Genomic DNA, 72,089 nt, shown 5'->3' with positions numbered 1-72,089 from the left:
AGGATCCATACATAGCTTTAAGAAGAGGTATGATAAAGCTCATGGAGCAAGGAGTGAGTGACTTATTAGTGACCAGTGAAGAGGCAGGGCCAGGAGCTATGAGTCGACCCCTGCAACCACATATAGGTGAGTACACACACACACACACACGATCGATTAAAAAAATGAATGAAACATTACCTTGGCCAACACAGCCCACAACACCCCACACTACGACCCCCACAACACCCCACACTACAACCCCCACAACACCCCACACTACGACCCCCACAGCACCCACTTCCCACTACCAGCACTGTGTACACGCCCCGGAGGTAAGCGCCCTGTCTTGGGTTACTCCTACCAGGTACCAACGCTGTTATTCGCCCACTCTCGCCAACACACTCGCCAGACATGCGCACCCAATTCCTATCTATGTCTCTCCCGTGTTAATATAATATATATAATTCCAAAGAAATATCTTGACTTGAAGTTATCGGATTATCTTCATTCTGGGTAGCGTGCCTTGAGGGCTGGAGTAGTGAGAAGATGAATGGTGTCAGTGAGGGAGGTCCCAGGACTCCTGAAGGCCGTGGAGGCGTGACGGTGTAGCCGTGACACCAGTGACGCCAGGGGTGTTACGTTGCGTCTGTGTCACGGCACCGTGACGCCGGCACACCTCATGCATGGTGCAAGAGGAAGAAGAGAAGGACCCAGGAATAAGATTGGTAGGGAAGAAGTGGTAAGAGAGGGAAGATATATTGCCGTCAAGAGTAGTAAAATAAAGATAAAAGAATGAGAAGAAAAGGGAAGTAAAACAACAGGATAATGTGTACAAAAATAAGGAATAATAATAGTGAGAAACAGATAAAACGCGAGAGTAGCGGTAGTGATAAAGAGATCGAAGAGAACGGGAGAGACAAAAAAAAATAAGTAGAAACTAAGAAGTTCAGACGAAGAAATACGAGATAAACAAAATAATACTGGAACAAGGACTATTATTATACATGGTAAATGAGAAATACGAAAGATTTCTGAAAAGGAAGCTTCACGTCACACAGAACCAATGGAACAGTCAGATAAAAGAGGGGAAAATACCTGACATCAGCAAGACTAGGCTTCAGAGGCTGATAATCCATGACCAAGGACGACCACCTTATGGGTAATCACGTTAGACAGTTCCACTTCTACGTCAACAGAATGAGACTGTCGCTACCAGCTTGCTAGCTACCAGCTTGCTAGCTACCAGCTTGCTAGCTACCAGCTTGCTAACTACCAGCTTGCTAGCTACCAGCTTGCTAGCTACCAGCTTGCTAGCTACCAGCTTGCTAGCTACCAGCTTGCTAGCTACCAGCTTGCTAGCTACCAGCTTGCTAGCTACCAGCTTGCTAGCTACCAGCTTGCTAGCTACCAGCTTGCTAGCTACCAGCTTGCTAGCTACCAGCTTGCTAGCTCTTAAAGAAAAACTCGACCTGCTTGAAAACCATTTTGCTGCCAAAATTCAAAATCCAGACCCAAACACAGTCATCCTCCATGGCTGCCTGTAAGACCTGTACTCACCTAACTGTGGTTGCAGGGGTCGAGTCATGGCTTCTGGTCCCGCCTCTTCACTGTGTCAGGGTATTCGGAGGTAACAATGAGACAGGTAGATTAGGTTAGGTAAGGTTTGCCAGGAAACAGGTCAAGTGTTTCCTGACGCCTGTCTTAGTCATATGGTGACCCGCAGTCTAGAGCATTTGGTCATTTGACCGAGGCCTTCCGCTGGCTTACCCGTCCATTCTTTTAAAAATTATAAATATTAGATAAGTAGAGTTTCATCTCCTTCAGCACAGCAACACAGGGAGGGTTGTCGAACACGGGAGGAGAGCAGAAACTTGCTGTGTAGATGTTCTGACCAGCTAGCAGCGCCTCGAACTCACTTCTACCAATTATAGAAGTATTTCTAAGGAGGCAAACGTATTTCTAAGCCAAAAAAAAAAGAAGCCGAATTATGTCCCACATCCGCAGCAGATTTAAGGGGCACTAAGTTCCCCCGTCTTCTAATATCATGTTTATTTTTCCACTATAATCTACCTTGTCCATAATTACTATCGCATTTGCTTTGTCTGTCTCGTAAGGTGAAGTCCAGGATCTTTCCTTAGTTCATGGTTATGCCATGAATTAATTCATGGTTATACCATGAATTAAGGAAATATCCTAGACCTTATATGGCAAAAAATAGTTAGCTTCAAGGTATCCCGAAGCTCGACTGATAGCACCCTCAGTTCCCACACTGAGGTCCGTGGTTCGATCCCCGGTACGGGTGGAAAACATTAGGACGTGTTCCCTTGACACCTGCTGTCCATGTTCACCTGTCAGTAAAACGTGTATGTATACACCCAGAGGTGTATGTATACATCCAGAGGTGTATGTATACATCCAGAGGTATATGTGTACATCCAGAGGTGTATGTATACATCCAGAGGTGTATGTGTACATCCAGAGGTGTATGTGTACATCCAGAGGTGTATGTGTACATCCAGAGGTGTATGTGTACATCCAGAGGTGTATGTGTACATCCAGAGGTGTATGTATATACCCAGAGGTGTATGTATACATCCAGAGGTGTATGTGTACATCCAGAGGTGTATGTGTACATCCAGAGGTGTATGTGTACATCCAGAGGTGTATGTGTACATCCAGAGGTGTATGTGTACATCCAGAGGTGTATGTGTACATCCAGAGGTGTATGTATACATCCAGAGGTGTATGTATACATCCAGAGGTGTATGTGTACATCCAGAGGTGTATGTGTACATCCAGAGGTGTATGTATACATCCAGAGGTGTATGTATACATCCAGAGGTGTATGTATACATCCAGAGGTGTATGTGTACATCCATAGGTGTATGTGTACATCCAGAGGTGTATGTGTACATCCAGAGGTGTATGTATACATCCAGAGGTGTATGTATACATCCAGAGGTGTATGTATACATCCAGAGGTGTATGTGTACATCCATAGGTGTATGTGTACATCCATAGGTGTATGTGTACATCCAGAGGTGTATGTGTACATCCAGAGGTGTATGTATACATCCAGAGGTGTATGTGTACATCCAGAGGTGTATGTGTACATCCAGAGGTGTATGTGTACATCCAGAGGTGTATGTATACATCCAGAGGTGTATGTGTACATCCAGAGGTGTATGTGTACATCCAGAGGTGTATGTATACATCCAGAGGTGTATGTGTACATCCAGAGGTGTATGTGTACATCCAGAGGTGTATGTGTACATCCAGAGGTGTATGTGTACATCCAGAGGTGTATGTGTACATCCAGAGGTGTATGTGTACATCCAGAGGTGTATGTGTACATCCAGAGGTGTATGTATACATCCAGAGGTGTATGTGTACATCCAGAGGTGTATGTATACATCCAGAGGTGTATGTGTACATCCAGAGGTGTATGTGTACATCCAGAGGTGTATGTATACATCCAGAGGTGTATGTGTACATCCAGAGGTGTATGTATACATCCAGAGGTGTATGTGTACATCCAGAGGTGTATGTGTACATCCAGAGGTGTATGTGTACATCCAGAGGTGTATGTGTACATCCAGAGGTGTATGTGTACATCCAGAGGTGTATGTATACATCCAGAGGTGTATGTGTACATCCAGAGGTGTATGTGTACATCCAGAGGTGTATGTGTACATCCAGAGGTGTATGTGTACATCCAGAGGTGTATGTGTACATCCAGAGGTGTATGTATACATCCAGAGGTGTATGTGTACATCCAGAGGTGTATGTGTACATCCAGAGGTGTATGTGTACATCCAGAGGTGTATGTGTACATCCAGAGGTGTATGTATACATCCAGAGGTGTATGTGTACATCCAGAGGTGTATGTGTACATCCAGAGGTGTATGTGTACATCCAGAGGTGTATGTGTACATCCAGAGGTGTATGTATACATCCAGAGGTGTATGTGTACATCCAGAGGTGTATGTGTACATCCAGAGGTGTATGTGTACATCCAGAGGTGTATGTGTACATCCAGAGGTGTATGTATACATCCAGAGGTGTATGTGTACATCCAGAGGTGTATGTGTACATCCAGAGGTGTATGTGTACATCCAGAGGTGTATGTCTACATCCAGAGGTGTATGTACTATATACACTCATTATTTACTTCCGTCTCTAATTCAGGAATTAAAATATTCCCGACCAGAGAGAGATTAAGATTCGGATCTTTATTTAAAAAAAAATTACCATGGTTACAAAAAAAATGTGGCATGAATTATAGTCCTCATGGAAAACCAAAGGTAACGCAGAGAATTTCAGGTAATTGGGTTTAACGACACCCTCATGTAACTAAGAAGAACTGAAACCACAACTAAATCTAACAAAGAAAACTAACACTGGAAAACACAGAACTGGAAAAAAAAAAGGTAAGAGCAGGACACTGCTGTGTGTGTGACTTATATAATACAGGAGACAGTGGATACTAAGCCTAGTACAAGACTCACACTTTGTAAGTGGGACAAGGACACCCGGGTACATAAGTAGCTTCCATGTAACTACACTAATGGTATAAACCTTGTTAATAAATACCGACAAGTTGGTTTAGAAAGACACGTAAGCAAACACTAGGACATATTTATTAGAAAACGTTTCGGTCCTGGGACCTTGATCACTTCTAACATACAGAGGTAGAAATACATTATATATTCAATTCAATTCAATTCAATTCAAGTTTATTCTCTATAAAGGTTACAATGTGGGGTTTACAGGTTTTGGGTATTGTGTGGTTTACATGTTATAAAATACTAATTACAGAGGGGGCCACTAGGACACCTAGCATGGCTAGGCATTTCGAGCAGACTTAGATTAATTCTTAACATTAAATCCTTACAGATTATGGTATTAAGGCTAAGTGACTACATCATAATTTGTGAGTTTAGCAATGTGAATGCTTTTGTTTTGGCACAATACAAAGTGTCTATATTGGAGTATCATAGGCAAACTTATGACTAGTTAGGATTTATTATTTTAAGATTAAGATTAGTATAAATGGGTTTATAGTCAGTGGGTGAGTGAGTGTAATTGTGAACCACCAGGTGGTTATCATGTGGTTAGTTGTCGGGGTGGATCAGGGAGATAAGATGTTTTCTAACTGTAGTTTTGAAAGTGATGAATGTGTCTGCAGTTCTAGAGTTTTCAGGTAGGGTGTTCCAGATTTTAGGTCCTTTGAAATACATTGAATTTTTGTAAAGGTTTAGTCGAACACGGGGAATGTCATAGAGATGTTTGTGTCTGGTGTTATGCCTGTGGATCCTGTCACAACTATCAAGAAAGCATTTTAGGTCAAGGTTAATATTGGAATTTAAGGTCCTGTAGATATAGATTGCACAGTAGTAAGTGTGGATGTTCTGAACAGGGAGTAAGTTTAGATCTATGAAGAGTGGGGGGTGTTGCCAGGGATGGGATTTAGTGATTATTCTTACTGGGCTTTTTGTTGGGTTATTATTGGCTTTAGGTGTGTTGCTGCAGTTGAACCCCAAGCACAGATAGCATAGGTGAGGTATGGATATATAAGTGAATGGTATAGTGTGAGAAGTGCAGTTTGCGGCACGTAGTATCGTATCTTGGAGAGGATCCCCACCGTTTTGGATACTTTTTTTGTTATGTTTTGGATATGGGTGCTGAAATTTAGGTTGTTGTCGAGGTATAGGCCAAGGAATTTGCCCTCATTATGTCTGGCAATTAGAGTGTTGTCGATCTTAATGTTAAGTTGCGCAACACCTGCTCTGCTACCAAACATAATATAGTAGGTTTTGCCAGTGTTAAGAGTTACGAATTTTGCCCGACGGCCCCCTTAAGTGTAAGTTTGTTGGCTGTCATCCAAGTCGATATTTTGAGCAGCTCCTCGTTAACAATGGTGTTGAGGATGGCAAGATTAGGGTGGGAGATGACATAAGTCGTGTCGTCAGCAAAGAGAATGGGTTTCAGGTGTTGGAATATGTTTGGAAGATCATTGATGTAAATGAGGAAGAGCAGGGGTCCAAAGACACTTCCCTGCGGAACTCCAGTATCAAGTGGCCGTACTGATAAGAACATAAGAACGAAGGAACACTGCAGAAGGCCTACTGGCCCATGCGAGGCAGGTCCAAGTCTCCTACCGGCTTAAGCCAATGCACCCAACCTAGTCAGGTCAGGTCACATTGACTTAAGGGAGGAACACGGCCACCGACCTGGTAGCACAAGCTATCAGGTCTAACTCACACCCACCCACATCTACTCATGTATTTATCCAACCTATTTTTAAAGCTACACAACGTTCTGGCCTCTATAACGGTACTTGGGAGTTTGTTCCACTCATCCACAACTCTATTACCAAACCAGTACTTTCCTATATCCTTCCTGAATCTGAATTTTTCCAACTTAAAACCATTGCTGCGAGTCCTGTCTAGGCTAGATATTTTCAGCACACTATTTACATCCCCTTTATTTATTCCTGTCTTCCATTTATACACCTCAATCATATCCCCCCTAATTCTACGTCTTTCTAGAGAGTGCAGTTTCAGGGCCCTTAGTCTATCCTCATAGGGAAGGTTTCTGATACATGGGATCAACTTTGTCATCCTCCTTTGTACATTTTCCAGAGAATTTATATCCATTCTGTAATACGGTGACCAAAACTGTGCAGCATAATCTAAATGAGGCCTAACCAAGGATGTATAGAGTTGAAGAACAACCTGAGGACTCCTATTATTTATGCTTCTTGATATGAAGCCAAGGATTCTATTAGCTTTATTGCGAACACTTATGCACTGTTGTCTTGGTTTCAGATTACTGCTAACCAGAACTCCTAAATCTTTTTCGCAATCCGTAATATTAAGATCTACATTATTTAGTTTATATGTGGCATGGTTATTATCCTGTCCAACATTTAGAACTTTGCATTTGTCTATATTAAACTGCATCTGCCACTTCTCCGACCACTGCATCAGTCTATTCAAATCTTCCTGGAGTGCTCGAATGTCCTCGTCAGAATGAATTCGACGGCCTATTTTGGTGTCATCGGCAAACTTGCCGATGTCGCTCTTTATGCCCTCATCTATGTCGTTTATGTAGATTGTGAACAGCAGGGGGCCCAACACTGACCCCTGTGGAACACCGCTCGTGACGCTTCCCCACTCTGATTTCTCCCCATTTATGCAAACTCTCTGCTGCCTATTTGTCAACCATGCCTCTATCCAGGAAAAAATTTCTCCTCCTATTCCATGTGCTTTAATTTTCCTCAACAGTCTCTGATGTGGGACCCTGTCAAAAGCCTTACTGAAGTCCATATACACAATATCATATTCATTACCATGATCTACCTCCTCAAATACCTTAGTGAAAAAAGTTAATAAACTCGTAAGGCAGGAACGCCCCTTTGTAAAACCATGCTGAGATTCGTTGATTAATTTATGCTTTTCAAGGTGGCTACGAACTGCCTCGGCAATTATTGATTCCATGGCCTCTTATATCATAGTGGTCAAGTTTGTGGAGTAGGATGCCGTGGTCTACTGTGTCAAACGCTTTTCTTAGGTCAATAAAAATTCCTAGCGGATATTCCGTATTTTCCAATGCTGTGTAAAGCAGGTCTAGCATTTTTATAATTGCATCATTATGCTTTTATTTTTCCTGAATCTAAAGTGGCAGGGGTTGAGTATGTTTTGTGACGTTATAAATGAATATAGTCTCCTGTGCACGAGTTTCTCGAAGATTTTGGATAGCAATGGTAAGTTTGATATTGGCCTATAGTTGTTTACGTCTGTAGGGTCACCACCTTTATGTATTGGTGTAACCCTTGCTGTCTTGAGTAGTGTCGGAAAAGTGCTAGTTTCTAGTGACTTGTTAAAAAGTAATGTAATAGCATACGAAAGGACATGGGCCGCTCGCTTGTACAATAATGGTGAGACGTGAGACAGATTCCCCGAGTTATTTTTAAGTGACTTTATGATCGCGGTGACTTCCGTGGGCTCATTTGGTGCAAGATAGAAGGAATTTGGGAAATTCCCATCTAGGTAGTCCCCAGCACGGGCATTGGTACGTGGGATTTTACTGGCGATATTAGATCCTATGTTTGAGAAGAAGTCGTTTATCTTGTTAGCTGTATCAGTGGGATGCAGTGGTGTTTCATGAGGTTTAGTTAGGACAATATTCTTGGTTTTTTTTCAGTTTGTGGGCCCCCAGAATCTGGGAAAGTGTTTTCCCGGTCTTTTTTATATTTCCTCTTGTGTCAGTGAATCTGCTGGAGTTGTGCAGTTGTTTGGCTTTCTTTATTAATTTGGTGAGAACTGTTGAATATTGTTTAAGAATATCTTTGTGTATTAAGCCCTGTCTATATTGCTTTTCATATTGGTGTTTCTTATCAATGGATTTCAGAATGCTGCTGGTTAGCCATGGGCAACCAAGCCGTTTATTCGTGATCTGTTTCGTTTTTATAGGGCAATGTTTGTTGTATAGTCTAAGTATTTTGTTAAGAAAAATGTCTATCCAATCTTCAATACCACTGGCATTGGAGAATTCTGTAGGCCAGTCAACAGTCTCTAGGTCTGCTGTGAAATTCCTTATTGAGGCCTCGTCATGGAGTCTAAATGAAACTTTGTTGTATTCGAGTGGTGGCTTACTAATGTTTGTTAAGAGGAAGGTTGAGTAGTGGTCAGTAGTGCTGTCTGTGAGTATCCCTGATTTAAGGGGGGCTAGTATATTGGTCCATATGTGGTGTATTATGGTTGCACTTGTGTCAGTCAGTCTGTGTTGTTGGGTTGGTGCTGCTGGAGTATCATAGTGTTTACTTACATGTCTTTCTAAACCAACTACACTAATAACAAGGAATTATGGTAGAATGGAAACTTTTATTGAGTATGATTATAATACTTTCGTGTGTGCCCGGACCCACCCGACAACAGTATCTATGAAACTTCTGATACACACTCTCATGCTGTAATCTTAAATCCTGGCAACAATGTTTCGACATCTTCGTGGTTACTTTCTCCCACTTTAATAAACTATTCGTTCAACAGTTGTTCTCACGTTTCAGTAAGCAACCACCTGTTCTTTTAACTCAATCACTTTCACTTCTCTTACTAACACACAAATATCCTTGTCTTCCATCCTCCAGTTACCCCTAACTACCCATAACTCGCCCTCACCTAACCTCTTCCCAATCCTCATTTCCATCCTCTTCCTCCCTCACCTTACCCCTCACCTTCCCCCTCACCTTACCCCTCACCTTCCCCCTCACCTTCCCCTCACCTTACCCCTCACCTTACCCCTCACCTTCCCCCTCACTACCTCCCTCCACCGTACCTCTCAGGAACTAATATTCAACGTTTCTTTCCCCTGTCCGGGTTTTAACAAAAGAGATATTTCCTACACCTTCCCCAGTATGAGTTTAATTAGATGCGTCCTCAGGCCAGCACTTTCTTGGGCTAGCTATTGGGAAAATCTTTTTGAAAATATTCCAGGTCAAGTTGTGGATAGGAAACTTTGTGTTAAAAATGACTTGTCAAGTTTTTTAAGTTTTATAAGTGAGGTCGTCAGACATTATTTTTATCTCTCACAACTGAGAGAATCGTATGGGTTTTTTGCGGTTTTGTCTTCTCCAGCTGTGATTGGTAATTTATTACAAATTTATAGTTACTGCAGCAAACCTTGTTTGGTGTATTATCAACTACAAGAAGGTCATTAAGGCTGCATGTCACCTGGTCACCACCAGTCAAGAATACTTTAATCTCTAAAACTGAGCAAAGCTCAGACCTCTACAACACAGCTGTCCTCAAAGATTTGTTAAGTTATACCATGAATTAAGGAAAGATCCTGGACTTCACCTTACTAAACAGACAAAGCAAATGCGATAGTAATTATGGACAAGGTAGATTATAGTGGTAAAATGAACATCTTATTAGAAGATGTGGGAACTTACGTGTCCACTTAAGCCCCGACCTAAATGATTCCCATCACAGTGCAAGTAAAAATGCAGCAGGTCGTGTGTGTCTTTTCTTCCGCGGGAGTCAATTTGATGGCAGGCGTTAGGCTGTTTGTTGATCATGGTAAACACAATGTTAATATCCAAACGTCTAGCAATGAGAACCAGATTCCCGTTCACATAGTGTACCCGTATAATGTTACCACGACTACCAACACTATTAACACCACTATCAACACTACTACCACCACTACCAACAGTACTACCACCACTACCAACAATACTACCACTACTACCAACACTACTACCACCACTACCAACACTACTACCACCACTGCCAACACTGATACCACCACTACCAACACTACTACCACCACTACCAACACTACTACACCACTACTAGCACTACCAACACTACTACCACCACTACCACTACTACCACCACTACCAACAGTACTACCACCACTACCAACACTACTACCAACACTACCAACACTACTACCAACACTACCAACACTACTACCACCATTACTAGCACTACCAACACTACTTCCACCACTACTAACACTACCACCACTACTAACACTACTACCACCGCTACTAACACTACTACCACCGCTATTACCACTACCACCACCACTAGCACGACCATTACCAACACTACCATCACTACTACCACTACCAACCCCTGCCGATAACATGTGGAGTTCCCCAAGGTAGTATCTAGGTCCCTTATTATTCTTATGTTATGTCAATGATATGCCTATCAGTGTCAAGTGCAAACTCCTACTGTATGCACATGACAGTGCTCTGTTAGTGTCAGGTAAAGACCCACAAGATATTGCTAATGTTTTAACACTGGAACTGGAGTCCTGCAGCAAATGGTTAGTAGACAACAAACTATCATTACACCTCGGGAAAACTGAAGCCATTCTCTTAGGCACGAAACATAAACTGAGAAGGGTAAATAATTTTAATGTTCAGTGTAATGGGGAGCCCATCACTTTGGTTTCATCAGTAAAATATCTGGGAATCCCCTTTGACCCATGCATGTCAGGAGAATTGATAGGGAACAGTGTAGTAAAGAAAGCGAATGCCAGACTGAAGTTCCTGTATAGACAAGCACAGTGTCTACCTACTGAGGCTCGCAGGACCCTATGTCTAGCCCTTATACAATGCCATATGGATTACGCTTGCTCTTCATGGTACTCTGCCTTGACAAAAAAAACTGAAAGATAGACTACAAATCACCCAGAACAAAATCGTAAGATTCATCCTTGGGCTGGGACCAAAAGAACATGTAGGCCAGGATGAATTACAGCAGTTGGATATGCTGAATGTTGAAGACAGAGTAAAACAACCGAAGCTAAATCATGTTTATAAAATTGCTCACGAACAGTGTCCAGAATATCTTGCTGTCAATTTTGTCAAAGTTGGGAACCAAAGCAATCATCGTACTAGGGGAAGAGAGCACAACTTTGTAGTACCCACAGTCATTGGCCAGGCGTCAAACACCTTTTATTGCACAGCAATAAAGGAATGGAACAGACTACCCGCACATGTCAAAGCCAGTCATAGCATGAACCAGTTCAAGAAGAGTGCCAAAAGGTGTCTGATGAATGTAGCTACAGAAAGGGAGGGGAATGATTTTCAATTTTTTAGCTAACATACGTGTAAATTTTTACCTTATTCCCAGTAATGACCCTCGTATTGTAGATAGTCTTAATGACCTTGGTGTAGTAGATAGTCTTTTTAGTATGATAATAAGATGTTATCTTCATTGTAGAATAATAAGAAAATATTATAACCTTTATATTATAATAATAAGGTAAAAGGACCCCAATGGAAATAAGTCACTCTGTCTGACTTTTTTGGGTTATCCCAGGTTCTCTACACATATGCTGCTATGTATGATAATTCTATGTAACTGTATGTGTGTATACTTGAATAAACTTACTTACTTACTTACTTACTTATAACACTTCTATCACTACTAGCACTACCACCACTACTAGCACTACCACAACTACTAACATTACAAACACTACTACTAATATCAACACAACCACCACTACTAACACTACTACACTACCACCATTACTAATACTACCACCACTACTAGAACTACCACCATTACCAGTACTATCATTACTGCCAACTTTAATACCATCACTGACACTTACACCACGACTCTCGCTAATCACTAAGGCTTGACCTAAATAATTCCCAGCTTCTGACCTTATCTCAGAGGTCAGCTTAGGAAGGTCATCTCGATGAGCTGGTCAACACTCGTACCTAGTGACCTTGTGTGTGTATGTGCTGGTAATTACCGAAAGGTTGTAGTTGAGGTGTTGAATTAAAGAGAGAAAATCGCTAGTGTATAGTGACCACACAGTCACCAGTGTATGGTGACCACACAGTCACCAGTGTATGGTGACCATAGTCACTAGTGTATGGTGAGCACACAGTCACCAGTGTATGGTGACCACACAGTCACCAGTGTATGGTGACCACACAGTCACCAGTGTATGGTGACCACACAGTCACCAGTGTATGGTGACCACATAGTCACCAATGTATGGTGACCACACAGTCACCAGTGTATGGTGACCACACAGTCACCAGTGTATGGTGACCACACAGTCACCAGTGTATGGTGACCACACAGTCACAAGTGTATGGTGGCCACACAGACACCAGCGTATGGTGAATACACAGTCACCATTGTATGGTGACCACAATCACCAGTGTATGGTGGCCACACAGTCACCAGTGTATGGTGAACACACAGTCACCATTGTATGGTGACCACAATCACCAGTGTATGGTGATCACAGTCACCAGTGTATGGTGACCACACAATCACCAGTGCATGGTGACCACACAGTCACCAGTGTATGGTGACCACACAGTCACAAGTGTATGGTGACCACAGTCACCAGTGTATGGTGACCATAGTCACTAGTGTATGGTGACCACAGTCACCAGTGTATGTTGACCATAGTCACCAGTGTATTGTGACCACAGTCACCAGTGTATGGTGACCACAGTCACAAGTGTATGGTGACCACACAGTCGCCAGTGTATGGTTACCACACAGTCACCAGTGTATGGTGAACACACAGTCACCATTGTATGGTGACCACAATCACCAGTGTATGGTGACCACGGTCACCAGTGTATGGTGACCACACAGTCACCAGTGTATGGTGACCATACAGTCACCATTGTATGGTGGACACACAGTCACCAGTGTATGGTGAATACACAATCACCAGTGCATGGTGGACACACAGTCACCAGTGTATGGTGAATACACAGTCACCATTGTATGGTGACCACAATCACCAGTGTATGGTGGCCACACAGTCTCCAGTGTATGGTGAACACATAGTCACCATTGTATGGTGACCACAATCACCAGCGTATGGTGACCACAGTAACTAGTGTATGGTCACCACACAGTCACCAGTGTATGGTGGCCACACAGTCACCAGTGTATGGTGAACACACAGTCACCATTGTATGGTGACCACAATCACCAGTGTATGGTTATCACAGTCACCAGTGTATGGTGACCACATAATCACCAGTGTGTGGTGACCACACAGTCACCAGTGTATGGTGACCACACAGTCACAATTGTATGGTGACCACAGTCACCAGTGTATGGTGACCATAGTCACCAGTGTATTGTGACCACAGTCACCAGTGTATGATGACCACAGTCACCAGTGTATGGTGACCACACAGTCGCCAGTGTATGGTGACCACACAGTCACCAGTGTATGGTGAACACACAGTCACCAGTGTATGGTGGCCACACAGTCACCAGTGTATGGTGACCACACAGTCGCCAGTGTATGGTGACTACACAGTCACCAGTGTATGGTGAACACAGTCACCAGTGTATTATGGCCACACAGTCACCAGTGTATGGTTGCCACACAGTCACCAGTATATGGTGACCACACAGTCACCAGTGTATGGTGACCACACAGTCACCAGTGTATGGTGGCCACACAGTCACCAGTGTATGGTGAACACACAGTCACCTTGTACTGTGACCACAATCACCAGTGTATGGTGGCCACACAGTCACCAATGTATGGTGAACACACAGTCACCATTGTATGGTGACCACAATCACCAGTGTATGGTGACCACACAGTCACCAGTGTATGGTGACCACACAATCACCAGTGTATGGTGAGCACACAATCACCAGTGTATGGTGACCACATAGACACCATTATATTGTGACCACAGTCACCAGTGTATGGTGACCACAGTCACCAGTGTATGGTGACCACACAGTCACCAGTGTATGGTGACCACACAGTCACCAGTGTATGGTGACCACACAGCCACCATTGTATGGTGACCACAGTCACCAGTGTATAGTGACCACACAGTCACCAGTGTATGGTGACCACACAGACACCATTGTATGGTGACCACAGTCACCAGTGTATGGTGACCACAGTCACCAGTGTATGGTGACCACAGTCACCAGTGTATGGTGACCACACAGTCACCAGTGTATGGTGACCACACAGACACCATTGTATGGTGACCACAGTCACCAGTGTATGGTGACCACACAGTCACCAGTGTATGGTGACCACAGTCACCAGTGTATGGTGACCACACAGACACCATTGTATGGTGACCACAGTCACCAGTGTATGGTGACCACACAGTCACCAGTGTATGGTGACCACACAGTCACCAGTGTATGGTGACCATACGGGGGAACCAAGACACAGTTCATGCTTAAAGACACAAGAGCCAACTGGCTGTCAGGAAATGTTTTTTTCAGCCTGAGTAATCAGACACAGACACACACACACACAGACACACACACACACAGACACACACACACACACACAGACAGACACACACACACACACACACACACACACACACACACACACACACACACACACACACACACACACACACACACACACACACACACAGAGAGAGAGGGGTGGGTGGATTGCATTTTCTTGGACTGCAAGAAGGCGTTTGACACAGTTCCACACAAGAGATTGGTGCAAAAACTGGAGGACCAAGCAGGGATAACAGGGAAGGCACTACAATGGATCAGGGAATACTTGTCAGGAAGACAGCAGCGAGTCATGGTACGTGGCGAGGTGTCAGAGTGGGCACCTGTGACCAGCGGGGTCCCGCAGGTGTCAGTCCTAGGACCAGTGCTGTTTCTGGTATTTGTGAACGACATGACGGAAGGAATAGACTCTGAGGTGTCCCTGTTTGCAGATGACGTGAAGTTGATGAGAAGAATTCACTCGATCGAAGACCAGGCAGAACTACAAAGGGATCTGGACAGGCTGCAGACCTGGTCCAGCAATTGGCTCCTGGAGTTCAATCCCACCAAGTGCAAAGTCATGAAGATTGGGGAAGGGCAAAGAAGGCCGCAGACGGAGTACAGTCTAGGGGGTCAGAGACTACAAACCTCACTCAAGGAAAAAGATCTTGGGGTGAGTATAACACCAGGCACATCTCCTGAAGCGCACATCAACCAAATAACTGCTGCAGCATATGGGCGCCTAGCAAACCTCAGAACAGCATTCCGACATCTTAATAAGGAATCATTCAGGACCCTGTACACCGTGTATGTTAGGCCCATATTGGAGTATGCGGCACCAGTTTGGAACCCACACCTAGCCAAGCACGTGAAGAAACTAGAGAAAGTGCAAAGGTTTGCAACAAGACTAGTCCCAGAGCTAAGAGGTATGTCCTACGAGGAGAGGTTAAGGGAAATCAACCTGACGACACTGGAGGACAGGAGAGATAGGGGGGACACGATAACGACATACAAAATACTGAGAGGAATTGACAAGGTGGACAAAGACAGGATGTTCCAGAGATTGGACACAGTAACAAGGGGACACAGTTGGAAGCTGAAGACACAGATGAATCACAGGGATGTTAGGAAGTATTTCTTCAGCCACAGAGTAGTCAGTAAGTGGAATAGTTTGGGAAGCGATGTAGTGGAGGCAGGATCCATACATAGCTTTAAGCAGAGGTATGATAAAGCTCACGGCTCAGGGAGAGTGACCTAGTAGCGATCAGTGAAGAGGCGGGGCCAGGAGCTCGGACTCGACCCCCGCAACCTCAACTAGGTGAGTACAACTAGGTGAGTACACACACACACACAGACACACACACACACACACACACACACACACACACACACACACACACACACACACACACACACACACACACACACACACACACTCACACACAGGGATCGAGTCATAGGAGCTGTGACTAGACCCCTGCAACCACATATAGGTAAGTACACAGTAGGTGAAATCACTGGGTGTCAGCGACCATGCAATGCTGCACTTCGAGTGTCTTGTGCAACTGAACTTAGATGGAAAACTGGCAAGTGGAATTTGCGAGAAACCAGACTTCAGAAGAGGGAATTTCACTAGAGTCAAGAAATTTCTGAACACAGGGCAGTGCGAGGGTAAACTGCATGGAAAGTTTAGTGGAGGAGATGATGGAGTATCTTGCTGGAAAGTTGTCGAGGTGCAAAGGTTAACATACCCAAAAGAAGAACGGATAACAGAGGTGCAGAGTGGAAAAGAAGCATAAGGGAGGTCAGACGAGAACAGATAATTGAGCATAATAACCAGAAAGTCATATGTGGGTACAATTACCGACAATATGTTAGGTAAAAGGGCACAAGCGCAACTAATTCGGTATTTTATTGTGGCAACGTTTCGCTCACCAGTAGCTATGTCAGGCCGTTACATAATGGCTTCACAAAGCTCTCGGAGAGCGAAACATTTCCACAAAAAAAAAGTAGCATTAATTACACGTTTCCTTTTACCTAAGAGAAACTCATATGATAGGATGAAGAGAGAGGCTGAGCGAGAGTTCCAGAATATCAGTCTAAACAAAAAAATGCTTCACAGCCACATAAGAAGAAAGATAACAGAAAAGACCAGGTGACTCGACTGAAGAAAGGAGGAGCTTACTGAAAAATCACAAGTATGCAAAGTGCTGCACAAACGATTTAAAGAGGTCTTCTCAGTAGAAACATTAGCATTGCTAGGAAGCCTAAGAAAAAGAGTACACTGGCAGGTACTGGACACCGTGCACATAACGCTGGAAGAAAAAAAAAAAAAAAAAACTTTTGATGGACCTACAGACATGAAAAGCTATAGGACCTGCCAAGGTGTCACCATAGATTCTGCGAGAGGGAGTAGAAGCATTATCCGAACCACTAGCTAAGAATTCCAAACGGGAGGAGAATCAAATTGATCCTGTAGTTTCCAAAGCCACGTATGTGTGCACATGAGGAGTGACATGTCCAGTAGTACTGAGCACCTGATGTCTGTGACATTGATGGCTGAGTGATATATATATATATATATATATATATATATATATATATATATATATATATATATATATATATATATATATATATATATCCTTTGTATACTGTTGCAAATTGCTTGGCCTGTGGTATGGCTCCTCACAAAATACGATCCAGGTTCAACAACTTCTTTGTAAGAAACCGGTTGGTTGAGGACGATGCCTGATGCGAGTATAGTCATTTATATATCATTTATTTTCTCAGATTTATGCTATGCAAATAATTCATCATCATCACTTTGGAATACAGTTTCGTGAACCATTTAAACTTTCGTACTATAATGTAATTGTTGAGTACTGGGAGACACGAGGGGTAACTATTGTCAGGCGACAACCCGTCCTCCTTGCGTAACTAATCCTCATCCACCAGCCGGAACATCGTGTATATAACCCAAGCCGGATTTGTTGAGGTGCCTACGTAGCCAAGTGCCTTCACCACCCAACCCACACTCCATCGTCCGTCGCTGGCAAACGCACCTCTGGTCATCAGGTGAGGAAAACTTGCAACAGTCGAGTCTAGGAGAGGACTCGAACCTTGTGACAACTTAGTGATTAATGGAGATGTAAACACACACTAAGAAGAAACTTAAGTGAACGTATTAAACCACACTGACGATGCTAACTTCACGGAGTGGTTTAGTCTACGCAAGAACATCGCAATGACTCAACCGAAGTGTGCACAGAATGTTTGTTAACAAGTCAAGTGAAGTTGTCAGTTGTGTCCCAGTTGCTGAAGTTCATTTTAAACATTTCAAACTTTCCGAAAAATGTAGGCAAAGATTAGTAATGTTCCCTAACAGTCCGTAACTTTCTCAACGTAACCTCAGTTATTTCCATCATTTTTTATATGTACGTAAGTGGTGACGGTTTCTTCGCCAGGAAAAACGACAATCATCTCCAACTGTACGGGTTTAGCGCTTGCTTTCGAATATAATAATAACTGTAATTTCCTGGCTTGGGTGTTTGTCAAATGACCCGAAACAGTTTAAAGCCTAGCCCGAGCTAGAGGTGGAGAGCCTAGCCAGGGCTAGAGGTGGAGAGCCTAGCCCGAGCTAGAGGTGGCGAGCCTAGCCAGAGCTAGAGGTGGCGAGCCTAGCCAGAGCTAGAGGTGGAGAGCCTAGCCCGAGCTAGAGGTGGCGAGCCTAGCCAGAGCTAGAGGTGGCGAGCCTAGCCAGAGCTAGAGGTGGAGAGCCTAGCCAGAGCTAGAGGTGGCGAGCCTAGCCAGAGCTAGAGGTGGAGAGCCTAGCCAGAGCTAGAGGTGGAGAGCCTAGCCAGAGCTAGAGGTGGAGAGCCTAGTCCGAGCTAGACTATTCCCCTTGTTTCAAATTTGGGGTATTTTAAACTGCCGCAGTTATGGGTATCCTAAACGTAACCATGCATCACCTAGGAATCTTTGGATAAAGACACAAATGCAATATGATGCGATCCTTTATTGACAACGTTTCGCCCATACAGTTTGTTTTATCAAGTCTTTATCCATGGTGTCGGTATTTTATACCATTTTTTCCACCTGGAAGGCTTCGTTATGAAGGCTTTTAGCCAGCTATTACTTATCAGTCCGATAAAGATGGTGGAAGACGTGAAGCAGCTAAGAATGAAAGGACCCTCTTGTAGGCCTACTAACCCATGATAGGCAGAGTTTAACTAAGCCTAGACATTTTTCGCATTCACTTTGACTAAGATCTTCATTGTTTAGCTTATAAGTGCCATAGTTATTTCCTTTTCTTAGTATTAGATCCTTACCTTGTCCACAATGAACTGCATCTGCCATTTCTCTAACCACAATATCAATCCATCCTAATCATCCTGTAGCCTTCTAGTGTCTACGCCAGAAATCATTTGACGACCTGCATAGTGTCATCGGCAGACTTACGTATGTCACTGTTTATTCCCTTATCAATGTTGTTTATGTAGAATGTGAACAACACAGGTCCCAACATTGACCCTTGTGGCACACCACTTGTTACCGGTTCCCATTATGATTTTTCCCAATTATTGCTAGCACTGTTGTCTATCGGTCAGTCATGCCTTGACCTGGTATAATTTATCGTATTCCATGTGCCTCTTCTGTCTTAATCAGTCTGCAGTGTTGTAGCGTTATCAAATACATTACTGAAGTCCATATACACTATACTGTATTCTAGAACTATCTCGGTCTACCGCCTCGAATATCTTAACGAAAAAGATTAATAAATTTGTAAGGCGAGAACGCCGCTGAGATTCATTGATCAAATTATATCACTTTGATCAAATTATATCACTTAAAGTGGCTTCGAATTGCATCTGCAATAATTGGTTCCATCGACTTTCCCACAATTAAGGTTAGGTTGACTGACCTATAATTTGAAGCGTTGTAAATGGGTATCATATTTGTCAATTTCCATATATCCAGTAAGATGTCTGTTTGTAGTGATATTTCGAAGTTCATCCCTGCATTCCTTTAGAACCTTGAAAACAGCTCATCAGGGCTTAGTGACTTGTTTATCTTCAATCTATCTAGTTGTTTGAGAACCATGTCACTAGTGACCTTGATATTGCATAATTCATTCTCGTCTTGACAAGTATCATTATTGATTTTGGGGATTTAGTTTACTTCTTTCGTGTAAAAACAGAAATAAGTACTGAAAACGAAGCACATTTCTTGCTAAGAGTAAGCTGACCTGACTTACATTTAAGCGAGCCAATTTTTCCTTAATCTTTTTCCCATATACATGAAAGAAACCCTTAGTATTGGGACTGACTGCCTCGCAACCTTAATTTCATATTCTTTTAGCTTTCCTTATTTCATTCTTGACTTCTCTCTTAAATTGAATATATTATTCAATAAGGGGACCCTTATATTTTTTTGATTCGCCTGTAAATACCTTTCCTTGTTTGAGTCTATTGTTTATCCCTTTAGGGTCATTCATATTTGATCTAAATTCACTGTTAATAACAAACGCAGGTTGGTCAGCTTGCACAATACATATTGGCAGCTATCACCACCTTTTATCCGGTCTCCCTCAAAATAGTTCCTAGTCAGGTTACCCCGGTGTACACTTCTTAAGTAATCCTTTAATCACATATAATCTGCAGCGGGAAAACTGCGGACTTTAACTTTGTTATCTCGATTAAGGTGATTCCATGAGATATTTTAACTAAGTGATTTATGATCACTTCCTCCCAGCTCTTCATTAACCTCAAGATCATTTATCAGAGAATTTTTGTCACAATCAAGTCCAGCAGAATTTGGCTCAAGTTAAAATATCACATTAAAACTGCATTTTCTTATGTAGATATCGTGGCAGTTTCACCCCATAGTTTACCATGGTCACTTTCTAAGTTTGAGGGTCTCCACATAACACCTTCAAGAAACTGCAACCAAACAGATTCCATGTCTGTTCTGTTGCATCAGACCTTTATATCAGGTCTGATGCAACAGTTTAAATTGTCCCTAACATATATATAGCAACTGCGCCTCCTTTCGTGTTGACTCTGCCAGTATGGAATAATTTATGCCCCTGTGTGTGTGTGGCCTTCGTCAGGTATGCCTCCCTTTTTTCAGACTGAACTTTGTTTCGGTTATTGTAATAACATCCAGGCTTCCTACACATATAATTAGTTTGTCTATTTAATTTATCTATTCTGCTTCGGTTATTTGCATAGTAGATACTAAGGAAGTTTTTGGTTTTTGAGATCAGTCCCTCAGCCTTGATTGGATTCTATCAAGGCTGAGGGACTGATCACCTGGAACTACTTCACGTCTTCCACCGTTTTCAGTAATTATTCTCTGCATTGGACTGATAAAGCAATGCTTGGCGAAACGTCTCCATAACAGAGATACTCAAGTGTTGTCTTATTCATCTGCCTCAAATTCTCTTGGAAAAGAAAATAACTGAGACGAGGTACGTAAAATTTGCACCAGACCTTTCTGAATCACTCAGTAAAACCTTATCTTAGTATTTTTTTAAACTTTATTTTTATTTTCGTGAATTACTAGAATTTTATTTTTACTCCGCACATCAGGAAAAAAAACGACAAATTTATATTCTTGCTACAGAAGTTTAAAACTTTTATTTTCCTCTATTAAAGTATCAGTAGAAATTATAAACGATTCTTTTTCAAAATAACATCGATGAATGACTCTTAAGGGTTTAGCCTTTTTTTTGGTGACTTGATTAGTGGAACTTAAAGCCTAATAAACTCCAGGAAGATCATTGATGTCATCTGTTCACCATCAGACATGAATATTTTAATCCTTAAATTAAGGATTAAAGCGCTCACGGTGTATATATATATTTTTTTTTTTTTTCATAAATTTTATAAATTTTCATAATCTGCGTTTTCCTTCATATTTTTTAGGCTATGCATGTAAAAAAAAAAAATTTTAGGACATGGGCTAGTTCATACCAAGGTAGGATGACCTAAACACGAAAACATAACATTTGTTTTAATGTTTAGTAAATACATGTAAATAAAAGGTGTTACCAGCCCCTTCGTCCCAGCATTATAATAGTCTTCTGTAGTCCGCTTGGCTACGGGGAAGCGATTCTAACCCTCTTCCAAAGGTGAATTGAAAGTAAACATGGATAAAAGTTATTAAGAAATACACAGAAGAAAAGTATATACCGAATGTAATTAGAAGTTTGCAAAATCTACTTTCCATCGTACACAAGGAGAGATCGAACCATACCATGGATGGGGTTAGAACCCGCGATCAGAGTCATTACGATTTCGTGAGTCGAGTAGGGATCAGTTCACACTCGATGATGTAGAGGAAGTAGTTCTCTGGCACAGCATGTTTATCGACGAGAGATGTATGTCTCTCAGTGTATATAGTACACTGAGAATTTGCTTTAACGCCTATTTTAGTAAGTAAAGTATTTTTGACTGGTAGCTAATAGTGACTTTATGTGGTTAATAGACTCTAAATCCCATTAACCAGCCAACCATATAAACAATAATTAGAGGTCAACGAGGGTCATTAGTTATTTAAAAAAAATCACAATAGAACTTTCAGAAAAGGTGTTCATTTTATTCATATATTTAGTATTATTTGTAAAATGAAGGACGCCAGAGCGGCTGTAAATCTAAAATACCTTGACTGTCCAAAGGTTCTTGATAAGGTTCGTCATCTAAGACATATTCGGAAAATAGAGAAGCATGGTATAGACGGAATAAACACCTAGAGATGCATGTCTAAGTGTATATATACTGAGAATTTACTTTAATCCCCACTCCGGGGATTAATGTATCCTGGTGATGAGCAGGTTACATGAAGGCTTAATAACCCTCATGTAGTTGATAGGATTTAAAACCAATTAACCAACCCACCTTTTGACGGATAGCCAGAGAATTTATCTTTAGGATGGACGTAATTGTATCATCTTATCTTACGGAGTTATTTTTACGCGTACATGGGGGATTAAAGCCTAGTTTGGGTAAGCAACGGCTGATGAAACAGTAAGCGAGTCACCATATAATTAAGACTTCTGCCAGGAGACACTGTTATTTCCTATCAAATTACCACCACTAAAGCCTGATGTGTAATAGGATAACCTGAATACTGATAAATAAGGCATTAGTGCAACACCTGAGTTTCTGTGATCAGGGACGTATCGCTAGCCGGTATCTTTACCAATTCTATATATCAGTCAGTATTTGAAGGTGTTGAAACAAGAGACAGTAGAAGACGAGGTAATCAGTCCCTCAGCCTAGATGGAGGTGTTCACCACCGTAGTCTCGCTGAGTCAAGATTATTCTTGATTGATAAATTACCTCCATAACTTCCTTAACCTAATGAATATTCTTTTTTACCCTGTTCCTCGCCCAGTTTGTCTCTATAACATATCGTAATGTTTATGTGAGTCAATAAAGTCAGCTCACTGTTATTGTAACTGATCCCATTTTTTCTCGTAAATATCTCAGCGATACAGTGATGTCGTTGCTAGCGGAATGAAGTGTGCAAGACAGGTATACAATACCGACAAGATGAAAGTTAAGACACATGTGCAACATCTGGTTATCTTTATTGTAGACGTTTCGCCATCCAGTGGCTTTATCAATACAGATTCTATGACATAGAAGACAGTAGAGCTATATACAAAAGATGAGGTAATCAGTCCCTCAGCCTTGGAGTTGGTGTTGAGAGCACCGTAATGGTTATATTTTAAAATATAAAAAAAAAAAATGGTTATATTTGGCGGGAGGGGGGGGGGGAAATTGCGTCAAAAGTTTCCGCCTTCACAGGTATATAACTCTGGTATAACTGGGTGTATATGGTGTGTGGTATTAGGCTGTCACAACACTTTTGTCTGTTGTACTCATTTTTGTAAGGGTGAATTGGGAATTTGTGATTTACCTCATTTGTGTACCTTAATATAATTTCCACCTTGTATTGTAATGTTTTAAATAAAATATAAAAAAAAAAAGTTGTAGAGATTCTGGAGCACAGGCAAGGAGACTGGCGCTTATATAGGTGTTAGTAGATGGGTTAGTTGTAGTAGCCGTGAAGGTCATGTTGGAGTGCAATCCTGCAGCCATTACGTGCCTTTGCATTCGTTTAAGAAATGCTCGTAGGTTTTATTATGTACCCCATATAGCAAAACTGTCTTCTGAATGTTGGAATTTTTTTTTTTCATTGCAGGATGCATCCGCTGAGTAGCAAGACGAGTCAGCAGCAGCAACAGCAGCAGCAGCAGCAGTTGCCACCCCCTGTGCCGCCCTTCTCTCTCCCACGGCCCTCCTACCCGCCTAGTTATGTTAGTGCCTCCCACACACTCAGTGCTTCCCTCCCTTCTCTCTCCCACGGCCCTCCTACCCACCCAGTCATGTTATTGCCTCCCACACACTCAGTGCTACCCGCCCTTCTCTCTCCCACGGCCCTCCTACCCGCCCAGTCATGTTAGTGCCTCCCATTCATACTCGGTGCTACCCCCCCTTCTCTGTATACAGTACCTGAGCAGCTGGGTTGTAGTTCCTACGCTGGACTACGGGCACCAGTAGCCTGGCTGATCAGGCTAGCAACCAGGAGGCCTGGTCTGGGACCGGGCTGATACAGTGATTCCCGGAAGCGACTACAGATAGCCTATAAGTGGAGAGACGGACAAGCCTGGGCGTAAAGACCACAGCAGACCTGGTCGTTAAGTGTGGTCTTAACGTAATCGTCAAGACTATATCGTACCTAGTGTTCATGGTCCACTACGACACTAGACCTGGTCAAGACCACAGTGGGGAGGGGGAGGGAGCAATTATAATCTTATAATGTACTGTATTTGAAAAAAATAATGACAAAACTTAAATAATGCCTCTGAAGTCCCCTAACACACACACACACTCACGTTCAACGTTTCACTTTCAGGAGCATGAATATGAGGATGAGTGGAGGTACGGGCGTGGGCGTCAGAGGCACTACGCCCGTGACGCAGCAATGCGGGCGTACTACGATATCTGGCGACGACGATACAACGAGATGCCTGCAGATCCAGCTCAAAACTACGCCTCCCAGTGTAAGCACCATCTGAGAGGTGTTAGGAAGGTTTAAGTTAACTCAGAACAAGTGGAGAGTGAGCTGTAGAGCTTCAGGATTCCAGGGATTTATATAAGAGGATTAAAACCCTTTAAATATTATTTTATGTACGATAAAGCACCAAAGCCGAGAGGATCATACGGCGCCTGAGAAACGGAAGGGGTTTGAACAGAGTACCTATTTAGTATCATAGGAAAGCTTTAAAAAACAAACACAAGGTTAAGTAACTTAAGGCTCAGATTCAGGTTGGGATTTGAACGCAGAGACAACCAGGGACTCGAGAGCGACCTGACTCTCTGCGTGAATGAAAGTTATAGGCAGAGTACCTCCTAACTACTAAATTGTATCTATACCTGGCGTGCTCTCCGCATATCTCGTTACCCTGTCTTTTGTTATGTGCCTTCCCTCTGTATTCTATGTTTTCTTTTAGGTGAATGCCTAGCCATGCTAGGTGTTCTAGTGGTACACTCTGTAATCATTATTTTACTACATGTAAACCACACAATAACCAAATTCTGTAAACTCAGCATTGTAATACTTATAGAGAATAAACTTTGAATAAGTAAACATACCACTCAGTGGACATACTTACCTGCTGACTATCTCCCGTAGCCCACTACACTGGCGTCCCAGCTGATATCCTGAGGGTGGAACACGTTGATTTCCGACCCCAGGAGAACGCCAAGGACCACCGCACCTTCCAGTATGAACTCGTCCAGGACTTCGATCGTCCCAGCCCCGTCTACCGCAGGGGTCAAGCCTTCCACCTCTCCTTGGTAAGGAGACTTACTGTTGCTGCTAGTTCTGCATTTCCTCCTTTCCCTACACACTGGAGCATGAGTTAAAGTGTGCTGGAGAGGCGCTGGCACCATAGGCGGAATGAGGAGTCAAGAATAAACTATGGAAATAATGGTTTCAATAGGGGAGTTTGGAACAAGGATTCCAACCCTAATGTTTTCACATAGTTTAATTTTTATTCGTGAACCAAGACGAGCTGAAGTCTCACGCCAGGACGGTTGAAAGACACTCATCTACAGATCAGGACATTTCAGCACTAAAATTTCTATCTTTAATAATTGAATATTAAGATTAATAAGAGCCTGTAGGGATCTGCCTAAGGATTGATAGTAGAAGCTTGTATTGATTCCAGTGTTATGATTGCTGCCTAGGACTTGGAAATATCTTTGAGTATTAATATTTCTTTTAAGAATGCAATGGTGTTTTGAGTTCACGTTGGGATGACAACTAAAGTCATTAAGGTTACAACGTATCAATATTAATGTTTCTTGTGTGGTCGTCGTGTTCGGCTTCTGGCCACATCTTCGACTTTAATTTTGAATATCCTTTTGTGTTTTGTCTGTTCTACCTCCCTTTATCATGTAAGAAAATCTCTTCCTGTTATCCTTCTTCCTGTGATCTCACTCTTTCTCTGGTTCCTTCTATATCTCCTCTTCTCTCCCCGTCTCCCCACCACACGTATCTTCTCTTCCTCCGTCTCCCCACTTCATTCTCTATCCTCTTACTCCCAGATCTCCTCGTCTCCCTACCTCACTCTCCTCCTCTCCACCCCCTTCCTCCTAGTCTCCCCACCCCACTCTCCTCTTCTCCATCCATTTCCTCCCAGTCCTCCTAGTATCCGCACCTCACACATCTCACCAGCATCTCCTCCAACAGGTGACTCGCGAGAGGGAGTTTGACTGCACCAGGGACCACCTCTACCTCAACTTTTACTTCGGACCACAACCATCAGTGCCCAAGAGGACGAGGGTAGTGCTGCCTGTTACCATCCAGAAGGAGTTCACACGAACCCCTCAGAAGTGGGACGTCCGTATCCAGGCGCAGGAGGGGAACACCCTCACACTACAGGTGGGTAGAAGGAAGAGGAGGGAAACACCCTCACACTACAGGTGGGTAGAGGGGAGAGGAGAGGAACACCCTCACACTACAGGTCGGTAGAAGGAAGAGGAGGGAAACACCCTCACACTACAGGTGGGTAGAAGGAAGAGGAGGGAAACACCCTCACTCTACAGGTGGGTAGAGGGGAGAGGAGGGGAACAGCCTCACACTACAAATGAGGGAAAGAAGAGAAGACAAGACAGACAAACACAGGAAAACAATTCTCCCAGACTGCAACACAAGATGAAAGAAAGAGCAACAAGGAAATGAGAAGCGATGAGGAAGAGTAAAAAGAGAAAGATGGAAGCAAGACACCAGGTTGAGAGGAACTGACTCTGAGGCTTCACTATAGAGGACAGAAACAGCGAAGCGCATAACTGAAACAAATGAATATAGATCTGTGTAAAGAGGAGAGGTGAATGAGGAAGGAAGATAGTAGAGGTGAATGAGGAAGGAAGATAGCAGAGGTGAGTGAGGAAGTAAGATAGTAGTGGTGAATGAGGAAGGAAGATAGCAAAGGTGAGTGAGGAAGATAGTAGAGGTAAGTGAGGTAGTAAGATAGTAGATGTGAGTGAGGCAGTAAGATAGTAGATGTGAGTGAGGCAGTAAGATAGTAGATGTGAGTGAGGCAGTAAGATAGTAGAGGTAAGTGAGGTAGTAAGATAGTAGATGTGAGTGAGGCAGTAAGATAGTAGATGTGAGTGAGGCAGTAAGATAGTAGATGTGAGTGAGGCAGTAAGATAGTAGAGGTAAGTGAGGTAGTAAGATAGTAGATGTGAGTGAGGCAGTAAGATAGTAGATGTGAGTGAGGCAGTAAGATAGTAGATGTGAGTGAGGCAGTAAGATAGTAGATGTGAGTGAGGCAGTAAGATAGTAGATGTGAGTGAGGCAGTAAGATAGTAGATGTGAGTGAGGCAGTAAGATAGTAGATGTGAGTGAGGCAGTAAGATAGTAGATGTGAGTGAGGCAGTAAGATAGTAGATGTGAGTGAGGCAGTAAGATAGTAGATGTGAGTGAGGCAGTAAGATAGTAGATGTGAGTGAGGCAGTAAGATAGTAGAGGTAAGTGAGGTAGTAAGATAGTAGATGTGAGTGAGGCAGTAAGATAGTAGATGTGAGTGAGGCAGTAAGATAGTAGATGTGAGTGAGGCAGTAAGATAGTAGATGTGAGTGAGGCAGTAAGATAGTAGAGGTGAGTGAGGCAGTAAGATAGTAGATGTGAGTGAGGCAGTAAGATAGTAGAGGTGAGTGAGGCAGTAAGATAGTAGATGTGAGTGAGGCAGTAAGATAGTAGATGTGAGTGAGGCAGTAAGATAGATGTGAGTGAGGCAGTAAGATAGTAGAGGTGAGTGAGGAAGTAAGTGTACTTCATAAATATGTTTGTGTGGTGTTTTGTTATATATAGGGTGAACTGCTAAACCCGTAGGGATCACACAGTACCTGGAGAATAAAAGGCAATCTGATTTGATTAGAGGAGGTGAAGGGTAACTGCAATTCTGTGGATCAAGAACCCTGTGTCAGGATCAGGGTGGTGTGTGTGTGTGTGTACTCATCTAATTGTGGTTGCAGGGATCGATTCATAGCTCCCGGCCCCGCCTCTTCACTGGATGCTACTAGGTCCTCTAAATGCTCCATGAGCTTTCTCATATCTCTTCTTAAATCTATGTATGGATCCTGCCACACACATACACACACACACACACCCGTATGTGTGTGTGTGTGTGTGTGTGTGTGTGTGTGTGTGTGTGTGCGTGTGTGTGTGTGAACGCACACTACCAGCTGACGCAACATCTTGCGTCACCTCTTAGAGTCGCACGTAATATCACGTCTGAATAAGTAACTTTTTGTGACCTTATTGTCCCGGTTAAGTCGGATCATCCCACTAATTACGTTAATTAGGGTTTCTCGAACTTATTAGTGTGTAATGCCATACATTGATGCTAATTTTAACCAGTAATCTTACTTAATGTGACCCCCGTTCACCAGCACCGTTGTTATGATGTGTTGGTCTTAAACTTTATGTTGTGTTGGTCTTGAACTTTGTTATGTAGTGTTGGTCTTAAACTTTGTTTGTTGTGTTGGTCTTAAACTTTGTTTGTTGTGTTGGTCTTAAACTTTATGTTGTGTTGGTCTTAAACTTTATGTTGTGTTGGTCTTGAACTTTATGTTGTGTTGGTCTTAAACTTTATGTTGTGTTGGTCTTGAACTTTATGTTGTGTTGGTCTTAAACTTTATGTTGTGTTGGTCTTAAACTTTGTTATGTTGTGTTGGTCTTAAACTTTATGTTGTGTTGGTCTTAAACTTTGTTATGTTGTGTTGGTCTTAAACTTTGTTATGTTGTGTTGGTCTTCAACTTGGTTGTGTTGTATTGGTCTTAAACTTTGTTATGTTGTGTTGGTCTTAAACTTTGTTATGTTGTGTTGGTCTTAAACTTTGTTATGTTGTGTTGGTCTTAAACTTTGTTATGTTGTGTTGGTCTTGAACTTTGTTATGTTGTGTTGGTCTTAAACTTTGTTATGTTGTGTTGGTCTTAAACTTTGTTATGTTGTGTTGGTCTTGAACTTTGTTATGTTGTGTTGGTCTTAAACTTTGTTATGTTGTGTTGGTCTTAAACTTTGTTATGTTGTGTTGGTCTTAAACTTTGTTATGTTGTGTTGGTCTTAAACTTTGTTATGTTGTGTTGGTCTTAAACTTTCTTATGTTGTGTTGGTCTTAAACTTGGCTGTGATGTGTTGGTCTTAAGAGTCCACATTAGTAATATCACTTAACAAAGAAACCATTTTTTCCGGTTTGTATTGATAAATGGCGTTGATACTTTGAACTTTCCCCTCGATATATATTTTGTCAGAACCAAATTATACTCGTAGATGTTATACAATCGCTTGATCTTGATCGCCTTCTAGCCAGTTGGAAGATTTTGTTTTCTGATGAACCTGACCTTTGATGGCCTGAATTGTCCCCATCCAAACCCTGGCCTTTTATTTCTTGACCTGTAGTGACTTGGCTTGACTTCCTCTTCCTGGCAGGTACACATCCCCGCGACCTGCCAGGTGGGAGTGTGGCGTTGTGTGGTGGAGACGGCAACCAAGAACTACCCGAGGAACAGGACTCAGTACCGCGCTCCTGAGGACGTTTTCGTCATCTTCAACCCCTTCTCTAGAGGTCAGTCTTACTGAAGTTTTTCACTGAGGGTTAGGTTAGGTAAGGTTCGTCAGGAAACACTTGTCCTGTTTCCTGACAAACCTAACATAATCTATGTGTAGTGTATATGAGAAACAGTCACCTGGTCTATAAAGGAGCAGCAGCCACCACCACCATCTCTCACACCCTCCCTCACCACCACCATCTCTCACACACTTCCCTCACCACCACCATCTCTCACACCCTCCCTCACCACTACCATCTCTCACACCCTCCCTCACCTAGTACTACCATCTCTCACACACTCCCTCAACATTACCATCTCCCACACCCTCCCTCACCACCCCCTTCATTCACCACCAGAGGACGCAGTGTACTTGGAGAACGAGGCTCAGCGTACTGAGTATGTGATGACCGAGAGCGGCAAGGTGTACCGTGGAGGTTCCCGCAACACTCAAGGACGACCTTGGGTCTTCGGTCAGTTCGATGACTGCGTCCTGCCTGCTGCTTGTCTCCTGCTCGAGATGTCTGGCCTCACGCACACTGAGAGAGGCAACCCTGTCAAGGTGGCCAAGGCTCTAAGTTCCATGGTTAGTACAACCTCGTTAAGGTTTGGGCTACTTTAGAAACATAAATATAGAAATAAAGTTATGAATAAGTAAACTGCGCATAACTTGAAGAACTGAAAGGGGAAATAAAGAAACTTACTGCTTTTTTCAATTCATATTTTAAATTTTATATTTTTGTCACATTTTAGTCCAAGTCCGTAAAATTTAAAGTAAAGTTCAAAACCTGAATGTAAAAAAATATGAAGTTAACTTTCTTGCTTGGCAGTTAAAAATTCTGTAATTTTTAGCTTTCTGAGATGACATGAAATAATCAACAGTATGAGTGATCTACAGAGCCTGACCAATATCAGCAACACTCGCCTCTCCCTCCAACAGATCCAGGCGTCTCGTAGGCGTCGAGACCACGATGATGAGAACTGGGAAGGACTCTTGGAGCCCCACTACGAGGACGAGTACCGTGGGGGCCAGAACCCCCACCTGTGGACCGGCTCCGTCAAGATCATCCAAGAGTTCCTCTTGAACGGTGCCACCCCCGTCAAGTACGGTCACTGCTGGGTGATGGCTTGCCTCATGACGACGGGTGAGTGGGGAACAGGGAAAGGGAGGGAGGCTGGAGAGAGAAAGGGTGTAAATGAGAGAGTAATAGGAAGGGTAGTGACAGAGAATAAGGAGCGACGGAGCGAGTGGGAAGGTGCGCAAGCAAATGCCATGAAAAATAGGCTTTGTGTTCTCTTTAATTGTTAAATATCATTTGTAGTGACATTTTCTCTTGTGTTGATCAATTCGGATATTTGTTAATAGAAGAGCTTTTGCAGGGTTCTCTTACGTCCACGATACTACTACTAACACATTCGCACTCTACGGCCAACACCGACACGCTCTATCCACCACACACTCCACTACCCACGCATGCACTCAAAGTCAACACGCCCACAGTATAACGCTGATTTCCACACAACCATGGCAATGGACTAATCCTTGCAACGCCCACAGTGTGCCGTGCCCTGGGTTTGCCTGCCCGACCCACTACCGCCCTCACCGCCGCCCATGAGACACAAGAAACACTCACCATCGACCGATACATCGACCGCTTTGGTGACCTGGTAAGTTGATCAAATAGAGGGATATAGTGGTCTGGAATGACCTGCGCAGTGAAGTTGGCAAGGATACTCTTGAAAGAAATAGGTAACACTAAAAGGGATAAAGATGTGAATTTGACTTTGTCTCTTTGGAAAGAAAGATCAAAGGGATGCAGTTCTACTGGATGGGTTAGCGCAGTGAATTACCTAGAATGGTAAAATTGAAATTTGATATGGGGTGGGGGTGAAGAGGAGGAGAGATCAGATAACTTGTGAAACTTGACTTCGAAGTGGGGCTGAGTTATTACTTCTGGCAGATCGAGCGGGGTCCTGGACGCGACCAGCCAGACTCTCTGTGGGCCTTCCATACCTGGTGCGATGTTTGGATGTCTCGTCCAGATCTTCCCTCAGGCTATTCTGGATGGCAGACGACAGATCCATCTCGCGCCTACCACTTCAGTGAGTACAAGCTGTTTGTGCCTTCCTAACGAGTGCCATCTATCAGTCAACTAGCATAGTTGTGCACTAGGCTCTCCTTTACCTCATTCAGTTTTCTTACTCCCAACAGACTAACGAAATACTTCTAACATAGCTATGGATCATTAGATATAAACTTAAATGTATGGAAACTTGTTATGGTCCCATGTATGTTAGCACTTGTAAGTCTCTTTAAAAAAACGTCGTGATCACTTTCATTCTGATCCTTCGCTCTACCAATAACGTGTGGCACATCTTCAAGCTCTCTGCTAGCGTGACCATCAGCGTCAGGATCGGTCTAGCTACAATCATCTGGACTAGGTACAGCATCCTGATAGATGTGAATTACAGTTATCAGCAATTCGTCGATTAGTTTCCTGAAAACAGTTATTACCTTTGCCTATCGTGCCTAAGAAGCTGATGATACCAGATATATGGGAAAGCCTAAGAAAAAGGTTGGACATAATACCTGCCCACAGGTGTTTTTTTTTTTTATTTTTTTTGCAAAACAAGATTTTCCCACTCAGGTGGTATGCTATCATCTATCTTACTTTCTTTTTTTTATTATTTTACATTTATTGGGATTAAACTTTACAAATGATTTCTTTAGCTATTCTTGCATTTTTTCCCCAAGTGATTCTTCAGTTTCTTCCTGTTTCTGTCATTTTCATCAGCTTCGCAACATCAACAAACAAGTTTTGGGGGAAATCGTTTCCATGTATCATAAACGTCATGGGATCCTAGGATGATCCTGGGTTAACATAGCTCTTAATTTTTTTGCACAACGTGATGCTTCTTACCTGATTACGATTCTGTCTTACATCTGATTATGATTCTGTCTTACATCTGATTATGATTCTGTCTTATATCTTTTAAATACTCTTTAAATAGTTTTTAGTGGTACACACTCTCAAAAACCTAAATAATTAGATGTATTTCGGTCGCTGCACGTTAATGTATGCAACAGGAATAACAGTGCAGGATGTGGCATAAGTTTCTGATGCAGTTAAATATTAGTGTTGAAGATCTGAAGCAAATCAAGAGATATATACAAGTTATCACATGGACGCTATTCCCATTTTTTCATTCAAATGATAAATAAACACAAACAACCCTAAATTAATGCAAACCATCAACTAAGAAGCATTAACTTTGAAGCCAAGCTGAAGAGGCATTCTCTTGTTATCTCCCAGACACCAACATCCTGAAATACACCAGCACATTAAGTTCAAAGCAGATCAGAATTTGCATTATCAATTTATGAGCACTGAAGGTTCAAGCCAGTCCGACGAGTCAGAATTTATCGCAAAAATATCAGTATTTCAATTTCCCCGGTTACTTCTATGAAAAAGAGCAAATTGGGACCTACAAATACCAAAATCAATCCAAACTTTTCTTTACGTACGATTGATCAGCTTGTAAGATTTAGGTAAGAAGTATGAATATTAGAAAGTAATTAAGTACTTTTTTATTTAAACTTTGAGTACATAGCATATTTGTTTTTACAAAGTCCCGAGGATACACACATGTTCTGTATACATAAAAGCACATTATGTAGATTTAACGAAGGATAACCTAAAATTATCACATTGAAACTTAACCTACGATAAAGACGAGGCTTCCTTTGTAACAAACAGTAGTAACAAAGATTACTGACCATAAGAGACATTCGACTGTTATTGCACAGAATCCAACAAAATGCGCACCAACACAGCCTAAACCCCGTGAAACATTTCATTCATTTCATAAAATGAAGTGGACACTAAAGACTGATGCTGTTCAGAATCGTTTTTATTTTAACCAGGGGGAAATCGCAAAACCAGTAGGGGGTCATGTTGCACCTGTGGATTCGATCTATGTCCTTGGATCAAGAGCCACTCACCAGCATAACGGCAAAATAATGCCGAGACTGAAAGTGGCCAAATGGCAGCTACACACTCCATTAACTACACCAGCCTTTGTCAAAGTATAACACATCAGTAATGATGAAACTGAGGCTGATCACAAGTTATATTGTGAAACCAATGTAAGAAATGGTGTATATTAAACTGAGCAGCGGATACCTGCACTTGGCAATTGTTCCAGGAATCTTCACTAAGTTGACCAGGATTAAAAATTTGAAACGAATCGGACGAGGCTTTGCCGCCTTGCGAGCAAAATAAAAACGAAAGGCTTTAGGAACCCCCCAAAAAAAATGGGAAAACAGTTCTTGCAACCACTTAAATTTAGTTCCTCTTGCGAGGATACCTAATACACTCTCCATCAACCACGTCAATATCTTACTGTTTGATCTGTCAGTCTCGTAAAATTTTGATAGCTTCATTAGATTCTACAAATTCCTTTCTGTTATGCCATCATTTGCATCACCTGGCATGGTAGGGATGCTGACCTGAAGGTTAAGGCTTCTGGGCTGTTGCCATCCTTGATGAATAATACCAAGCAGACTGTCTTTCTTTTGTTCGATACTTAAGGCGCACGGAATAGGAGAAACTTTTTCCTGGGTAGAGGCATGGTTGACAAATAGGCAGCAGAGGGTTTGCATAATGAGAAGAAATCAGAATGGGGGCACGTCACAAGCGGTGTTCCACAGGGGTCAGTGTTGGGCCCCTTTTTGTTAACAGTTTACATAAACGACATAGATAAGCGACATAAGGAAATTTGCTGATAACACCAAAATTGGCCGTCCAATTCATTCATTCTAATGAGGACATTAGAGCACTCCAGGATGATTTGAATAGACTGATGCAATGGTCGGAGAAGTGGCAGATGCAGTTTAATATAGACACATGCAAAGTTTTAAATGTTGGACAGGAAAATAACCATGCGACATATAAACTAAATAATGTAGATCTTAATACTACTGATTGCGAAAAGGATTTAGGAGTTCTGGTTAGCAGTAATCTAAAACCAAGACAACAGTGCATTAGTGTTCGCAATACAGCTAACAGAATTCTTGGCTTCATATCTAGAAGTATAAATAATAGAAGTCCTCAGGTTGTTCTTCAACTCTATATATCCTTGGTTAGGCCTCATTTAGACTATGCTGCTCAGTTCTGGTCACCATATTACAGAATGGATATAAATGCTCTGGAGAACGTGCAGAGGAGGATGACAAAGATGATCCCATGTATCAGAAATCTTCCCTATGAGGATAGACTGAGGGCCCTGAATCTGCACTCACTCGAAAGGCGTAGAATTAGGGGGGATATTATCGAGGTGTATAAATGGAAAACAGGAATAAATAAAGGGGATGTAAATAGCGTGCTGAAAAATTCCAGCCAAGACAGGACTCGCAGCAATGGTTTCGAGTTGGAAAAGCACTGGTTTGGTAATAGAGTTGTGGATGAGTGGAACAAACTCCCAAGTATCGTCATAGAAGCTAAGACGTTGGATAGTTTTAAAAATAGTTTAGATGAATACGTGAGTGGGTGTGAGCTGGACCTGATTAGCTTGTGCTATTAGGTCAGATGAATATGATCCTACCTGACTGGGTTAGGGCATTGGCTTAAGCCAGTAGGAGAATTGGACCTGCCTCGCATGGGCCAGTAGGCCTGCCGCAGTGTTCCTTCTTTCTTATGTTCTTATGTATTACAACGACTCACTCGAGGCTCCGGCTCTCTCATTTAGTATATTCGATGTACTGAATGAGGAAGCTGTTATTTTCCAGGTATTTATTCGTCAGCATTGCTCTTCACACATCCAGTTGCTTGTTTAAGAGATATAAGCCCCCCCCCCCAAAAAAGCACATGTAAAATAGCTTTAGATTGGCGACTCGCAAATCATCTACTGGACATCCAGACCTCGATTTAACATACTTTGAAATTCGAGACAAAAATCTGTTTGATCAATTGATTTCCGTTGCTTACAGAATTGTTCATTATTATTATTATGATGATTACATCCAAACAGTCTCATTTCTATCCACCACAATCACCATGACTGGTTACCTGACTCACGAAATCGTAATGACAGGATTGCAAACAATCCATACCACGGGTGGGGTTGGAACCCTGCTTCTGTTCACTCACCTTCTGACGGTTCAACTTCTCTTCTTATGTCTTCCTTGGTGCAGAGTTCTCCAGTGGGTGTGGTCCCTCCTCGACGGAGGCTGTGAAGAGAGGAGATGTCGGGTTCTCCCAAAGCACCAGCGCCTTCTTCTCTGCCCTCAACACCTTCGTCAGATACTACTACGAGGACGACGAATCCGAGTGGGGCTACACCCCGTATATGCAGCACAGGTGAGTGGAACTGCACCCCTTACGTACAGCAAATGTGAGTGGGCCTACACCCCTTTCATGCATGACGGGTGTGTTGGACTACACATCATACATACAGTACATGTGAGTTGGGCTACACTCTTTACATGCAGCACTAGAGAGCTTCTACTGGGCACTCATGAGTCTTGAGCACACACAGCTTATCTCAAACAAATCGTATAACTCACTCAAGAGGTCAAAGCAGCTTACCGAAACGCCTAGTGTAGATAGCGCTATAAAACAAGATGTATTTCATAACCCAAGTCCCCTGTGCCTAAGCGCACACGATTACAAAAAATCAGAGTGCGACAAGGCAGTTGAATATTAGCTTTGAAGACCTGAAGGAATCAGAAAGAGGCATTCATAAGTCATCATATGGAAACTAATAACCAAATTTCTTCAATAAAAATGGTAAATTTAGACATGCACAGACCAAATCTAATTTGAATCTTTCAGAGGGGATCAAAGAGATGGATATACAAAAATACACAACCACATTAAGCTTGAAACCTCTCAGATATTGAACTGTCGACTTATCAGCATGGAAGGGTTGATGCTAATCAGATGCGAGACTCATACATTATGGCATGAAAGGTAGTATTTCAATTATTCAGATTTTTTACAAAACAAAAGACAAACTGGGACCTACACAGCCCAAAATCAGTAAAAAAATTCGCTAAGTAACACTGACCAGCTTTTAAGAAAGTATGTACAGTAATAAGCCTAGTGTACATAACATACAAATGTTTAAGAATGGTTTTGAAGACAGATTTTATAGACAAATAAAAGAACATGAAGTTAATTTAACCTAGGATAACCTAATCAAGTCACATTGTGACTTATTTCTGATCTAGTGGACTCACTACTACATCTCTCCTATGTTTATCAATAATGATAATCATAATTTTTAAAGGGGTGAACGGGTAAGCCAGTAGAAGGCATCGGTCAGATGACCAAAAGCTCCAGCTGCAGACCAACCTATGACTAAGACCCACGTCAGGAAATTCTTGTCCTGTTTCCTGACAAACCTTACCTAACCTTACCTAACCTTACCTACGTCCCTCCTTCACGCCAATTTCAGGTTGCCTGTGTGTCGCTCCGTCGTGACGAAGGCTGTGGGGCGTCACGATGACGACGGTGACGCAGATTGCGAGGACGTCACCAAGGTGTACCGGGACCTGGAGCGCTCAGAGCCTGAGAGATTCACAGTCTTCAACGCCTGCAGGGGCATGAGGAAAGATCACGTCTACTTCGACTATCAGGTGAGTGAGACGACTCTAATAGAAGCATCAGGAGATAAGATGCATCAGAAAGAGGTCCTCATCAGGAAAAGGTGACGAGAGTTAAAAGAGGGTAGAAATGAGATAAATGAGAGGGAAGTGCAAGAAGGAGATGACGAGTCAAGGAGAGGTGAAGGAAGTGTGCAGTTGAGGTGATCCATCTGAAGTAAACGGAGCAGAGAACTTTAGAGAGCAGAGAAGCAATGATAAAATGGTTTCTCCAAAAAAGTAAATACCTCAACTTTCCACACACGACACCCTCCTTGCACGCCTCTCTCCTTTGCCACTTCCTCGTAAAACAACATTGCCCTACGTCTCCCTCCCTCCCCAAATAATACAGTTCATTCTACTGCCTTGACCCTCCGATCGATCAATTTCCATCTCTCTTTCACTGTATGTAACCTAGCATGTTATTTCTCGCTTGACATTTTAAGCGAATTTATCCATAATTCTGTATTTAGGTTTAATTAGATTTGAATGTAATCTATAAGGAAAACTGAACCAATTATCCTATACCATAATACTAATAAATTCAATAATACACAAAATCAAAATTTTTGAAAGTTCAAATAAAAAACTGAGATCACTGCTAGGTTAGTAATTTGTTAGGTAATTTTGTCAGGAAATAGGACAATTGTTTCCTGACGCGGGTCTTGGTCTTACAATGACCCACCACTGCAGCTTTTGGTCATCTGACCGAGGCCTTCCATTGGCTTATCGGTCCACCCTTAAAAAATTTATATCAATTTTATAATATCAATCCCCGATCACTGCTTGGATTAAATTTTTATATCTTTGAGAGGAAGACCCACTTTTAGACCTTTAACAAAGTAATATGGAACACAAAATTATAACCTTTAAGAGCACACAAGATGGTAAAGTAAAAACTAAACAAAAATTATATACACCTCAGTTATTAAATAATAAAAATGGCAGAAATTCCTAATTGAAGCACATACAAAGTAAACTTTAGGTGAATGCAAAAATTGACAAACACATTATAATGAACAAAACACCAACTAACCCAGAGGATGATACATACGTGTCCCTCCGGAGAACGACCTACAGTACAGTCATTCACACATTCTGGAATAATACGTTCAGGAGAACTTTTAACTCAATCATTAATAGTTACTTCCGTCCCCTTGTCCTCCCATAGCAACACCCTCTAATACCACCAACACCTCCAAACAGGATCAGGGGAGCTACGACGTTGAGTTCGAGTTGCAGGAGCCGAAGCAAGTGAGCGCCGGCCAGAGCATCACCGTTACCCTTCAGGTCCACAACAACACTTCTGAGACTCGCACCGTCCAGGCTAACATCTCCACCAGGTATATCCGCCTTCTTGTGCTACACATCCTCATTTTCCTCTTCTTCCTCTTAAATCTTCGTCAACCTGAGTTTGGCTCTTCCTCCATATTACCAAAGCTAGTGTTTAAATTTATGTATTCCAATTTCCTTTTTCAATTCTGATGTTATTGATAAATATAAAACTAATTATTCTTTAATACTTAATCCGCCTTATAGCTCTCCTTTAGCCCCGCTTCCCCAGCAATAACTGCACTAATTTTTTGCTTAACATTCTCTCTTATACACACCCCTAGTATCATTAAATCAAAAGTATAATACCAGCAAGACACACGGGCAACACCTTTATATTTTCACTGAGAGTCATACACCTGCGCAGCAGGTTCTTCTAATACAGACTTACATATTGTAGCCAGTGGAAGAGAAATGATGAGATGGCGCAACTGAAGATGAGGCCCAATAGTGGAAGTAGGTCATGTCCATAATGTAAGCCAGAGGTTTACCAGTGTTAGATATTCTCAGTACTAAGATCCCATGGTGTTGCTGTGTCTGATAAGTATCATTAGAAATCTAATGATAGTTTCAGAAATGTCTCTCATTAAAGATACTCAGGTGTGGCACAGGTTTTTTAGTCATCAACACACCCCCTAAGTTATCTGTTACCCTAATTCTCAGAGGAATTCATACGTTTTCCGTAAATCACTTTTGTCATCATGGTCGCCCTATCCCTTGCAGGAGCTTTTTCTATACCGGGGTGTTGGGGACGCACCTCAAGAGGGTGACGGGACAGTTCACCCTCGCCGGGGGCCAGAAGGACACTCTCACCCTCAAAGTGGACGCCTCCGAGTACCAGGACCGCCTCGTTGATATGGGCTTCATTAAGATCACCGCTACAGGTCACGTCTCCGAGAACAAACAGTCTTACATCGATGAGTTCGACTTCCAGTTTGAAAAACCCAAGTTAATCATCGAGGTAATGCAGCAAGTAAATTTGTCTTTTTTTTTTTTTTTGACATGTATTTACTCTCGAAATCTTTATTAAAAACACTTCATATGCAAGCCATCATAGCCTGTAGTTTATACACTTAAAAAAGCCACCCCTACTCATGTTGTAAATTTCCTTATATCTTGCTTGCTTATGTGTTCTTGCTTCTTTTCATGCGTACGGCGTCTGACCACACCCTTACCTGTGTATCCCTCTCCAGGTGCCCGAGTGCCAGGTGGGACAGGAGTGCACAGCCACCTTCACCTTCAGCAACCCACTAGACGTGCCTCTCACAGACTGCTTCTTCAGCATGGAGATCGGAGGCGCCTACAGGCCCAGGACCATCAGGGTGAATCGTGAGGTCCGTCCAAGGGAAACCTTCACTTACAGCCAGACCTTCGTGCCTCGCAAGTCTGGTGACCACCGCCTAGTGGCCTCCTTTTCCTCTCACCAGCTCCATGACGTTACGGGGTCCCGCAAGTTAACCATCCGAGACTAGATTTCTCTCTTCTAAACCTCTTCCTTCTTACCCTCCGCCCTTCGTTATGTTGAGACAGATACGTGTGAAACCAAAGCGTGCATTTGGAGGTAGCGAACGCGTAAACTACAGATAAAAAATTATTGAAAGAGCGTGAGAGCACATGTAGAAAATCTCACTGGAATAGGACTTACCTCAAAGAATAAATAAGATCTCTCTAAGGGAAGCAAAATGACAAAAGATAGAACCAGTGCCGCGGGAGAAGTTACTTTTGTGTGGAAGCTGTCCAAACAAACACAAACTAATATAAGAACCACGCTTGAGTTGTGGGGCTGACCAGCGACATGAGGCGTGGTGGGCGAGAGACTAGAAGAATGCCGAGTTATTGAGGGGGGGAGGGAGAAAGAATGCTACATGTGCTCAGGGAAAGCACACGTGTACAATAATAAGGATGAATTTCATCTTCTACTGTTGTGACTCAAGGCAGAATCACTTCCCACAGGCATAACTACTTACTGCTCCTCCTCCGTTTGTGAGCCATGGACGGCTGAATGATATGCTGAGTGAAAGAAATCACTTGTAATTTTACTGTTACTAAATGTTGAACAGTAAAGAAGTATACTATCAACAACCTTCAAATAAAAGGTAACCACGCAGTATTTTTAAGAATATATACTGTTTAAACACCAAATTCACTTCTCCGTAAAGAGTATTGTTACGATTTGCTCGAAGGGGCCTGTGGTTGAAGATTCGAGAAATAATTTAAAATCACCAACACATTCCATAGACCTAAACAACTGCACAGGGAAAGACGATGTTCCATTGTCTGCACTGCATAAGAACAGTGATGAAGACAATAAAGCCACACACTGTACACAAATAACCTGCACATAGGAAACAAGTTAATGGTGTGATTAGTTTATGGCACAAGTCTGACCGAACCGTCAGTCTCGCATGTGCGAGTTATTTGTGTATTGTTGAACTTGCGGTATTGTGCCTTTATATTCTTCAAAATAAAACCATCTTGATATGTGGTGGCTTTACGGTTTCCACTTGCCTGTTGCTATCGGAGGGAGAATGAAACAATCGGTATCCTTGACAGAACCCGAGAATGGTGTCCACAAGCCTCTCACAAGACCCCACTTCTCCGAAATTACAATGAAAACGACAAAGCAAACGTATAAATCACGGTTACCATCGCCATAATTCACAAAGGCGACGACTACACGCAAGTTACTGGATATCTCAATCTTGGTTAGTTTTCTTTTAAAGTACAGCAGCCTCCATGCGTAGAAAATGGTTACTTTCTAGAGCCTCATTAGCTTTTGCAACTAAAAAATAAAAAAAAATGTAAAATGGATCTTGAAAGCTTGGAGATATGGCTATGGGGATGTTCATCTTGTGCTGCTTCTGAAGATGAAACTAAGTACCATAAAACTTAACAGCAACAGAAGTGGCTTCAATACTGTTAGCGTTTTTGTTATTTACTTATTTTCTCGGGCGGTCAGTTTTCAGCGAGTAACCTTCCCATGAGCCCCCATATCTCTGATCAAAGATAACAAAATAATTATGATAAGTCTTGGTGTTTGTGGTATTAACATAATGGTTGTGGGTCGATAGTTTTGAATTATCATCATGAAACTGATTGATGAACTAAAGAAAAATATACGAGCATTTTATTAGCCTGAGAGCACATTTTTTCCCTGGCCTTGAGTTATATATGCTTCTGCTTCACATATCACTGAAGGTGACACCACAATGATCTTCAGATGGTGAAGTGTAAACAGAGACATGCAAATAAAGATCTTCTTCAGCAGTATCCTAGTGTGTATGATTTACCTCTCAGTTGGTTTATTTACATGCAAGTACAAAGAAGACATGAATGTATAACATATTGTGTGTGTGTACGTGCGAAGAAAATAAACATTTCTTTTGATCTATTACTATTCAACATTGTTTGGTAATCTTCAAATATCGTCTACTTGGAAACAATGTTATTACATACAGTCTTTAGGAGAGGGAGGGAGCATTAACCCGTAGGGTTCGTGCAGTAACTGAAGAAATGGTAAGTAATAAGGTTCGATTCAAGGAAGCGAAGGTCTGGGGTGGTGAATAAATGTACTTCTGTTGGAAACTTAATACAACACTATACTTATTGTATATACCCAGAGAGTTATATTAGCAGTGCATGAGCAACACTGCTCAACCTAGTCATGACGACTTCTAATTTACCTCCAATGACTTGAGATCTTGATTTAAAATTATCATTATACATTAATTCGAACTTTGGAAGACTCCACAAAAAGTACTTCTGTTACCACCTGTGTCAGCACTATCTGTGACCTTACTGTTCCTTATTACAAGGGTAATAATTAAAATGGTTAATGGGGGGGAGGCGGTAAACCAGTGGAAAGCCTCGGTCAGATCACCAAAAGCTCCAGTGGCGGGTCATCATATGACTAAAACCCACGTCAGGAAACACTTGTCCTGTTTCCTGACAAATCTTACCTAACCTTACTTTACCACAGCCCCAGAATATCTACTTACGGGTCATCAATATAATTAACATCGTGTCAGGAGACAACATGTCTCCTGACGAATATTATAACAACAACAGCCACGGAAACTTTCATGTTGCATCCTGTGAAAAATATTTAACATTTTTCATTTTATTGTTCATTAATAACTAATTATTAAAGTGTACTCAATTAAAGAAAAGTTCACTACTTCATAATTTCTATGGGATAATTAATCAAATTACATTTATACAATGTAAGACCATATTTACGTCACTAGGTTAGGTAAAGTTTGCCAGGAAACAGGACAAGTTTTTCTGACGTGGGTCTTAAGTCGCATGACCCGCAGCTGGAGCTTTTGGTCATCTGACTGAGGCCTTCCACTGGCTTGCCAGTCCAAACCTTTAAAAATTAAGGTAAATAAAATACGTCACGAATTGATGAATTTAAGCAAGCTTGTAAGAAGACGTTTTCGTGTCCGCCATAGGAATAAGGCATTTATTGTCCTAACCTGATGATTAAACTACATTATGATTTATTTACATTTATGCTTCTACCACTCTTAATTTTTCAGTAGATTTGTTAATTATGATTTGATATTAGTTTACAAAAAAGGAAACGGGAATTCCATGAACCAATGAGCAAAATATTTAATAATTAATATCAGAGGCTACGAGTTGCCAGGCGTGGCGAGGCGAGAGGCGAGGCGAGGAGTGGCAAAGCCACTAGAGGCTTGGCCAAGTGAGGCCAAGCGTGGAGAAGTGAGGCGAAGCGTGGAGAAGCGAGGCGAAGCGTGGAGAAGCGAGGAGAGGCGTGGAGAAGCGAGGCGAGGCGTGAAGCGAGGCGAGGCGTGGAGAAGCGAGGCGAGGCGTGGAGAAGCAAGGCGAGGCGTGGAGAAGCAAGGCGAGGCGTGGAGAAGCGAGTCGAGGCGTGGAGAAGCGAGGCGAGGCGTGGAGAAGCAAGGCGAGGCGTGGAGAAGCAAGGCGAGGCGTGGAGAAGCAAGGTGAGGCGTGGCTCACGCCATAATTCAGCCTCCAGGGCTAGTAGAGAACCACACTTTGTTGCGGTAACACCTGGTCAGATCGGGTGTTGAATCTGGCTTATTTAAAGGCTTTCAGTGCTCTAAACGTTCTTCCCGCTTTATTAAACTGTTTGCGGACAATTAACACGAGAAGAGGAATAGCATAACCATGAATATACCAGAACAGAGGCATCAGAATCCACTGTTATTCAGTCTTCATCCAATTCCATGACTACATCTCTCTAATTCAACTCCAGGAAAGTACTTGTCTTCATTCACTGTTTTTCCCATGAAGTAAGATCTTACCAAAGATAGGTATAAAGGATATATCCTGGGAGGGAATTTCTAGCCAGAACATCGCTAACCAGAAGATACACTAAGTGTATCCTTGTAAATTTTAGTTTTCATCCAAGCACTGAAATTTGGTTCCCCTCAAGGGAGGTTCCTTAATTAACGCTGGTGAGGGGCTCTTGATCTAGGGAATTAGATCTGTGCTCCGGTTCCCTGAATTGGGCCTGAATACCTTCCATCCCCCCTCAGGCGCTGTATAATCCTACAGGTTTAGCGCTCCCCGATTATTATAATAATTAAATTTGGTTATCGCCAACATTTATTACACAATCTCAGAATCTTTATGAATAACCTTGTAAACTGATATTAATATTGTTCATATTATTGCACATGGTATAATTACATTTATGCCTTTATTTCGAGTATATTTGTTAAACTGTCCAAGAACTGTTGGTATAATACATAACAACAGTTATACTAGGCATCTGGACTGTGTAAATCATAGATTAGGATATTGAAATTGCACACATTAAGGAAATGTGAATTTATTTGTGTATATGATTACTGTGTATTAGCTTAAATGAGCTCCAACAGTGTACAACATTTATTATTTATGTATGTCTATTTAAATATAATGTCCGTTGCCATGTAATCAAATATTTGTTTTTACACTGAATTAAGTGTTATAGCTTATATTAAATTTCACATACTTCTGTTATTCAAATAATGAATAATGGGAATGAGAAATACACTTAACTTCCAAAAACAGTAACTTCTACATTAATCTTTCAAAAACAGTAACTTCTACATTAATCTTCCAAAAACAGTAACTTCTACATTAATCTTCCAAAAACAGTAACTTCTACATTAATCTTCCAAAAACAGTAACTTCTACATTAATCTTCCAAAAACAGTAACTTCTACATTAATCTTTCAAAAACAATAACTTCTACATTAATCTTCCAAAAACAGTAATTTCTACATTAATCTCCCCCCCCCAAAAAAAAACAGTAACTTCTACGTTAATCTTACAAAAAACAGTAACTTCTACATTGAACATTAAAATGGTATAAAATACCGACAGGTTGTTAGGTAAGACACATATGCAGCAGTTAGGTATCTTTATTTCGAAACGTTTCGCCTACACAGTAGGCTTCTTCAGTCGAGTACAGAAAAGTTGATACAAGCAGAAGAGACTTGAAGACGATGTAATCAGTCCATCACCCTTAAAGTTTTGAGGTGGTCAGTCCCTCAGTCTGGAGAAGAGCATCGTTCCATAGTCTGAAACAATATGGAGTTGTCCCTGAACCATATTCAGTCATTGCAAGTTGATATGCTTCCAGTGAGTTGCAGTCAGCACCCGCAGAGTCCCTGTTGTCTTTTACGTCGTCTTCGTTATTGTTTATCCAGGCTTAGCAGTTGGGTCTAGTCCTGACTCTTCTCTCTTCGACTCAAGACATTCCTCTCACCGTCTATTCTTCGCACTGTCCCCACTTGCCCCTCGCCCCTCGTGGGTCCTTACCTGTGAGTCCTATCGTATCAACTCCACATTGTTTCAGACTATGGAACGATGCTCTTCTCCAGACTGAGGGACTGACCACCTCAAAACTTTAAGGGTGATGGACTGATTACATCGTCTTCAAGTCTCTTCTGCTTCTATCAACTTTTCTGTACTCGACTGAAGAAGCCTACTGTGTAGGCGAAACGTTTCGAAATAAAGATACCTAACTGTTGCATATGTGTCTTACCTAACAACTTCTACATTAATCTCCCTCCCCCTAAAAATCTTCCCAAAACAGTAACTTCTACATTAATCTCCCCCCCCCCTAAAAAACAGTAACTTCTACGTTATTCTTCCCAAAACAGTAACTTCTACATTAATCACCCCCCCCTAGAAAACTAACTTCTACGTTATTCTTCCCAAAACAGTAACTTCTACATTAATCTCCCCCCCCCTAAAAAACAGTAACTTCTACGTTATTCTTCCCAAAACAGTAACTTCTACATTAATCACACCCCCCTAGAAAACTAACTTCTACGTTATTCTTCCCAAAACAGTAACTTCTACATTAATCTCCCCCCCCCCCAAAAAAAAACAGTAACTACTACATTAATCTTCCAAAAACAGTAACTTCTACATTAATCTTCCAAAAACAGTAACTTCTACATTAATCTTCCAAAAACAGTAACTTTTACATTAATCCCCCCCCCCAAAAAAAAGCAGTAACTTCTACGTTAATCTTCCAAAAATCAGTAACCTTTACATTAATCTTCCAAAAATAGTAACTTTTACATTAATCCTCCAAAAAACGGTAACTTCTACATTAATCTTCCAAAAAAACAGTAACTTCTACATTAATCTTCCAAAACATACTAACTTTTACATTAATCTTAACAATATGGCTAGAAAAAATGTCGAAGGAGGTGAACCTCTTGTAATAATAATGATATAACAGCAGGTGACTGGATTGCATGTACTGTAATATTTTGCAAAGGGAACCTTAATTATAAAACTGTAGAGTGGATATATACCAGATATCATGAAGGTTGTTTCTCTAGTTCTGGGATTAGAATATGTTTGCAAAAATTAGTACAACTTACAGTAGTACTGGTCAACCTGTATTCAACCTCTGCTTTAAAGAACCATCATGAACAGACTTCAGTTGAGAGGTCTAATAAATTTGGGAAAAAAAATAGTTTAGTAAATCCCAACAGTTATGGGTACTTATCCACTGCTTGAACCTCAGACTAAGACAAACATTATGATTCAGTACAATTAACTGTAGGCAGTAGTTGTAGATGATTTACCTGGTAAATTACCACACAAGGTATTAGTGAAGCCACCAAACAATTAAGACAAGAAGGTGTACCGTTGGCTCTCCACAATACTGAACAAGACTATCAGAACAGTTGGCCTGTTAATTGGCAATGATTATTGAACATTTAGCACTAGAGGTATATTTGTTTACTGATATTTTTGCAGATTTTTAGAAGTTTTGCAGCCAGGATTTCCTGCCCTCGATTAATGATATTTGATAATGGGACGACCTTTACTGCTGGCTCGCAGTATATAAAAGACATGTTTTAAAAATCAAGACGTTCGAGATATACATTCAAAATCAAAATAATATTTTTATTCCTCTGTGTAATATACAATGTGTAGTTTACGTAATAAAATATTGTTAAGCACAAAGAAAGCAAATAACATGCATGAGCATTTGGGCAACTCGAAATAAAAATTCGTCACCTGAAATACCCCAGGATGATATTGGCTTTCTTTGTACTTAAATCAAAATTGTAATCACACGTTATAACCTTTTGCAAAGAAATAAAATCTTTAATCCCTGGCAAGGGAGATTTTATGAACGTTTGATCGGAACCCTCAAACGATCTTCACCTAAAGGAATTTCAAAATGTTTTGGTGGAGGCTGAGAATAGAATAAATGACCGTCCATTGAACTACGTGGGTGATTCCAATGACCTTAAAATACGTGCATCAACATAGAATATTGTGCCTAATAGTGTACGTATTTTTTTCACTTTTGTGTAGCACGGAATTAGTGCTAGAATTACGTAAGTAGTCAGTAAATTGTTCTGCGCTGCGGATAATTCTTTAACGGTTTTAGTGGGAAGCCGGTTGATGAACTCAAGTGAGTGAGTGGGTGTCCTTGCTCTGCTGGAGCTTGACGAGGGGGTCCACCTGGTCTGTTTGGAAATTAATACTTTCTGTTTCTATTTACAAAGGGACTCCTGTTCCTTTTTCTTTCGTCGCCCAGCTCTAGGCAATATCTCGTCTGAAGGACCCCAGTGGAAATAAGTCAAAATGTCTGACTTTTTTGGGGGTTATCCTATGTAATTCACACTATATATGATAATTACATTCATGTGTACCTATACCAAAATAAACTTACTTATCTTACCTATACCGATTTAGCGCTTCTTGTACATCTTGAAGCAGGACTCGATAAGGTGGCAAGTTGTCAGTGTCTCTTATAAACCCAACAAGAAGAAGTTCAAGTAAAAGTTGATCTTGTCAGAAGTGCAGTGACACTAATGAAGGTAGTGACGTTGTATCCTCTTAGACACGAAGAGGAAGCCAATCCAGCTCCATCGCAGAATGAAAAAACTCAAGAAACGACATACTGCTAGAACTGCTGTTAGAAATCGAGAGGGATGGAGTAGGCTTATTAATGAAGGTCTCTTAAAAGTTGTAATTGCTTAGTGAGATTGATATGATCTCTTGCTTTATAGAGAATAATTAATCTGCCTAATGTTACAGTGTTAAACTATAATTACATCACGAGTTGATGAGTATCAGGGTGTTTGCACGGAAATGTTTCCACATGTTTACTATAGAATGTGGGGAGTGACGTAAATATTGTCATAACCTCTTAATTAAACCATAATTTATTTACATTTGAGCTCGCACTACACTCGAATTTTACAGTAAAGATGCTCATTATGATTTAATTTTAGTATCTCTAAAAGGAAGTAGATTCTCAGTGTACCTAAGAGCTAAATTTTAATAATTATAGTAAAAAACTGGTGGGTGGTAGCGTTCATACGCGGTCGAAGACACTGCTCTTCAGTCTTCAAGAATTAAATTATATGTGGGAAAATGACACAAGAGGAATGGCCAGTAACACGTGGATATCCGAAAACTGGGGCGTCTGAAGCAGCTACGATATGGGCTTCATCAAGAGGCCATATTGGATATACCACGACTTAGTCTTCTTAACTTCACCCCACAGGAAAGTATATTTACTTAATGTGTTCCCATTAAATAAGATCATACTAGGAATAGATATAAAGAATAGATCCTGGGAGGGAATTTCTAGGCAGAACATTGCCAACCAGAGGATGCAATCTTTATATGCCTAAGAAATAAATACATACAGCAGGCATATGTGAGTGTGTTAGATAAGAGTGAATGGAGACGAATGGTTTTTGGGATTTGACGAGTTCTTTCAGTGTGAGCAGGGTGATATTTTGTGAAGGCATTCAGGGAAGCCGGGTAGCCGGACTTGAGTCCTGGAGGTAGGGAGTACAATGTTTGGGATATTTGCTGTTTAGAGCGACAACTAAACTGCCGTATCTGCGCGCTTCTGCAAAGATAGTGATAGTGTGCATGATGGTGAAAGTGTTTCTTTTTATTTTTTTTGGGTCACCCTGCCTCGTTGGGAGACGCCCAGCGTGTTAAAATATATATGGTAGGTTCTTGGATCATTGCGAGTCCTCTTATATGATAAACAACATCTGCTAGTACCACAAGAATTGTTACAAAGAATATATGCATACACAGGTTACGAAGACGTACTACATTAATCTCTAGGCTCACCTGTTATCCTTTATACTTATATATATATATATATATATATATATATATATATATATATATATATATATATATATATGTGTGTGTGTGTGTGTGTGTGTATTACGTATATTACGTAGAATGAAAGGGGGTAAAGCAGCTGGAACTGATGGGATCATGACAGAAATGTTAAAAGCAGGGGGATATAATGTTGGAGTGGTTGGTACTTTTGTTTAATAAATGTATGAAAGAGGGGAAGGTACCTAGGGATTGGCGGAGAGCATGTATAGTCCCTTTATATAAAGGGAAAAGGGACAAAAGAGACTGTAAAAATTATAGAGGAATAAGTTTACTGAGTATACCAGGAAAAGTGTACGGTAGGCTTATAATTGAAAGAATTAGAGGTAAGACAGAATGTAGGATTGCGGATGAGCAAGGAGGTTTCAGAGTGGGTAGGGGATGTGTAGATCAAGTGTTTACATTGAAGCATATATGTGAACAGTATTTAGATAAAGGTAGGGAAGTTTTTATTGCATTTATGGATTTAGAAAAGGCATATGATAGAGTGGATAGAGGAGCAATGTGGCAGATGTTGCAAGTATATGGAATAGGTGGTAAGTTATTAAATGCTGTAAAGAGTTTTTATGAGGATAGTGAGGCTCAGGTTAGGGTGTGTAGAAGAGAGGGAGACTACTTCCCGGTAAAAGTAGGTCTTAGACAGGGATGTGTAATGTCACCATGGTTGTTTAATATATTTATAGATGGGGTTGTAAAGGAAGTAAATGCTAGGGTGTTCGGGAGAGGGCTGGGATTAAATTTTGGGGAATCAAATTCAAAATGGGAATTGACACAGTTACTTTTTGCTGATGATACTGTGCTTATGGGAGATTCTAAAGAAAAATTGCAAAGGTTAGTGGATGAGTTTGGGAATGTGTGTAAAGGTAGAAAGTTGAAAGTGAACATAGAAAAGAGTAAGGTGATGAGGGTGTCAAATGATTTAGATAAAGAAAAATTGGATATCAAATTGGGGAGGAGGAGTATGGAAGAAGTGAATGTTTTCAGATACTTGGGAGTTGACGTGTCGGCGGATGGATTTATGAAGGATGAGATTAATCATAGAATTGATGAGGGAAAAAAGGTTAGTGGTGCGTTAAGGTATATGTGGAGTCAAAAAACGTTATCTATGGAGGCAAAGAAGGGAATGTATGAAAGTATAGTAGTACCAACACTTATATGGGAGTGAAGCTTGGGTGGTAAATGCAGCAGCGAGGAGACGGTTGGAGGCAGTGGAGATGTCCTGTTTAAGGGCAATGTGTGGTGTAAATATTATGCAGAAAATTCGGAGTGTGGAAATTAGGAAAAGGTGTGGAGTTAATGAAAGTATTAGTCAGAGGGCAGAAGAGGGGTTGTTGAGGTGGTTTGGTCATTTAGAGAGAATGGATCAAAGTAGAATGACATGGAAAGCATATAAATCTATAGGGGAAGGAAGGCGGGGTAGGGGTCGTCCTCGAAAGGAGGTTTTGTGGGCAAGGGGCTTGGACTTCCAGCAAGCGTGCGTGAACGTGTTAGATAGGAGTGAATGGAGACGAATGGTACTTGGGACCTGACGATCTGTTGGAGTGTGAGCAGGGTAATATTTAGTGAAGGGATTCAGGGAAACCGGTTATTTTCATATAGTCGGACTTGAGTCCTGGAAATGGGAAGTACAGTGCCTGCACTTTAAAGGAGGGGGTTTGGGATATTGGCAGTTTGGAGGGATATGTTGTGTATCTTTATATGTGTATACTTCTAAACTGTTGTATTCTGAGCACCTCTGCAAAAACAGTGATAATGTGTGAGTGTGGTGAAAGTGTTGAATGATGATGAAAGTATTTTCTTTTTGGGGATTTTCTTTCTTTTTTGGGTCACCCTGCCTCGGTGGGAGACTGCCGACTTGTTGAATATATATATATATATATATATATATATATATATATATATATATATATATATAATATGTAGTTAGATATATGTCATCCAAATTGCTCTTGCATCTTCCCCACTCTTTCCTGCATTTATAACTTATCTTACCCCAGCTCTGAGATAATGGGGAGCCTAGAGTGGTGTTTTGACTGGCTCCATATAAATAATATTTGTTAGTTTCTGGTTGAAAGAAGTGTACTAATTTGAATGGCTAGTGTTCCTAGTAGTGGGGAAAGTAGGTGGGTAGATATATACTGATGAATTATGCCTATTTGTATAATATAGTGAGCAACTGGTGGTTTATATTACCCATAAATTATGTTGAACTGGTGAAGATTGAGTACAGCTCATACTAGGTAGGATACATTTCAGGACATTGCAGTCGAGTTAAAAGGTCTAGTGATTCACGATACCAATCTTCAGTGGAGGTGAGCCACATGTAATGTATTTAAGTGAGTGTCAAAGGGAGGTCAGACATTCGGAAGTCTAATGGAGCTCACCATCGTTTGAGAACTGGTGAGCTCCGTCAAGGCCTTACGAAACATGTGGTATACATATGAAATTTCTCTGCACATGTGTGTAGGTAAATAAACAAACTACGGTAGAGGTAAATGACACACTAGGATACTGCTGAAGAAGATCTTTATTTGCATGTCTCTGTTTACACTTCACCATCTGAAAATCATTGTGGTGTCACCTTCAGTGATATGTGAAGCAGAAGCATATATAACTCAAGGCCAGGGAAAACAATGTGCTCTCAGGCTAATAAAATGCTCGTATATTTTTCTTTAGTTCATCAATCAGTTTCATGATGATAATTCAAAACTAGCGACCCACAACCATTATGTTAATACCACAAACACCAAGACTTATCATAATTATTTTGTTATCTTTGATCAGAGATATGGGGGCTCATGGGAAGGTTACTCGCTGAAAACTGACCGCCCGAGAAAATAAGTAAATAACAAAAACGCTAACAGTATTGAAGCCACTTCTGTTGCTGTTAAGTTTTATGGTACTTAGTTTCATCTTTAGAAGCAGCACAAGATGAACATCCCCATAGCCATATCTCCAAGCTTTCAAGATCCATTTTTCTTTTTTTTTTTGTATTTTTTTAGTTGCAAAAGCTAATGAGGCTCTAGAAAGTAACCATTTTCTACGCATGGAGGCTGCTGTACTTTAAAAGAAAACTAACCAAGATTGAGATATCCAGTAACTTGCGTGTAGTCGTCGCCTTTGTGAATTTGTATATTATTGTGATTGTAGTTTCAGAGAGGTGGGGGAGGGGTTCTTGCGAGAGGCCTGTGTATAGCAAGAGGGAAAAGTAAATAGTGTAAAGACATCCACATATCTAGGATAAAATTACAGCGAAACTGTTGACAGAAAAGTAAAGACGTTTGAACCCTGTACAGTATTGTTGAAAATACTGAACGGTTAGCTTTTTTTTTTTTTTTTTTTTGCTTATAGATGTTAGTTTTCAATTGCAGGATATCTGAGTATACTGTACCATGCAAGTGATGTCACTCACTCGACATATTTATACATCCGCGACACAAACGGAGTTGGAGGAGCAGTAAAGTAGTTACATTGGTACGAAATGATTCTACCTCGAGTCAAAGAGATGAGACAAAACGTATTTTTATTTCAAAACGTGTTTTCTTTGGACACGTGTAGTATACACTATCTCCCCCTCCCCATTTCACTTATATTCTGCTTCCTTCTCTCGAGTCCACTCTTTACATTGATGCTTCACCCCACCACTCGAACCTTACGTCATGTTATTTTATATTCTTATCTGTTTTTTTTTCTTGGGTGCCACACCAAGGTAAATTAGCAACAGATTCCGGTATGATGGTTCTTCTTCGGTTCTCTTACTTCTTTTAGCAAGATCATATTTATTCTTTTAGATAAGAATTATTCCAGAGAGAGATCTATAAGTGCTCTTCGGTACCTTCAGTATCATATGTATATATATGCGCAGTTTACATTTTCACTACTGTTACACGCACGCTTTGTTTTCACACTTTTCCAACATCACGAAGGGGGGGGGGGGGGAGGTAAGAAGGAAGAGGTGTAGAAAAAAAGAAATCTACTCTCGGATGGTCAACTTGCGGGACCCCGTAACGTCATGGAGCTGGTGGGAGGCGAAGGAGGCCACTAGTCTGTGTTCACCAGACTTGCGAGGTACGAAGGTCTGGCTATAAGTGAAAGTTTCCCTTGGACGGACCTCACGATTCACCCTGATGGTCCTGGGCCTGTAGGCGCCTCCGATCTCCATACTGAAGAAGCAGTCTGTGAGAGGCAGGTCTAGAGGGTTGCTGAAGGTGAATTTAGCTGTGCACTCCTGTCCCACCTGGCACTCAGGAACCTGGAGAAGGAGACACAGGAACGTGTGGTGAAACTCCTTACAAGTAAAAAGACGAAAAACAGAGTCGAAGGAAAACAAGAAGTTGGATTAATACACATTTACAGTATGATTTGAGGTAAATGGCATATGAAGCTTTCGATTCTTATATATGAAGGTTTTTCTCACAAAGATTTCATGAATAAATGCTTGTTAGAAGTTTCTTTTTAGAATTACCTCAATGCTTAATTTGGGTTTCTCGAACTGGTAGTCGAACTCATCGATGTAAGACTGTTTGTTCTCGGAGACGTGACCTGTAGCGGTGATCTTAATGAAGCCCATATCAACGAGGCGGTCCTGGTACTCGGAGGCGTCCACTTTGAGGGTGAGAGTGTCCTTCTGGCCCCCGGCGAGGGTGAACTGGCCCGTCACCCTCTTGAGGTGCGTCCCCAACACCCCGGTATAGAAAGAGCTCCTGCGGTGGAAGAGGAAAGTTGATAAGGACTGGTAAACAAAGGGGTGAATGTTTCTCTCTGGGTTGAGAGAATCTTTAACCTAGCAGTTGGAGTTTGGGAAAAGGCGGAGGAAAATGGTAAGAGAGATGTTTCCGGCAGGTCTGAAGGTTGGAAAGACTCTGGGAGATTGTCTATCTTGAAAAGAGGCAGCAAACTGAAGAACAGTGAGATAGAAAAAAAAAATAGTTTATCAATAAATATCGTTGGAATTCTAGGCAGATAACTAACGTGGAATACTTCAAAATAAATATCAGTTATTATGTTACCGGCGAAGAGCAAAAGTGTAGTTACCGAAGACAGACTGAAGAGGAATTGGAGCAGGAGGAGGAAGGAAGTACTTAGACGAAAAGAAGCAGCACCCAGGAGGGCAAGGAAAAAGATTCAAGCAGATGATAACAAACACCGAGCACCCAAGAGGATAAGAACCCAAAAGGAGGGCAAGGAGGTGGAGCTACCTGGTGGAGATGTTAGCCTGGACGGTGCGAGTCTCAGAGGTGTTGTTGTGGACTTGAAGGGTAACGATGATGCTCTGGCCGGCGCTCACTTGCTTCGGCTCCTGAAGCTCGAACTCAACGTCGTAGCTCCCCTGATCCTGTTGATGTGTGGAGGTAACGATACTTTAGTAATTTAAATTTTATTTGGGAGGTTGGTGCGTTATTGGGAGAGCCAGTGATGACTGTATTTTGGGGGGAGTGTTGGGAAACGTTTGGAGTGTAGTCTCTCTCACCTGAAAGTCGTAGTAGACGTGGTCCTTCCTAATGCCCCTGCAGGCGTTGAAGACGGTGAATCTCTCAGGCTCAGAGCTCTCCAGGTCCCGGTACACCTTTGTGACGTCCTCACAGTCTGCGTCACCGTCGTCGTCATGACGCCCAACAGCCTTCGTGACGACGGAGCGACACACTGGCAGTCTGAAGGTGGCATGAAAGAAGGATGAAGCATTGAACTCACCAAAAGATAGAAACATCGAGGTTTTAGTTATCATTTCTTAAGTATAACAAGCTGGAAGTTTTATTGATTTTATAACTAACAAACTTTGACTTTTGTTGACATTTGTTTATTATTTCTTGGAGTGACAGTAAGCTGCTTCCATTGTTCAGGTTATGTTGCTTAAAATGTTTACATTCTCAAGCCAATGCAGGCTCACCTTGCCGTGAGTGGTGTAACCCCACTTACATATGCTGTGAGTGGTATGGCCCCGCTAACCTTTGCTGTGCATATACGGGGTATAGCCCCACTCACCTCTGCTGCATGTACGGGGTGTAGTCCCACTCACCTGTGTTGCATGTAAGGAGTGTAGCCCCACTCGGATTCGTCGTCCTCGTAGTAGTATCTGACGAAGGTGTTGAGGGCGGAAAAGAAGGCGCTGGTGTCTTGGGAGAACCCGATGTCTCCTCTCTTCACAGCCTCCGTCGAGGAGGGACCACACCCACTGGAGAACTCTGCACCGAGGGAGACAAGAGTAAGCAAGATTAAAAAAACAGGCAGTCATTAGCAGATGGAAAGGGAAATGCTAACCATTCATTCAGTGGGAGACGGCCAGCATGTTGACATTATATATATATATATATATATATATATATATATATATATATATATATATATATATATATATATATATATATATATATATGATAACCTGTATGTAGGTGTACATTATTTAGAGATTTCGTAGTTTGAAGATTAGAAGGAAGTGTGGGGTTACTAAAAGTATTGTACAGAGGCCTGAAGAGGGGTTGTTGAGATGGTTTGGACATTTACAGAGGATGGGTCAGAATAGGATAACTTGGATTGTACATAAATCTGAAGTGGGAAGGAGGGCTAGGGGACGTCGTAGAAACGTTGGAAAAGGGAGGATAAAGGAAGTTTTGTGGGAGAGGGCCTTCGATATCCAAAAGGTATGTGCGAAAATGTTAGACAGGAGTGAGTACAGGCAAGTGGATTTTTATGACCTGACTTGTTGTTGCTCTGGACAGTGTCGAATTGATGCAGAAGACACCATAACAGATAGTCAAATATTGAAGCAAAACACAGCTATAAGTACTTTGTTACCCTAACAGTAATAAAATTAACTGAATGAGCTAAATGAGGACTAGAGACCAGCTGCGTCAGTTGAAATATGGCTTAGTATTAGAAGGTGGAGCTGATGTAGACACAAACAGCTTGTACTCACTGAAATGGTAGGCGCGAGCTGGATCTGTCGTCTGCCATCCAGAATAGCCTGAGGGAAGATCTGGACGAGCCATCCAAACATCGCACCAGGTATGGAAGGCCCACAGGGAGTCTGGCTGGTCGCGTCCAGGACCCCGCTCGATCTGCCAGAAGTAAAAACTCAGCCCCACTTCGAAGTCAAGTTTCATAAGTAATCTGATCCCTCCTCCTCACCCCCAACCGAACCTCACAAAAAAATATAGTTTTTTCTTCTTAGGTCATCTCATTCACTCTCCTGATCCACGTAGTAGTATTGTATCTAGTTCCAGGTGACCTTACCCACAGGATGATCTTTTCTTTTAATGAGACAAAGTCAAAGTCACCTCCTTAACCTCACCCAGGTCGCCTTTCCCTACATGTTATCCTAAATTTCTCCTCCATTTACCTCCATTCCCAGGTCCTCATACTCTCAAAGTCACTATTAACACCTTCCTCAGAGATCGCTCTTAAGTCAACTTACCAGGTCACCAAAGCGGTCGATGTATCGGTCGATGGTGAATGTTTCTTGTGTCTCATGGGCGGAGGTGAGGGCGGTAGTGGGTCGGGCAGGCAAACCCAGGGCGCGGCACACTGTGGGCGTTCAAGGATTAGTGACATGGTTGGGTGTGAAAATGTGACTATGTAGTTATGATTGTGTTTAATATGCGGGAGTAGTGTGTGTCTTGATATTAGTTACCATTTTGTCAAAGGCACTTGTCGATAAGACACTTGGCCTGTTCGGTGTTTGTGTGTGTGGGGGGGGGGTAGTAGCATGTGTGTGGGCATGGGCTCTTATTAACCTATGTCTGAATTTATCAACGCCTGAGTGTAAATATGAATGCAAAAGAATATAGAATCAATACATTGTGATCCTTGCTTGTCTACCCTCCTTCCACCTCCTGTCACTCACTTTCCGCCATCATGCACCCGCCCTTCCTCTCCCTGTTCCCCACTCACCCGTCGTCATGAGGCAAGCCATCACCCAGCAGTGACCGTACTTGACGGGGGTGGCACCGTGCAAGAGGAATTCTTGGATGATCTTGACGGAGCCGGTCCAGAGGTGGGGGTTCTGGCCCCCACGGTACTCGTCCTCGTAGTGGGGCTCCAAGAGTCCTTCCCGGTTCTCGTCATCGTAGTCTCGATGCCTACGAGACGCCTGGATCTGTTGGAGGGAGAGGCAAGTGTTACAGATATTGGTCAGGCACTGTAGATCACTCAACAAACTGTTGTTTATATCATGTCATCCCAGGAAGCTAAAAATTAGAGATTATAACAACCTAGAAAGAAAGTTAACATAAATAATTGAAATTCCTTCTATCACTTCAAGTTTTTAACTTCACATTTTTGTCTAAATTGAAGTTTTAAACTTAACTGTAAATTTTAAGGCCCTACACTAAAATATGAAAAAATACGAAAGTTAAAACACGAAACAAAAACAACAGTAATTTTCTTTATTCCCCCTTACAGTTCTTCAAGATATGCGCAGTTTACTTATTCATAATTTTATTTCTATATTTATGTTTCTAAAGTAGCCCAAACCTTAACGAGGTTGTACTAACCATGGAACTTAGAGCCTTGGCCACCTTGACAGGGTTGCCTCTCTCAGTGTGCGTGAGGCCAGACATCTCGAGCAGGAGACAAGCAGCAGGCAGGACGCAGTCATCGAACTGACCGAAGACCCAAGGTCGTCCTTGAGTGTAGCGGGAACCTCCACGGTACACCTTGCCGCTCTCGGTCATCACATACTCAGTACGCTGAGCCTCGTTCTCCAAGTACACGGTGTCCTCTGGTGGTGAATGAAGGGGGTGGTGAGGGAGGGTTTGAGAAATATTGGTGGTAAAGATTGTAGAATAAAATATATTGAAGGGTACACACAAAGTCAACATTACCATACAGAAAAAACAAGCACTCTGGGGTGACACTGGTAAGACGTAGAAGGATAGACAATGTGAGGTCCACAACCAGAGGAACACAGCAGAGCTTAGTCCGCCGTATCATACCAGGTGACTCAGACGATAAATTACAGATTGCAAGACGTAAACATTTAACTAAAGTTAAATTAGGAAACACGAGAGAAGTCCGAGGTAAATTTTAGGTGGATAGGGATTGTTATTTCATTGACAAAAAGTGCTAAGCTTGTATAAAGAACTTCAGTAAGACTGACCTCTGGAGAAGGGGTTGAAGATGATGAAGACGTCCTCAGGGGCGCGGTACTGAGTCCTGTTCTTCGGGTATTTCTTGGTGGCCGTCTCCACCACACAACGCCACACTCCCACTGGGCACGTCGCGGGGATGTGTACCTGGTAGGGCAAGATGAGAGGGGTTAAGTTGTCACTACATGTAGCTCAAGCAGCGAAAGATTATGGTGTATGTGTGCGGGGGGGGGGAATGATAAGCAGAAGTACTACAGTTCAAGCAAGGGTATCACTGCAGGTCATGCAAGGGGACCTCAGGGTGTTATTACAATTATTTGCTTCATAAATAAATGTTGATAAGGCACGCGCATTCTGAAGTAGTAATCCAGATCACCACAGTAGAGTGTTTCCACCTCTACCCACCTGCAATGTAAGGGTGTTCCCCTCCTGCGCCTGGATACGGACGTCCCACTTCTGAGGGGTTCGTGTGAACTCCTTCTGGATGGTAACAGGCAGCACTACCCTCGTCCTCTTGGGCACTGATGGTTGTGGTCCGAAGTAAAAGTTGAGGTAGAGGTGGTCCCTGGTGCAGTCAAACTCCCTCTCGCGAGTCACCTGTTGGAGGAGATGCTGGTGAGATGTGTGAGGTGCGGATACTAGGAGGACTGGGAGGAAATGGATGGGGAAGAGGAGAGTGAGATGGGGAGACTAGGAGGACTGTAAGGAAGGGGATGGAGAAGAGGAGAGTGAGATGGGGAAACAGAAAGATTAGGGAGGAGGATGTGTTGAGTGGAGATTACCGAATGTTGTTGCTGAGAGAAAATGAGAGGAGGCCGAGAAAAAAAAAAATCAGAGATCGGAGAAACAGGAAAAGTGATAGGTCACAAGTGTCTTGTTAGTGCCGAACAGTGGGAATATAACCATAATAATAGTATTGCCTAGATTTAACCTTTGAAACCCATCACTAAAACTATCCCAAATTTTTTTGCAAGACGTCCTAGTAGCACTTAATCTATCCATATACGTATTCTTAAGCAGCAATCTTAGCGCTCAGATCTTCAGAGTGTGTTAGTGGGAATCCTGAGCCGCGTGCCTAGTGGTTATTACGTAAATATTCGTGACCCAGCATCCCGAGTGAAAACATAATCCACTTTCATTCAAAGCCTTTTTCAAACTCTCACATCTTGTTGAAATAATTATTTTCATAGTTTTTTCTTGCATCATACTTCCGTCTAAAGTGCCAGCAACTCCTCTTCTCACATATATATAAAAAGAGAAGAGAGGGGAGGAAAGGGGGCCTAACAGCAGCAGCATTAATAAAACTTCTTACCAGGGAGAGGTGGAAGACCTGACCCCTGCGGTAAACGGGGCTGGGGCGGTCCAGGTCCTGGACGAGGTCGTACTGCAAGGTGCGGTGATCCTTGGCGTTCTCCTGGGAGTGGAAGTCGACGTGTTCCACCCTCAGGGTGTCAGCTGGGACACCAGTGAAGTGGGCTGCGGGATGATGAGAGTCAAGCCAGGTCAGTCTGGCCACTGAGTGGGTCATGTACATGTTGTACACCTACTCGTATATACATCAGAAGAGACCATGGAATACGTAGTATATAACAGAAAACTCCTGTTAAGAATCGTCAGACCATCTAGAATTTAAACCCACCCAAAGGCCCAGTTTCAAAGTTTACTCGTGTGGGGAAAATAAAACCTTCCCTTAAAGTTTCTTTTTTGTGTGTGGAAACTTTAAACCTACATTTAAGGAACTTAAATATCCCTAAAGTTATTATAAGGGAATTAATCCACCCAAGAGACCCACGACCTACTCAAGGGGCAGTTAAAGGTTCCTAATTCCCCTTAGCTTTCTTTAAGGTGACTTGAACCTTCCTAACACTTCTCAGATGGTGCTTACACTGGGAGGCGTAGTTTTGAGCTGGATCTGCAGGCATCTCGTTGTAGCGTCGTCGCCAGATGTCGTAGCACGCCCGCATTGCTGCGTCACGGGCGTAGTACCTCTGACGCCCACGCCCGTACCTCCACTCATCCTCATATTCATGCTCCTGAAAGTGAAACGTGAACGTGAGTGTGTGTGTGTGTGTGTACTCACCTATATGTGGGGGGAGGGGTCGATTTATACCTCCTGACCCGGCCTCTTCACTAGTCGCTACTAGATCCACTCTCTCCATCTACTCCAAGAGCCTTACCGCACCTTTTCTTAAAGCTACATATGGATCCTGCTACCACTACCTCACTTCCTAGATTGTTCCACTTCCTAACAACTTTAAGGCTGAAGAAATACTTCCCAACACCCTTGTGACTCATCTGAGTTTCCAGCTTCCGGTTGTGTCCTCTTGTTCCTGTGTCCCATCTGACACATTCTAGCCCTGTCCACCTTGTCGATTCCTCTGTGTGTGTATATGTGTGTGCTTGTGTGTACCCGCCTATATGCACTCACCTATATGTGGTTGCAGGGGTCGAATCATAGCTCCTGGCCCCGCCTCTTCACTGGTCAATACCAAGTCATTCTCTCCTTGCTCCATGATCTTTATCATACCTCTTCTTAAAGTTATGTATGGTACCTGCCTCCGCTACTTCACTTTCCAGGCTATTCCACTTCCTGACAACTCTGTGTCTGAAGAAATACTTCCTAACATCTCTGTGATTCATCTGAGTCTTCAACTTGTGTGTGTGTGTATGTGTACTCACCTAGTTGTACTCACCTAGTTGAGGTTGCAGGGGTCGAGTCCGAGCTCCTGGCCCCGCCTCTTCACTGGTCGCTACTAGGTCACTCTCCCTGAACCGTGAGCTTTATTATACCTCTGCTTAAAGCTATGTATGGATCCTGCCTCCACTATATCGCTTCCCAAACTATTCCACTTGCTGACTACTCTGTGGCTGAAGAAATACTTCCTAACATCCCTGTGATTCATCTGTGTCTTCAACTTCCAACTGTGTCCCCTTGTTACTGTGTCCAATCTCTGGAACATCCTGTCTCCTGTCTTTGTCCACCTTGTCAATTCCTCTCAGTATTTTGTATGTCGTTATCATGTCCCCCCTATCTCTCCTGTCCTGCAGTGTCGTCAGGTTGATTTCCCTTAACCTCTCCTCGTAGGACATACCTCTTAGCTCTGGGACTAGTCTTGTTGCAAACCTTTGCACTTTCTCTAGTTTCTTTACGTGCTTGGCTAGGTGTGGGTTCCAAACTGGTGCCGCATACTCCAATATGGGCCTAACGTACACGGTGTACAGGGTCCTGAAGGATTCCTTTTTAAGGTATCGGAATGCTGTTCTGAGGTTTGCTAGGCGCCCATATGCTGCAGCCGTTATTTGGTTGATGTGCGCTTCAGATGTGCCTGGTGTTATACTCACCCCAAGATCTTTTTCCTTGAGTGAGGTATGTAGTCTCTGGCCCCCTAGACTGTACTCCGTCTGCGGTCTTCTTAGCCCTTCCCCAATCTTCATGACTTTGCACTTGGTGGGATTGAACTCCAGGAGCCAATTACTGGACCAGGTCTGCAGCCTGCCCAGATTCCTTTGTAGTTCTGCCTGGTCTTCGATCGAGTGGATTCTTCTCATCAACTTCACGTCATCTGCAAACAGGGACACCTCATAGTCTATTCCATCCGTCATTGTTCGCAAATACCAGAAACAGCACTGGTCCTAGGACTGACCCCTGTAGGACCCCGCTGGTCACAGGTGCCCACTCTGACACCTCGCCACGTACCATGACTCACTGCTGTCTTCCTGACAAGTATTCCCTGATCCATTGAATGCCTTCCCTGTTATCCCTGCTTGGTCCTCCAGTTTTTGCACTAATCTCTTGTGTGGAACTGTGTCAAACGCCTTCTTGCAGTCTAAGAATATGCAATCCACCCACCCCTCTCTCTCTTGTCTTACTGCTGTCACCATGCCATAGAACTCCAGTAGGTTTGTGACACAGGATTTCCCGTCCCTGAAACCATGTTGGCTGCTGTTGATGAGATCATTCCTTTCTAGGTGTTCCACCACTCTTCTGATAATCTTCATGATTTTGTATACTATACATGTCAGTGACACTGGTCTGTAGTTTAGTGCTTCATGTCTGTCTCCTTTTTTAAAGATTGGGACTACATTTGCTGTCTTCCATGCCTCAGGCAATCTCCCTGTTTCGATAAATGTATTGAATATTGTTGTTAGGGGTACACATAGCGCCTCTGCTCCCTCTCTCAGGACTCATGGGGAGATGTTATCTGGCCCCATTGCCTTTGAGGTATCTAGCTTACTCAGAAACCTCTTCACCTCTTCCTCGGTTGTGTGCACTGTGTCCAGCACTTGGTGGTGTGAACCACCTCTCCGTCTTTCTGGAGCCCCTTCTGTCTCCTCTGTGAACACTTCTTTGAATCTCTTGTTGAGTTCCTCACATACTTCACGGTAATTTCTTGTTGTCTCTCCTCCTTCCTTCCTTAGCCTGATTACCTGGTCCTTGACTGTTGTTTTCCTCCTGATGTGGTTGTATAACAGTTTCGGGTCAGATTTGGCTTTCGCTGCTATGTCATTTTCATATTGTCGTTGGGCCTCCCTTCTTATCTGTGCGTATTCGTTTCTGGCTCTACGACTGCTCTCCTTATTCTCCTGGGTCCTTTGCCTTCTATATTTCTTCCATTCCCTAGCACACTTGGTTTTTGCCTCCCTGCACCATGGGCTCATCCTGGCTTTTTCATTATTCCTGTTACCCTTGGGTACAAACCTCTCCTAAGCCTCCTTGCATATTGTTGCTACATGTTCTATCATCTCATTAACTGGCTTCCCTGCCAGTTCTCTGTCCCACTGAACCCCGTTCAGGAAGTTCCTCATTCCCATGTAGTCCCCTTTCTTGTAGTCTGGCTTCATTCGTCCTGGCCTTCCTGCTTCCCCCTCCACTTGTAGCTCTACTGTGTATTCGAAGCTTAAAACCATGTGATCGCTGGCCCCAAGGGGTCTTTCATATGTGATGTCCTCGATATCTGCACTACTCAAGGTGAATACTAAGTCCAGTCTTGCTGGTTCTCTCAGTAGTAGTAACCAGTTACCAGTAACCAGTGTACCAGTAGTTGACTCACTACCAACCGTCTCTGCCTGAGTCACTGTCTGAACTCATATTGTGCTGACCATAGCACTATTCAAAGACCCCCTCACATATGGGTACTGTGGGCGGCCAGTCAGTGTTACGAGAGTGAGCAAGGAGACAAGGTTACGGCTGTAAGGGCGCTCCCCACATTATCTGTAATTATACGTACTACCAGCCTACGTGAGTATTACTTTACCCAATCCACGTGTTCGAACTCCCACATGATAGTTCATCCTCTCCTCTCTCTCTCTTGTAGTGTCCCTTACGTGTTGGTACATGAAGTTTTCCAGTACCACCTCCATCATCTTAGCCCTCCATGTATCTTGGCCCCCATGTGGCTCCAAGTTCTCCCAATCGATCTCCTTGTGGTTAAAGTCACCCATGATCAGGAGCTTTGCCCTGCATGCATGAACTCTTCTGGCCACTGCAGCCAGTGTGTCAACCATCGCTCTCGTCGTACTCTTGCCTTGGTGTGTGTGTGTGTGTGTGTGTGTGTGTGTGTGTGTGTGTGTGTGTGTGTGTGTGTGTGTGTGCGTGCGTGCGTGTGTGTGCTCACCTGATTGTGGTTGCAGGGGTCGAGACTCAGCTCCTGGCCTCTCCTCTTCACTGATCGCTACTAGGTCCTCTCTCTGCTCCCTGAGCTCTGTCATACCTCGTCTTAAAGCTATGTATGGTTCCTGCCTCCACTACGTCACTTGCTAGGCTATTCCACTTCCTGACGACTCTATGACTGAAGAAATACTTCCTAGCATCCCTGTGACTCGTCTGAGTCTTCAGCTTCCAATTGTAACCCCTTGTTTCTGTGTCCCCTCTCTGGAACATCCTGTCTCTGTCCACCTTATTTATTCCACGCAGTATCTTGTATGTCGTTATCATGTCTCCCCTGACCCTTCTGTTCTCCAGTGTCGTCAGTCCGATTTCCCTCAACCTTCCATTGAACGACATTCCCCTGAGCTCTGGAACTAGCCTTGTTGCAAACCTTTGTACTTTCTCTAACTTCTTGACGTGCTTGACCAGGTGTGCGTTCCAAACTGGTGCTGCGTACTCCAGTATGGGCCTGACGTACACAGTGTACAGTGTCTTGAACGATTCCTTATTAAGGTATCGGAACGCTTTTCTCAGGTTTGCCAGACGCCCATATGCTGCAGCAGTTATCTGGTTGATGTGTGCCTCCGGAGACGTGCTTGGTGTTATGGTCACCCCAAGATCTTTCTCCTTGAGTGAGGTTTGCAGTCTTTGTCCATCTGGCCTATACTCTGTCTGCGGTCTTCTTTGCCCTTTCCCAATCTTCATGACTTTGCATTTGGCAGGGTTGAATTCGAGAAGCCAGTTTCTGGACCACGTGTCCAGTCTGTCCAGGTCTCTTTGTGGTCCTTCCTGATCTGCATCCGATTTAATTCTTCTCATCAACTTCACATCATCTGCGAACATGGACACTTCTGAGTCTATCCCTGTGTGTGTGTGTGTGTGTGTGTGTGTACTCGCCTAATTGTGGTTGCAGGGGTTGAGTCTGAGCTCCTGGCCCTGGCTCTTTGCTGGCCGCTACTGGTTTCACTCTTTTAGCTATGTGAGCCCTACCATACCTATTCTTATAGCTATGTATGGATTCTGTCTACCACTTCCCTGTCCAGGTCGTTCCATTCCCTGACCCCTCTAATCCTTAAGAAGTATTTCGTAACTTTCCTGTGATTCATCTGTACTTTTAACTTCCAGATGTGACCTCGTGTACCTGAGACCCGCCTCTCCAACACACTCCCTGTCCATCCTGTTAATTCCTCTCAGTATTTTGTACGTCGTAATTATGTCACCTCTGGTCCTGGTCCTTCTATCCTCTAGTGTCGTGAGGTTTAGCTCCTCTAACCTTCCCTCACAATTCATACCCCTCAGCTCTGGGACAAATTTCGTTGCAGACCTCTCCACTTTTTCCAACTTCTGTACATGCATTTCCCACATGCGAGTTCCATACTGGCGCTGCATACTTCAAGGTTTGCCTGACATATACCGTGTATAAGGTCGTGAATCCCTCTTTGCTGATGTTCTTGAAAGGTATGCTTAAATTTACCAGTCATGTGTTTGTTACAGCGGTTATTCGGTTGATGTTTGCCTCGGCCGAAATGCCTAAGTATGCGAACCCCAAGGTCGTTGCTGTGAGCAGCCGTACAGAACGTGTATACAGGAACATCGGTAACTTTTTTAGGCACAGGTACATATAAGTACACTTATCATACATGTGTAAATTGCCTAGGATAACCCAAAAAACAAAGTGACTTATTTCGATTGGGGTCCTTGAAAACACATGTCCCAGGTGAGGCATGTTTCAAGGACCCCTCTGGAAATAAGTCACTGTCTAGAGATGGAACATCTTGATAGAGGTAAACTATTTATACATAGCAGTCAGACGAAGCAGGAGAGGAATTGAGGGAGGGAGGAGAAAAAAAGGAAGAGAACAAAATCAGGAAACCTTGCTGATTAAGGGAAGAAGCCAAGCTGTAAGACTATTGAACCCCAGGAACACACACTCACTTCTGCAGGTGAACTCATATCATAAAACCTGATATTATGGTTTATTAGTTAATGATGGTGATTTAGGAAGCGAAGTATTCAAAATGGCAACAGTATTTACATTGACCCCAAGTGTTCAAGATGGCGACAATGTTTACACTGTAAATACGTGTTCAAGATGGCGATAGTTGGACTGTATCCAAATAATGTTCAAGAGCCGTGAGTAGTAAATAGATGGGTCGATGATGTAACAATGGTGACTGTTGGTGGAATGAGTAGGTGGTCCGGAGTGGGAGGGCCGTAATGGGTGAGTGGAATGCGTGGGCGGGTGTTCCTGGTGGCACTGAGTGTGACCGGGTGGCACTTACATGTTTGGGCGGGAAGGAGGGCCTTGGGCGGGAGAAGGGCGGCACGGGCGGTGGCATCTGCTGCTGCTGCTGCTGCTGCTGTTGCTGTTGTTGCTGCTGACTCGTCTGTCTACTCAGCGGATGCATCCTGCAACGAGACAAATTTGGGAAATTAGTTCTCACCAAAATTCACTATTCCCCCAAAAGAACCTTACGTGATGCCAGTTTTGATGCCTCAATCACACACAACTGCTGCCCTTTACAAGTGATGGAACTAACGAATTGACAAAGGCATATGCCTTTTATAGAAAGAGTATATTACAATTTTAAGATGTCAACTTATAGTTTGAGGGCAATAATATGAAAAGAACAACTGAACTTCGCCTCATGTGCAGCACCTGGGTACCTTTATTGAGATCAGTAAAGATACTCGGATCTTACACAAGTCCTCTTCATCATTTGTCGGTATTATATCACTGATCTAATGATTCAGATTAACTTCGTTGACTTCAGACAGAGAAACTGACACCATTCGGTCCGTCTGTGATCATTCTGTCATGCAGGAGGAGCCGCATGTTTATGGTACATCCAACAAAATCATCAGACTTTTGGATGTTACTACCGCCAGGCTCCGGCTGGATTACAAGTATCTCTGGGAGGTCACATCAACATCACTAGCTGATGCAGACATAACTAAATGTAAACTACTAGATGGACCATTGTCACGCCCTGCGTTATTATATGGTGGCATGCGAAGAATAAATAGTGAATTTACAGACAGTTCACAAATGTTTAAGAAATGTCAAAGTATTTTATCTACAGTAACGTATTACCAACAGTTGTGGAAAAATGTCCTGACTTTGTCTATAATAAAAAATAAATAGCCATTTTATCTTCCTAAATATTGTGTATTGCTAGTAACTGATAACCACACGCTAGTAACCCACAACCACACGCTAGTAACCCACAGCCACACGCTAGTAACCCACAACCACACGCTAGTAACCTACAACCACACGCTAGTAACCCACAACCACACGCTAGTAACCCACAGCCACACGCTAGTAACCCACAACCACACGCTAGTAACCCACAACCACACGCTAGTAACCCACAGCCACACGCTAGTAACCCACAACCACACACTAGTAACCTACAACCACACACTAGTAACCTACAACCACACACTAGTAACCTACAACCACACACTAGTAACCTACAACCACACACTAGTAACCTACAACCACACACTAGTAACCCACAACCACACACTAGTAACCCACAACCACACACTAGTAACCCACAACCACACACTAGTAACCTACAACCAAACGTTAGACACATTATAATATTTTTGTAACTTCATGCCTGTATAAACAACTTTATTGTTGTGAAGTTATACAAGAAGTGAACAAATGCAGCAGTTCATTACCAGTGTTACTTGAAGAGGTTTCAGATTGTTGAGGTCCAGCCCCTGGATCCATTTTGTGCCTCTACTCTTTTGACTACAACCCACGGGATAGTTATGGGGTGACTACCACCCATAGAATGGGTATGGTGTGACTTTATTGTGTTTCAAGCAGACAGTAATATCAAGGATACTTGTATCCCTAATATAAGGAGTGAAATACACTGTGTACATACTCAAGGACACATAACTCTACCGTGAATGTTCATATCCAGCTTTCCAACGATATAACCAAAATACATGTACTCTAGTTTCCAGAGATTTTTGCAACCTGGCTAAAATATTGTACAATTGTGCGAGTATTCTCTTAACGTGAATATCTTTAGTGTCAAAGCTCGTAACAGGTTCAGTATCCTTGGTGTTAAAGCTTGCAACATGTTAAATAATTTAGAAATCGGGAGATTACAAGTCAAATATTCACGAACATGGCTATAGCTGTGAGGGACAAGGGTCATCCAGTGCGCCTATCATGGAAATATTTAATGCGTTTACTTTAGGCTCTTCAATAAGAGAGTAGAATGAGTTCAGACTTCCCTAATTAGAAAAAGAAGTTTATAATAATTTTCTTTAGAATAAATCAGAAACAAAACATAAAATAAATGTCACGTAGTCTTACATAAACTTAAAAAAATATTTTATTATCACACTGGCCGATTCCCACCAAGGCAGGGTGGCCCGAAAAAGAAAAACTTTCACCATCATTCACTCCATCACTGTCTTGCCAGAAGGGTGCTTTACACTACAGTTTTTAAACTGCAACATTAACACCCCTCCTTCAGAGTGCAGGCACTGTACTTCCCATCTCCAGGACTCAAGTCCGGCCTGCCAGTTTCCCTGAACCCCTTCATAAATGTTACTTTGCTCACACTCCAACAGCACGTCAAGTATTAAAAACCATTTGTCTCCATTCACTCCTATCAAACACGCTCACGCATGCCTGCTGGAAGTCCAAGCCCCTCGAACACAAAACCTCCTTTACCCCCTCCCTCCAACCTTTCCTAGGCCGACCCCTACCCCGCCTTCCTTCCACTACAGACTGATACACTCTTGAAGTCATTCTGTTTCGCTCCATTCTCTCTACATGTCCGAACCACCTCAACAACCCTTCCTCAGCCCTCTGGACAACAGTTTTGGTAATCCCGCACCTCCTCCTAACTTCCAAACTACGAATTCTCTGCATTATATTCACACCACACATTGCCCTCAGACATGACATCTCCACTGCCTCCAGCCTTCTCCTCGCTGCAACATTCATCACCCATGCTTCACACCCATATAAGAGCGTTGGTAAAACTATACTCTCATACATTCCCCTCTTTGCCTCCAAGGACAAAGTTCTTTGTCTCCACAGACTCCTAAGTGCACCACTCACCCTTTTCCCCTCATCAATTCTATGATTCACCTCATCTTTCATAGACCCATAGACTCTGCGTGCTGAAGACATTACTAGTCACCACTACTTGGAAAAGACCCGGGCCGGGAGAATACCGGCGAATTAAAAAAAAAAAAAAAAAAAAACTAGGGAATAAAATTAAATTTTCGTTACTTAGTCTCCTCTATTTCTTCAAGCAATTGTTACTGACTTTCTCTGAGAACTATGAACAATATGATATAGAATTAAACGAAATGACTGAGTTTAGTGAACCAAAGTTCCGGATTACCGGGAAATATTCCGCATCCTTGCCTACATTTTTTTTCGGCAAGTTGGAAGTATTTAGTATCAGTGTCTACAATAGGGAACACCAATGACAGGTTCACTTGTTAACATACATTGCGCACTTTGTTAGTTTGTTGAGTTAGTTCGACGCTCATGCGTTGACTAAAGTGCTCGGTGCAGTTGGCATCATCATTGTGGTTAACACGTTCACTTAAGTATCATTACATTGAGGGTTCACTTAGGTTTCTCTTACTTTTTGTTTACATCTCCATTAATCACTAAGTATTCACCTGTTGAAGTTGTCACAGGGTTCAAGTCGTCTCTTAGACTCGTCTGTTGAAAGTTTTCCTCACCTGATGACTAGAGGGGCGTTCGCCAGCGACGGATGTTGGAGTGTGGGTGTGGGTGGTGAAGGCACCTGGCTATGTGAGCACCTCCACAGATCCGGCTTGGGTTATATACACGATGTTCCAGCCGGTGGATGAGGATTAGTTACACAAGGAGGACAGGTCGTCGCCTCATGCTGTTATACAAGGAGGAAAGAGTCGTCATCTCACGTTACTATAGACACTACTCGTGTCTTTATATATTTTATAATACATTGTCGTTCGGTTCTCTTTAACTCTCCCACTCAAACTGCCAGACGAATGAAGCTCCATAGAGGATCTGTATAAGAATTAAGACTTTATTTGAAGGCTTATTTGCACTGGGGTCCATTTTTTTTTTAAGTCTTTTCTCGAGGATGCGACCCACAACTGGCAAGCATCTAATTACTATTAGGTAACGGACAACTTGTGTTATGTAGTCTGTCCATACATCTATCCCCGCCCAGTATTTGACCTGGATCCTTTCAGTTGCAAGCTGAATGCTCTACAACTTGAGGGTCTCTGAGAAATGCCCAGTTGGTCTTCACATCTCTACTGTTCCTGCCTACTTTGTCTATTCGACTGAAGAAGCCTACTGTGTAGGCAAAACGTTTCGGAATAAAGTTGCCTAACTGTTGCTTATGTGTCTTACCTACCAACCTGTCGGTATTGTATACCATTTTGATATTCACACTGTCAGACACTGCAACACACACTACTCTTGGTACATCTTGGTACAGCTTGGACAACTTTTTCAAATGAGAATTGTTTGATCTGAGAGGGACGTGACCTCTCGGTGGCTACGTTCTCACTACTACTGCTCTGCACCTCTCCTTCCGACAGTATTCAAGTCTCCGCACTGTTGCTTGATCTTCAGATAGTTCCTGACTATGGAACTGAACTTCTCCAGGCTGAGGGACTGACAACCTCAAATCTACGACTTCAAGGGTGATGAACTGATTATATCGTCTTCACATCTCTACTGTTCCTGCCTACTTTCTGTATTCGACTGAAGAAGTCTACTGTGTAGGCGAAACGTTTCGGAATAAAGTTGCCTATGTATCTTACCTACCAGGTCTTATAGACAAGCACCTCGTGAATCTTCACCCTGAAATGGTTCCTTGTTCACTGAGGATAGGTTAAGCACACCATATTTATGGTCACCTGCTAATGAATGACTTTGTAAACTGTCATGAAGTCGACAGTGGCAATATTATTATTTTTTTTAAATCAAAATACATCATATAATATGATATAGGGCACGAAGACAGAGCCACCATCGTGTATGCATGTCGTTATCTGAAAACGCATAGTCCACAACAGCCCTACAGGTCGCCTACAGGTTCTACGGGAACTTTGGCCACGGCCGTGGCCACTATCAAATTCTCCAAACAAGCCCTCATCAACCCGTGAAAACCTCGGTGAAGAGCTCCGACTATCCGTCTTCGTAATTGGCGAGGACGTGCGCAGTAATGAACAGCAGAAGTTCTCATGTGTAACCACATCACTACCACGTCACTACCTCTTGTACAGTTATGTACCTGGCACATGACTACTGCAACCGAACATATAACAAAGCGTATGCAAAACATTGGACCTTGGAATCCCACAAAAAGTACATAAAACAGCCCAAAGCAACTCTCTATCTCTGTCAAATACGGACAGAAATATATCGCATGTAGAGAAATCTCCAACTGTCTACACATCTCGCAGCGGTTGTCATTCAGGATTTGTCTGCACACAGCGTGTCGGTAAACCATCTCGACCTCTCGCGGCAGAGCGAGAATAAGCCTCGAGTTGTCCCAAATGATCACCGAGTTCGAGTTCTGATGACCAGAGCTTTGGTAAGATGGGTAAGGAAGAAGGATGGGTAAGGATGGAAATATTGGAAAAGGGTGGGAGGGGGGGGAGAGGTAGGATATAAAAGGTAAGTGGCCCAACCACTTTGGTGTAATTTAAAAAGTGTATGTGAATTGATAAGATATTCTTAAAGGGGTATAATACTAACCCATCAGAGTCACATAGATATAATAGGTATATAAGTACATGAC

At 42.5% G+C, this 72,089-nt stretch overlaps 2 protein-coding genes across 2 annotated transcripts; one reads left to right on the top strand and one right to left on the bottom strand.

Moving 5' to 3' along the window:
• Window positions 1-17,732: 17,732 nt before the first annotated feature.
• On the top strand, window positions 17,733-42,156 carry LOC128698092 (hemocyte protein-glutamine gamma-glutamyltransferase). Its single transcript, XM_053790196.2, has 15 exons — window positions 17,733-17,852; window positions 23,988-24,102; window positions 24,702-24,849; window positions 25,482-25,645; window positions 26,544-26,735; window positions 29,791-29,926; window positions 30,269-30,495; window positions 30,850-31,054; window positions 31,468-31,577; window positions 31,871-32,012; window positions 36,103-36,268; window positions 37,368-37,548; window positions 38,761-38,897; window positions 39,610-39,847; window positions 40,080-42,156. The coding sequence occupies exons 2-15, from the start codon at window positions 23,989-23,991 to the stop codon at window positions 40,356-40,358; spliced, it is 2,439 nt and encodes an 812-aa protein (XP_053646171.1). The 5' UTR covers window positions 17,733-17,852; window position 23,988; the 3' UTR covers window positions 40,359-42,156.
• Window positions 42,157-52,066: 9,910 nt separating this feature from the next.
• On the bottom strand, window positions 52,067-70,183 carry LOC128698091 (hemocyte protein-glutamine gamma-glutamyltransferase). Its single transcript, XM_053790195.1, has 15 exons — window positions 70,027-70,183; window positions 66,570-66,696; window positions 60,526-60,673; window positions 59,953-60,116; window positions 59,046-59,237; window positions 58,652-58,787; window positions 58,047-58,273; window positions 57,445-57,649; window positions 56,969-57,078; window positions 56,471-56,612; window positions 55,574-55,739; window positions 55,028-55,208; window positions 54,756-54,892; window positions 54,023-54,260; window positions 52,067-53,809 (listed from the first exon to the last, which is right to left on the bottom strand). The coding sequence occupies exons 2-15, from the start codon at window positions 66,693-66,695 to the stop codon at window positions 53,531-53,533; spliced, it is 2,451 nt and encodes an 816-aa protein (XP_053646170.1). The 5' UTR covers window position 66,696; window positions 70,027-70,183; the 3' UTR covers window positions 52,067-53,530.
• Between the last annotated feature and the right edge of the window lie 1,906 nt (window positions 70,184-72,089).

Source organism: Cherax quadricarinatus, chromosome 58 (assembly GCF_038502225.1).
Source record: "Cherax quadricarinatus isolate ZL_2023a chromosome 58, ASM3850222v1, whole genome shotgun sequence".
In the NCBI taxonomy this organism is placed as follows: domain Eukaryota; kingdom Metazoa; phylum Arthropoda; class Malacostraca; order Decapoda; family Parastacidae; genus Cherax; species Cherax quadricarinatus.
Note: the sequence above shows the minus strand (reverse complement) of the source record. Positions and strands in the feature narration are given on the sequence as shown.

Coding starts and splice junctions, on each gene's coding strand:
- LOC128698092 (XM_053790196.2), top strand. CDS start 23,989: ATGCATCCGCTGAGTAGCAAGACGAGTCAGCAGCAGCAACAGCAGCAG. Junction 32,013..36,102: donor ATCTCGCGCCTACCACTTCA/GTGAGTACAAGC, acceptor TCCTTGGTGCAG/AGTTCTCCAGTGGGTGTGGT. Junction 37,549..38,760: donor ACGTCTACTTCGACTATCAG/GTGAGTGAGACG, acceptor ACCTCCAAACAG/GATCAGGGGAGCTACGACGT.
- LOC128698091 (XM_053790195.1), bottom strand. CDS start 66,695: ATGCATCCGCTGAGTAGACAGACGAGTCAGCAGCAACAACAGCAACAG. Junction 57,079..57,444: donor GGCTTGCCTCATGACGACGG/GTGAGTGGGGAA, acceptor GAACGCCCACAG/TGTGCCGCGCCCTGGGTTTG. Junction 56,613..56,968: donor TCGACCGCTTTGGTGACCTG/GTAAGTTGACTT, acceptor TACTTCTGGCAG/ATCGAGCGGGGTCCTGGACG.